Here is a 58,631-nt window from a genome sequence, read left to right as displayed (position 1 = left end):
TGGCCATACTCTGTCTCTTGACATCTTGCAATTTCTCTTACTATGATGTAAAAATTAAAGGAAAGCCTAGCACAGAGGGATAGGAAACCCCTCCTTAGCAGATCCTAAAATACTTGGCTCTGACAATGGTATCTGGGTGAAATAATTCAAGACCCCAACATAGTTTTCTGCATAGACTGTAGAGGTCATGTTCTTAGAGGTCGTTAACATGAGATAAAGAGTTTAGAGACTGAGAGGAGAAAGAACTTTAGAGACTTTCTTTTTCCCTTCCCTTCCTCACAGTGGGATATGATCAAGTTTCTTCTTGGGGACATTTTGGAGCTCTAGAAGTATTCTGAAAATAATTTTGAAAAACTTTATACTTCCTAGTACTTTTTAAGTTGACATTTAAAGTTTTTCATCTTAAATTTAAATGGTTAGAAGGAATTTAGGATATTGCTAATACTCCTATTTTAAAAATACAGTTGTTAACATGCTTCTTTTAGATGTATCTAAAAGAATCTAAATACTATAGTGATTTGATACCCATCATCATCCATTCCACTTCCCCCAAAGAATTTTATCCTATTTTTATTATGCGTGAAAGTCAAACATTGAGGATACTGTCATACTTCTCTGCAAGCAAATAAATTGTTTCCTGTAACCTTAAGATTCTAAGCATAAAAGCTTGACAATTATAAATACACAGTCGATCAGAACAGCATAAATGTATGTGGCAGAGACTGTTAACTGATTGCCAAACCATTTCCTCTTCCTTCAATGCAGTTAGATTGTTTCCATCTTTGTATACAGGGAGCTATGTAACTGAATTCTAATAAACCAGAAGTGAGGTACAGAATTTCCAGGTCTGCCTGTGAAAACCTCCCCCCTTGCAATCCTCCTGGCTTAGAGGAGAACCACCCATCAATCCTGGACACTCATTGTAGACTTCAGGTGAGGGGGAAAACAAACTTTTATTATGTTCTGCCTCTGATTTTGTGGGTTGATAGGTTAGTTTTTAGTGTTCACTCATAGAATATAGTTCAAGTTTTGATGAACTATTATTTAAGAAGTAAAATTATATCATAAATACATAGTGGGGTGAACAGGTCTCGGGTTTTTTTTCCTCCAATTATTTTTGTATCGGGGTAAATATTATCAATTTAAGAGTTAGCATCAATTTTAGTCCTTTTTGTTTTTATTGTTGTGAAGTCCTAAGAAACTTTGTAATACAAAAAAAAAAGTGTATGAGAATGGAAGAAATTTTGTTATAGCAATGTCACTCAATTCTTTGAACGCCTTCAGAATTACATACTGGAATTCACTATTATTTTTTTTTTTATCATCAGCTGGTGACTTAATTAGATCATCTTTCAATTTCATTGGAAGTAAAAAAGAAATCACCTGAACTGCAAAAGGATATATATATTTTTTAACCCAGTGTCATTCTCTCTCATCATTATTTGAAATTGTCTCTTTACTGGGTGTTTAGAGATTTTTATCCAAAGGGCCTTGGTAAGATTCAGAATGGATAAGAGGTATATCTTTGTCAAATGTGAAAAAAATGAGGGATGATGCCTTGTCCTCAAGCATCTTTTCAGGCAGATCAACTTGAGGAGAGTACACATGGAAATTGAAGATCTGGAAACTGATTCCTTTAAAAATAATCTAGCTTGTGTTTACCAGAGGAAGTCTGTATACTGTCTGGAAAACAAGTGCCACAGTATGAAGACAGTTTAGAGTACTCCCCATCTTCATCCCACCTCCAACTTTCTTTTGCCTCAGGGAGATACATATAGGGCCACAGGAGATAGCTTGTGACTTAGAGCTAAATGTTCCTTGAGGGTGTGTCACTGTGTTTCATAGGGATGGTATACTCAGGAGTTTAGAGGCTAAAGTGTGAGGACAGTTTCCTGCAGACTGGGAGAATGACCAAATGACACTCATGATGAACATATATCGAATGCTACATTTAAGAATTAGAGCCTAGGGGCCGGCCCGGTGGCGCAAGCGGTTAAGTGCGCGCGCTCCGCTGCGGCGGCCCGGGGTTCACTGGTTCGGATCCCGGGCGCGCACCGACGCACTGCTTGGCAAGCCATGCTGTGGCGGCGTCCCATATAAAGTGGAGGAAGATGGGCACAGATGTTAGCCCAGGGCCGTCTTCCTCAGCAAAAAAAGAGGAGGATTGGCGGATGTTAGTACAGGGCTGATCTCCTCACAAAAAAAAAAAAAAAAAAAAAAGAATTAGAGCCTAGACCTTTGTTTCAAGCACATATGAAATATTTTTTGAGAACTGGTTGCACGTTAGGCCATAAAGCAAATCAACAAATTTCAAGGAATTGGTATCAAACAGACTAACTACAATACAAATAAGCTAGACCTTGACAGTTTTGAGGAGTACTGGCCTGGTATTTTGTAGTGTCCCTCAATTTGGGGTTACCTGATGTTTGTCCCATGATTAGAGTGAGGTTATGGGTTTTGAGGAAGGAAGACCACAGAAGTAAAATGCCATTTTCAACATACATCAAAGGTACATGCTATCAACCTGACTTTTCACTGTTGACGTTAACTTGGACTTAGTAGATTGGACTGTCAAAAGAACGTTTCTGTGAGCCCAAATTTTCTACAATACCTCCCAGGCTGTCTCAAGAACAACCCAAGCAGCCCATGGCATCACCACCTACGTGCATCAGGATTCTGTATCCCTGTCTGCTGGCCCACACTGCAGATTTTGGACTCGTCAGCCTCCATAACTGGTGAGCCGATATAAATGTCTTTCTCTCTATATAAATATCCTATTGGTTCTGTTTCTTTGGGGAACCCTAATACACACACTAAAAATGGGACAAAAGTCCTCTTTATCCTGTCTTAGGGCACAGAAAATCAGGGTGGAGGAATGGAACATCTTTTGCCCAGTAAATGGGGATGCTTTCAGAGCTGTCCCAGGGCAGTATTAAAAAGGGTATGAAACTGGCCAAATAGTGACACGTTGAACACAGAAGGTCAACAAGACAGATAATTAATTGAAACACGTAAAGTCTTAAAAACTGATAAATTGAAGCTAATCAAAATTAAACGCTTTTGCTCTGCAAAAGACCCTGTTAAGAGGATGGAAAGACAAAGCTACAGACTGGGAGAAAACATTTGCAAACCCCATGTCCCAAAAGGACAAGTATCTAGGATATCTGAAGAACTCTCAAAACTCAACAGTAATAATAATCATTTAGAAAATGGCCAAATATGAACAGACATTCCACTGGAGGACATACGGATGGCAAATAAACACATGAAAAGGTATTCAGCATCATCAGCCATTTGGGAAAGGCAAATTAAAGCCACAATGAGCTATAACAACATGCCTATCAGAATGACTAAAATAAAAAATAGTGACACCAAATGCTGGCGAGGATGCAAAGAAACTGAATTGCTTATACATCGATGGTGTGAATGTGAAATGGTACAGTCAGTTTGGAAAACAGTTTGGCAATTTTATTGTAAAACTAAACATTAAACCTATCCACAAGGATCCCTCTCTTCATCCCTAACTGGGCAACCACTAATCCATTCTCCATTAATTTTATCATTGCCAGCACGTTATATAAAAGGAATGATACTCTATGTGACCTTTTGGAATAGGCTTTTATTAACTTAGCATACTTCCCTGGAGATCCATTCAACTTGTGTGTACCAAGAGTTCACTCCTTTTTATTGTTAAGTAGTAGTCCATGATATGGAGATAACACTGTGTTTAAACATTTACCCACTGAAGGACATCTGGATTGTTTCCAATTTGGGCTATTACAAATAAAGCTGCTATGCACATTCATATACAGGTTTCTGTGTGAACATAAGATTTATTTCTCTGGTAAATGCCCAGGAGTTTTATAGACATTGCCTTGCCTATAATATTGGAGAAACTAAGACCATTTCAAGTGAATTATTGAAAAAAATATATTGAAATTTGCTAACTCAAATGGGATAGAGCATTTTGTTACTAAAAAAAAAAAAAAAGGAATTGTAAGGGACTTTCTTGAATACTATCTTAAGTGTCAGAGAAGGAAGCATCAACTGGCAACTTAAAAAATGCCTGGAGGACACATCAGGTGTAGAATATTCATCAAATAAATTAAAAACATTCTCCAAACTAAACTGGTCCACCTACTGAAGATTCTTTGGGAGAACACCACTTGAATTACCTTTGAGGTCCAACTTCAGGGGATACCTACATAGGTCCAAAAGGGTAAATTATCACCTTCAAACAATTCAAATTTTCAGGACACAAAATGGCCAGTTTAACCCTCTAGTGCCAGATTCTTTTTATACACAGGAGGAAAATACAGTTGAGTATTACAGCCACCTAAATTTGAGTTGCTAAGGAATTAAAACACCACACATTTTCTCTGAATTCATTTATTTAGAGATAGAACACAGCCATTCAAAATCATGAAACACAGTGTCAACACAGAATAAAGGTGGGGAATTGAGTTGTTATATTTCATTTATATTAATAAATATCTTAAAAGAAGCAAATGTAGAATTTACAATTTATTAAGACACCAATGACACAAGTAACTAAGAGTTTCTATCTAAGGTAACTATCATACAGCTTGATTTTCAGGTTGAAAGATTATAATAACCTATATATTTTAATTATATGGCAGCAAATACAAAAGCATTTTAAACATCTTTTGAACTGTATAGCGTACTGTAAGCAGGATTTATTCTACATCAATCCATCATTCTCCTGGCCTCAGTTTATGGGTGGAGGCATCCTGGACACCAGCAATCCACATAACATAAATTGTCCACCATTAATAAGGTGTAAACTCTATTATACATGTCTTCTTCTGAACAGAAATTATTTTTGAATACCAGAAAGAATGCCAGCTATTTTTGGCAGACTTGGGATTTCCCAGCTTGGCCACTAATTAGCTATCTAAACTCTTTAAGTCTGTGTTTCTGTTTCTTCATTATTCAAACGAGAGGACTGGACTAGATTTTGTCTAAGTATCTACTGAAGCCTAATATTTTGCAGTTTCTTCCTGTCCTGAATGAAAAGTTTATCACCTTTGATTTTCAAAACGAACATTCAAAGTGATTTTCAACAACTTCCTTCTAACCCATGATTATCCTTTTCAAAACTTTTGTCTAAATCCTTCAGAGTTCCTAACATCTCCATTGAACCCATACTTTTGCATGTATTTATAAAGACCAAAACAAAGTTCACTATGTTGGTAAGGAAGGCCACCCCTATCCAGGGAAGATTACAGCCTAACTGGGTATTCCATTTAGTACCCACCATCACCAATCTGACTTTCTTTGAAGGCTCTGTGTCTCAATCTCCATCATAACCTACATTGTTGTCCAACAACCACTCCCTACCTGTAATAAGTTCCTTATCTTCCTATCAAGGGAAAAACCTAAAAAGATTTTTCAGACAACTGGCATTTAAGTGGCTTGTTTATACAACTTTAGCCACATTCTTTGCAATCTCCTGTAGGACAAGGCATCAGATATTTCAAAAGGCAGCCATACATTTCCATTTGAAAAAGCTTAAGTTCTAACATACTTTAAAAATCAAACTGTCAAGCAGTTTGGTTTTCACTTTTATTTTCACAGGTACAGAGCAAAAGATAAACCTAACAATGTCCACTTTTCCTAACTCACCACCATACTCATAAAACTGTCCCTTTGTAACTCATTCTAAAACACGTATCAATGCGCTTGGCAAGAATATAATGAATACAGTGGCAAGCGGTAAATCTAATTCATGCCAGAACACTGGAGAAGTTACATGGGAAGCCACACATAGACAACTTTACAAAAGTTGGGAATACTGTTAATTTCAAATAAGCAATGATCAAAATGGGACTTTCATGCCGGAAGTCCTGTTCAATCAAAATCACGATTTGTAAGAACAAGTGGTGCCACCAGTGTCCAAACATATAGCACGATGCCAATCCAACTAGAAGAGATTTTCACCCAGACAGCTGTCCACTGACTTTTCATCTCACGAGAAGGCTCATACCTAAAATTTAGGGAAAACAAAAAGGGGAGCAGTTTATCAGCTATCAAGCTACCACGACACTTCATTACTTCAGAAGTGTTCTTTGTATACAATTTGTGATAATCGATATAGTTGCTGGACTAAGCTGTTGCCCTGCTTGCCATACTGCTTTACTAGCTAATGTGATGGTAAAAGTCAATAATTTTCTTTAATGGAGTAAAGGACATAGGCCTCCAAAGTAGCTCTTTTTACAGAATACTCAGAGGCTCTATGTATTTCTGGCTTAAGTAGTTATGAGGTAGCAGAGAAATGGAGTATGACCTCTGGATAAGATGTTGTTATAACAAAAGATTTATCAATCCTATCCTGTATAAAGAATATAATCTGTTCAAAGTGTATTTGGGAGCCCCTCCCCCACTCTTCACCTTCTCAGATTTAAGGGACTAGGAAGGAAATACAACCAAAATTTAGCTGATTTTTGTGTTAATGAAACATACTAAAAATATTTTTGATCTGAAGTCTTAACGTACTATTACTTAACAGCTAGAGCTGTGAACTGAGAACTATTTGGATTCTTACAGCTTAATATGCTGCAGCATAGGAATTTTAAAAAATACATATTTTTCAATAATAAATGCCAGTAAAGGCTGCCCTCGAAGAAATGAGCTAAAGAATAATCTTTTTTCTATATCTTTTGCTGGTATTCAAAGTCTTCTTACAAGTTGTTAAGGGTATTATGCATTAAAAACTATTAAAAACAGAACTGCCCAAACCATATAGTTTACCTTGAATCTTAAATTGAACTTTCCATTAATCATTTGGACAAAATTAGAATTTTTAAAAACAAAATAATATAAATTACTACCTTCCTCTTACCAGGAAAAGATTTATGGGTTAGTTTTGAAGTGATAAAAGAGCAGAAATTACAGTTTTGAAGAGTTCCAAGGATCTATCTATGTTAATATATGCACATTTCAATTTTGAAAACTTCAGAGCCTTTAACAACCAAGTTTGAACAGAAGAGTCTTTTACTGTAATATGTCAGGAACTGGTTACAGTATTAAAAAAATAAAAATAAACATGGTGTTAGATCAACTATCAACATGTATTTCTGTAAGAAACGTGTTAGTTTTATGAAACTTTCTATTTTAATCTCTTCAAGATTTAGAAATATTTCAATGTTTGTTATTGCTAAAGCAGGGAACTAAAGTCTGCATTTCTCACCCTGATCTCACTATTCATTAGCTGTAAATTTTGAAATATCTTCGAGGATAAAAAGTACTTCATACCACATGTTTTGCAATGGAATTATGAAAAAGCCATCAGAATTTCCTCATGCAAAGTTTTCATGAAACATAAGTACCTGTACCAGTTGGTAAGGGTCATCATGATATAAAGTGAGGCCAGGAAAAGCATGAAGTGAAAGAAGGAATAACTGTAAGTAACACCATCCTTTTCATTATCTACAGCTCGGTGAACATCATCTCCATCCTCTGGTGATCCTTCACTTCTGGCTCCACCATCTTCTATTAATGTTGATTCATCACTTGTTAGAGTCAGTTTATTAACCTGACTATTGTTTGAGGTACGGATGCTGCATGAAACAGTTTAGGGAGAAGGAAAGGGTCACTTAAACAGTGATTCGTAAATGGCTAGACTTCTTATTTTTAAAAAATTGATAATTTTTCTTACCTTGAATAAAACACACACAATAAAAAGAGGATTAGTCCTACGATTCCTTGAGCATGCCACCACTGGACAGACTGCCCCTCCTTTGGGATAGTGCTTGTTGTATTGTACCCAATTATGCTTAGCAGACTTGGGTTGCAGTTTGTTTCTGTAATGTAAATTAAGGTCAAGTTAAAATGTTAGAATAGTATAAGAAGTAATTTATTTTTCAGGGCATAATTATAGTTCTTTTAACTCTATACCCTTGCAAATTCAAAAACTTTTTGCAGGAAAAGGGCACAAGAAAAAATACTTTAAGACAACTTGTATTTATTAATAATGAGACCTTTTAAATTTTATAGTGCTAATTTTATAGTGCGGGAGCTGAGAGAGATTACTAAGCTCTTTATTGATCAGGAAATAGACGAAATTTAGATGACCTCTCTAAAGTATTAAAAAAATCTAGTAGAGTTAGGAATAAAATTCAGATGTTCTAAACCAAAATGCATTGGCTTTTCTACTATATATTGTGAAATAACAATAGTTACTTTATGATGTTTATCAATTTGTCAAAGTACATTGTTATATAAGCAAGACCGCTTATGCATAAACCAGTTATTAGAATTTTAGCAAACGCTTTGTGGAAATGACCGACTAAGTCATCATGACCTAATGCTTCTTCAGTTTAACTCTTTTCTTTTTTTTTTTTTTTTGTGAGGAAGATCAGCCCTGAGCTAACATCTGTACTAATCCTCCTCTTTTTGCTGAGGAAGACCAGATCTGAGCTAACATCTATTGCCAATCCTCTTCCTTTTATTCCCCAAAGCCCCAGTAGATAGTTGTGTGTCGTAGTTGCACATCCTGCTAGGTGCTGTATGTGGGACGCGGCCTCAGCATGGCTGGAGAAGTGGTGCGTCAGTGTGCGCCCAGGATCTGAACCTGGGCCGCCAGTGGCGGAGCGCGTGCACTTAACCGCTAAGCCACGGGGGCCGGCCCCAGTTTAACTCTTGTAAGAAAGGAGTAGAGTAGGGATGGTCAAGTATTCACTGAAGAGTCCATAATACGTTTGTTCCTCCCACAAAGCCAGATGTCAATCACCATCTTATTAATGAAAATAATTCTTATCTTAAAGCCATTCAGATAAGGATAATTTCTAAAGCAAATCATTAATAATGTTCTTCTAATCATTTACCTGGACAAAAATAATAAGGGATATTTCTCTAATATACTAAAAAAACCCTTTGTCCTCCTAGTGATAAAGCACCTATAGAGTTTGTAAACTCAAGGAAATGAGATTCAGCTAACATATTTTATAACTTTTTTTTAAAGAAAAGAGACCATTTTCTTCCTTTTCAAAAAACAGTCATTTCTCACTAATTTGTTTCACCCCAAATGACATATATTGGCTTCTATTTCCATGGAATACAATGTAAGTGGCCTATAAAGAGATTCATTAGAAAGGCCAATTATATTCACTTGCAAGGTAGTCACAGACAAGAAGAATGAGTGAAAAAAACTATACTGTTTACAAATGAATCAAGAACCATTTGAACAGCTTTTTCTTTCCTTCTATATATACTATCATATACACTGTGCAAATTAGGTATATTTCTTATAATTTTCATATAATTTCTTATAACTTTGTTAGTGAAGGAAGAAACTAAGTGAAAAAGAAATAGCAATACATCAAAGATGAAAATGGTTTTATTTCCATACTCTTTATTCCTCTAGGAGCTTAATTTCACAAAATGACCGTCTTTGGAAAAAAGAAAAGTTGCAGGATTCATTAAAAAGAAATAAACCAAGCAAACAAGATACCTGGTTCATTGGTCATAGCAGACCATGTCAAATACATTGTGTAGACTGTAATGACTGAAGACTGTAACAAACCAGATCTCGGTTGTGATTCCTACAAAAAAAATTAAGCAACACAAATAAATATTCTGACATCATTCAAGATTCAGGAAAACTTAGAAAAAGAGAAGCTTCATAAAAACTAATGATATAAAGAGCATACTTGGATTTTTGGCAGTATAGACATTACAGAAGCACCAAGGCAGAGGAGCATGTTGACACTGATGAACGCTTTATTTTCTGAACAACTGGCTGGATGAGTATAATAAACAAAGAATAGGATGATAGCAACTAAAGACAGCAGATAATTCATAGCTGTAGCTGATAACAAAGCTGTGGAAGAAATATAATTGGACAATTAGATTTTATCACAAATATCAGGAATTAGGCATAGGCCTCATTTTAAACACAATCTTATTTTATTCAAAAATACATTTTAAGCAACTAACATTGTCAACATTATGCAGGCTATAAAAGCAGGGAAGAATATTAATTCTGAACTTTATCATAGAAGAATTCTGTAGTCTTTACACATAGCTCACTATTATGGTATTTTCAAGGACAAGAAGCAGTAACATAACATAATTTTTATTAGTAGTAGTATCTGTATCACAGAGTTTACAAAACATTCATGTTAGCCATTCTTTCCAAAATATGGAAAAATAATTAGAAGAGGAATATAGTTATGCATCACTTAATGACAGGGATATGTTCTGAGAAATGCAGCATTAGGCGATTTCATTCTTGTGCCAACATCAGAGTGTGCTTACGCAAACCTAGGTGGTGTAGCCTACTACACACCTAGGCTGTATGGTACTAATCTTACGGGACCACCATCATATATGTGGTCCATCGTTGATTGAAATGTTGTTATGCAGCACATGACTGTATTACTTAAGGTTTTTAAAGAACCATAATCATTCAGCTGTAAACAAGGGCATTAAGAAACAAAATTATTTTGTTAATGCTAAGCCCACAAAACAATGATGCTTTTCCTCATCAACTAAAATCTTAAAAAAATTTTATTACGGAATAGTTAAGTCATTATTATTTAATAAGACAACCTAAATTTCTCCTATGTCAATTTCAACATACACGTTTTAGTTTTTGTGCTAATACAATATACATGTATTTATGTAGATGGGCCTCATTGCAGGGGATCCATCCAAAAAATATTTGCTGAATGCCTACAAGGTTCCAGGCCCTGAGGATACAGCAGGGGAACAAAACAGAAACTCCTGCATTAGACTTTGCATTAAAGAATGAGGTATTCTATGTAAGTGAATTTTCCAGATGACTAAAGCTTACTTCTTTGAATACCAAACTCTGTTTTAACCAGTGAGATCAAATACCACAAAGTAGTTGTGTGGGAGAGATATTAGGTTAGCAGATACATTAAATTTAGCTTTCACTCTGATTTAAAATAATTTTTTAGCTGAAACTCAGATCATTTCACATAAAAATCTAGATTTATGGCTTCTTTTGAAAAAAATCAGAAAAATTAAGCCACACTGGGTTCACATTTTCATAAGGCAGTTATTGGCTGGAACTGAGCAGTAGCTATACACTTTTGACAGGCCCTTCACACTCTCCAATTCATCGTAGTCCCCATTATTAGCACGAGAATTGAATATGCACTTAAACGTGGTTCTCTTCCCTAATTTTTGTTCATCTGTTGTAAAGCATTTGAATTTTGACCTTATTTTACACTATAACCATAAGACTCAAGTTTATTTTTATAAATAAACAAACATTAATTACACTACTATAAGAATTCTCTTAGGTGTTACTGATACACATAAAGGCATCCTTTAAACTTATATAAAATGTTCCAGAGTTGCTTTTTCTATTTTTTCTGCTTGCTGATGTTTAGAAATTATACCAGTTTGTTTATCTATTTCTAGCAGTCCTGGTCCCTTTAATATTTTAGTTTTAACCTGCTGTAGGCTAGGATATTAGGCTGTAAAACGTAATATTTTCAGCAATACGCTCTGAAACATCTATTCAAACCAGTCAGGGTCTTTTGGATTATTTCCTGGTTCTTTGGTATGTTCCTAGTTGATTTACCAAAACCTCTCTCAACAAGTTGCTGACATAATGTGATAGAATGCCACTCACAAACTTTGGAAGTAAAAAGCTCTTCACAGAAAATTATGCCATAAAAATTGTGATTTCTTTATAGTCTACATATCTTCTCTCACCTTCAAAGTTTCAACTATCCTGAAGATGTTCTCTAAGACAAAAGCTTACCTGCATACCAACACCTTGAGTTCCCTTCTTCCATTTTTTCAACCCATGATTCATTCCACGAATGGGCAAAATCAATGAGTAAGACCAGCTGTATGAGGATGAAGCAAAAGGCACCTCCCATGCCTACATAAAACCACACTGAAAGAAAACCACACACACAAATGAGTGGCTGGTTCAGTTTTTATTATTTCATCACAATTACAATACACAAAAAGGAAACTAAAATTTTACATAAATGCCTTGATTTTACCAACTGGAAAACAAAAAAAAAAAACAAGTAGAGTTACAGTTCCAAGCAATAATTAATTCAGTTTCTTTATAAAATATCAACACAATTAAAAAAAAAAAAAAATTTCTTACCAGTTGTAAAAGTTCCTTCTGGAATGAAGAAAGCCCCAATAATAATTGCAATTGCTGCAGCAAATTTAAAGAACCAGAATCTAAGAAAGAAAGATGATTTTTTATTCATAAACATTCATTCAACAAGTAGTTTCATATACAAAATCTTTTAGGAACATCTTAAAGAATAGCTACACTTTATGTGATTTTTCTATTCTTTCTGAAGATATCCTGAAAATGAGAAGTGAGGACTATTATAGGACAGTTGTAAGAAAGATATAGAAGTCCCCCCCTTATCCTCAGTTTCACTTTCCATGGTTTCAGATACCCACGGTCAACCACAGTCTGAAAATAATCCTATATCACAATGCCTATGTCCTTCATCTCACTTCATCTCATCACACAGGCATTGTATCATCTCACATCATCACAAGAAGGGTGAGTATAGTAAAATAAGATATTTTGAGAGGGAAACTACATTCATATAACTTTTATCACAGTATACTTGTTCTATTTTATTATTAGTTATTAATCTCTTACTGTACCTAATTTATAAATTAAACTTTATTATAGGTATGTATGTATAGAAAAAACACATAGTATACTTAGGGTTCAGTACTATCCACAGTTTCAGGCATCCTCTGGGGGTCCCGGAATGTATCCCCTGCAGATAAGGGGGAACTACTGTATATTTGTTACTAATTCATTATAATGAAATGAGAATATTAGTTCCATTTCACAGGCTGATTTTACAGGATGAGTGAGATAATGTCTGAAAGTGTAAGGTGCATTGTACAAGTGAGTAGGTTTTAAAAACATGGTAAATAGCTCCATCAAAAACTCTGATGATAATTTAAAACCACCAGGTTTAAGATATCAGCATCACGGCATAAGACGTCCCTACTTTTTGTCTCCCTAGTTTTAACAACTAATTAGGCATCCATCCACAAACAAAACTGCCTCTGTGGGAGTTGTGGGATCCAGCAACATACGCCAAAAAACCTGAGAAGAGTCTCACCCACCTGTGCATTTGCTAATAGGCAGACAAACTTTGATATGGGCTGCGGAATCAGCAAACCTGCCCCAACCCCTTTTGACCAAGGTTGGGGAAAATCTGGAGAGTGATGACTTTTTCAAATACTTGTGGACAACAGAAATTTGTAAAAGTTCAGCCCTCCTTAGGGGAGATTCCAGCATGCCACGTGAGAGAAGAACAAAACAAGCTTCAATGCAATAGAGAGGGCAAGAGAAACTTTGCCCAGTGCCACCCCTCCACCAAGGCAACACAGCACCAACATTATCTGGCAGCAATCTCTCCAACAGGGGAAAAGGAGAGCTGTGAGTGACCGGCTACCCCAGCACTGTGGGACAATTATGGAGAAACCAGTTTCTCTCCAGCAGCGCCTTCATGTACTGAGGCAGAACCTTCATGACTAAGGGGAGGGAGGAGATGGGGAAAGAGGAAGATAAGAGTATCAAAGAGCATTAAGGAACACAGTTCCTGCTGACTGCACTCAGGACTTAAGCAGCAAGTCTGCCCACAAGCCTCTGGGAGAACCTCAGATGAGAATCCCTCCACTGGCTGTGCAGGACCTCAAACATCCTGAGTGCTAAACCCACACCTCCCTCCACTCTGCAGCTAGCTCCTTGTGTGCACTCCCCTGAGTGCAGCTACAAGAGCAGAGATAGTAATGGGAGTGCTCTGAGAAAAACAGACCACAATCTGTGGGCAAAGGAAAAACCACAAACTTGAGCTGTAGTGCCACTTTCTGGAAAACAAGAGATTTCCAGTAGCAAGCCAGGTGAGTTGGAAGAACCAAAGACAAAGCTTAAGAATTCTGCCATAAAAGGGAGCAAGAAGTGTACAGCAGATATATAAATACAAGGTCAGAGAGAACCCACATATAAGATCAATGAGCAGCAGACCCCATCTGAAGGCAAATAGTAAAGATTTGAGGTGTCTGCTACTTCAAATGTGAAAGCAGCAACACAGAACTACAACGAACATGAAGAATCAAGAAAATATTTAACCATCAAAAGATAATCATTCAATAACTAAGCTCAAAGGCATGGAATCTTGTGATCTGGTGGACAAAAAAATTCAAAATAGCTGTTTTGAGGATACTCAACAAGCTACAAGAAAACACAGACAATTAAACAAAATCAGGAAAAAGAATATATGAATAAAACAAGAAATTTAGCAGAGTCAGAAATCATAAAAAAGAACCAAACAAATTCTGGAGCTGAAGAATTCAATGAAAAAATGAAAAACTCCACAAAGAACATGTATAGCAGGGGAGCTCAATGGAAGACAGAATAAGTGACCTAGAAGACAGGAATTTTGAAACAACTCAATCAAGGGTGAACAGAAAGAAAAAAAAGGAAAAGAGCGAAGAAAACCTATGGGATTCTAATATTAGAATAATCAGGGTTCCAGAAAAGAGGAGAGGGAGAAGGAGGCAGAAAGTTTATTTAAAGAAATAGTAGCTGAGAAAACCTGAGGGCAGGCTTAAACATCCAAGCTCACAAAGCTAATAGATCATGCTATTATCTCAATGCAAAAGGACCTTCTCCAAGACATATTACAGGGATACCTCTGAGATACTGTGGGTTCAGTTCCAGACTACTGCAATAAAGGCAGTATTGCAATAAAGCAAGTCAATGAATTTTTTGGTTTCCAAGTGCATATAAAAGTTATGATTACACTATACTGTAGTCTATTAAGTATGCAATAGCATTATGTCTTAAAAAATACATACATACCTTAATTAAAAAATGTTTTATTCCTAAAAAACGCTAACTATCACTTGAGCCTTCAGTAAGTCATAACCTTTTTGCTGGTAAAGGGTCTTGCCTTGATATTGATAGCTGCTAACTGATCAGGGTGGTGGTTTGAAATACTGCCAAGAATTGCCAAAATGTGACACAGAGACACAAAGTAAGCAAATGCTGTTGGAAAATGGCGCTGATAGACTTGCTTGATGCAGGGTTGCCACAAACCTTCAATTCGTAACAAACACAATATCTGCAAGGTGCAATAAACTGAGGTGTATATATAATGAAATTGTAAAAAATCAGATAAAGAGAGAATCCTAAAAGCAGCCAGAGGAAAAAAGATTGTAATCTACAAAGAAACTCCCATTACACTATCAGCAGATTTCTCAGCAGACACACTACGGACCAGGAGAAAACGGAGTGACATATTCAAAGTGTGGAAGGAAAAAAAATGGCCAGCCAAGAATACTATATACAGCAAAGTTATCCTTCAGATATGAAAGAGAAATAAAGACTTTCCTAGATGAAAAAAAGCTGAAGAATTCAACACCACTAGATCTGCCTTACAAAAAACGGTGAAAGGAATTCTTCAAGCTGAAATGAAAAGATGCTAATTAGTGACATGAAAATATATGAAAGTATACAACACACTGGTCAAGGTAAATACACAGTCAGATTTAGAAAACGCTAACTCTGTAACACAATGGTGTGTTAACCACTTAACTGTAAAAGTTAAAGGAAAAGAGTATTAAAAAAAACTATAGCTAGTGTAACGAAAATACACAATATAAAAAGACATAAAATGTAACATCAAAACTATAAAAGGAGAGGAGTAAATGGGTAGGGTTTTCATATGCAATTGAAGTTAAGTTGCTATCAGCTTAAAACGGACTGTTATATGTAAGTCTCATAGTAAACACAAAGCAAAAACCTAGAGTAGATTCACAAAAGATAAAGAAAGGGAAACAGAGCATAGTTCCACAGAAAATCACCAGTTTACAAAGGTTGGCAAAACAAAGGGAAAAAAGAAACAATAGAAATACAAAACAACCAGAAAGCAATGAATAAGTTGGCATTAGTAATTCCTTATATATCAGTAATTACCCTAAATGTAGATGTACCGAATTCATCAATCAAAAGGCACAGAGTGGCTGGATGGATAAAAAAACAAGAACCAACTACATGTTGCACACAAGACTCACTTCAGATTCAAGGGCACATGAAGGCTCAAAGTGAAGGGCTGGTAAAAGACAGTCAATGCAAAAGGAGAGCAAAAGAAAGCAGAGGTAGCATACTTTGACAAAAATGTTAACAAGAAACAAAGAAGTAATAATATAATGATAAAAGGGTCAATTCTATTCAACAAGAAGATATAACAATTGGAAATATATACATACCCAACATCGGCACACCCAAACGTATTAAGCAAATACTAACAGATCTGCAGGGAGAAATGGACAATACAATAATAGTAGTGGACTTCAATACCCCACTTTCAGCAATGGATAAATCATCCAGACAGAAAATTAACAAAGAAACACTGGACTTGAACCATACATTAGACCAAATGGACCTAAGAGACATTTATAGAACATTTCATCCAACAGCAAAAGAATATACATTATTCTTCCCAAGTACACACAGAACATTCTCCAGGACAGATCATACGACAAGACACAAAACAAGTCTTAGCAATTTTAAGACTGAAATCTTACCAAGTATTTTCTGACCACAATAGAATGCAACTAGAAATCAACAAGAGGAAAGCTGGAAAATTTACAAGCGTGTGGAAACTAAATAACACACTCCTGAAAAGCCAAAAGGTCAAAGAAGAAATCAAGAGAAAAACAAGTGAAAATGGAAACACAACAGAATACAGACCAGAAAAATAACAGAAAAGATGAATGAAACTAAGAGCTGGTATTTCAAAAAGATAAACAAAAGTGACAACCTTTTAGCTAGAGTCAGAAAAAAAGAAAACTCAAAATCAGGAATGAAAGAGGAGACATTACAACTGATACTACAGAAATGCAGAGATCATAAGAGACTGCTATAAAGAATTATATGCAAACAAACTGAATAACCTAGAAGAAATGAATACATTCTTAGAAACATATAATCTATCAAGACTGAATTAGGAAGAAAGAGAAAATCTGAACAGACTAATAACAAGGAGATTGAATCAGCAATTAAAAACTTCCCAACACAGAAGAGCCCAGGACATGATGGTTTCACTGGTGAATTCTACCAAACATTTAAAGAAGAATTAATGCCAGTCCTTCTCAAACTCTCTCAAAAAAACTGAGGAGAGGACACTTCCAAACTCATTTTACCAGGCCAGCATTAGCCTGATGCCAAAGCCAGGGAAGGACACTACAAGAAAAGAAAATTATAGACTAATTTCTCTGATGCACATAGACATAAAAATTCTCAACAAAATGTTAGTAAACCAAATTCAACAACATATTACAAGGATTATAGAAACATGACCATGTGGGATTTATCCTTGGGATGCAAGGATGGTTCAACATATGCAAACCAATAAATATGATAATTTAATGAAAGATAAAAATCGTATGACCATCTGAATAGATGCAGAAAAAACACATTTCACAAAATATAACATCAACGTTTTATGATAAAAACCCTCAACAAATTGGATATAAAAGGAACACAACTCAACATAATAAAGGCCATATAAACAAACCCACAGGTAATATCATATTCAATAGTTAAAGAGTAAAAGCTTTTCTTCTACAATCAAGAACAAGACAAGGGAGCCCGCTCTTACCACTCTTACTCAACACAGTACTGGAAGTTCTAGGTAGAGCAATTAGGTAAGACAAAGAAATAAAAAGCATCCAAACTGCAAAAGAAAAAGTAAAATTGTCATTAGTTGCAGATAATACGATCTCATATATAGAAAACCCAAAGACTCAACCAAAAAAATGGTTGGAACTAAGCAATAAATTCAGTCAAACTGCAAGATATAAAATCAACATACAGAAATCAGTTGCAATTCCATACACTAACAACGAAATACCTGAAAAAGAAATAAAGAAAACTATCCCCTTCACCATAGCATCAAAAGCAATAAAACACTTAGGAATGAATTTAGCCAAGGAAGTGAAAGATCTGTACAATGAAAACTACAAGACTTTGATGAAAGAAACTGAAAAATGCAGACAAATGGAAAGATACCCCCTGTTCATGGATCTGAAGAATTAATATTGTTAAAATGTCCATACTACCCAAAACTATCTACAGATTCAATGCAATCCCCATAAAAATTCCAATGGCACTTTTCACAGAAATAGAAAAAACAATCCTAAGATGTGTATGAAACCACAAAAGACCCCAAATGGCCAAAGCAATAATGAGAAAGAACAACAAAGCTGGAGGTATCACACTTACTGATTTCAAACTATACAACAAAAGTATAATAATTAAAACAGTATGGTACTGGCATAAAAATAAATACATAGACCAATGGAACAGACTGCACAGCCTAGAAATAAACCGTTGCATATACGATCAACTAATATTTGGCAGGGGAGTCAAGAACACTCAATGGGGAAAGAACAGCCTCTTTAACAGACAATGTCGAGTAAACTCGATAACCACCTGCAGAAAAATTAAACTGGACTCCTATCTTCCCTTACATCACTCACAAAAATTAACTAAAAATGGATTAAAGGCTTAAATATATTTAAGACCTGATACTGTAAAAGATATCAGGAAGATACTGATACCAGGAAGAAGAAAACAGGGAAGAAGGTCCTTGATGTTGGTCTTGCAAAGAGGTTTTGGATGAGACATCAAAAGCACAGCAACAGAAGTAAAATCAAACAAGTGGGACTACATCAAACTAAAAATCTTCTGCACAGCAAAGGGAATCATCAACAAAATAAAAAGGCAGCCTACCAAATAGGAGAAAATATTTGCAAACCATATACTGGGTAAGGGATTAATAGCCAATATACATAAAGAACTCATATACTCAATAACAAAAAAACAAACAATCCAATTAAAAACTGGGCAGAGGAACTAAATAGATATTTTTCCAAAAAAGACATACAAATGGCCAACAGGTATATGAAAAGGTGCTTAATATCACTAATCAGCAGGGAAACGTAAATCAAAACAATTATGAGATATTACCTCGCACCTGTTAGAATGGCTATCATCAAGAAGACAAGAAATAACAAGTGTTGGCAAGGCTGTGGAGACAAGGGAACCCTTGTGCACTGTTGGTGGGAATGTAAACTAGTTCAACCATTACGAAAACAGTATGAAGGTTCCTCAAAAAATTAAAAATAAAACTACCATATGATCCAGCAATTCCACTTCTAGGTGTATATCCAAAGGAAATGAAAACAGGATATTGGAAAGATAGCTGCACTCCCATGTTCACTGCAGCATTATTCACAATAGGCAAGATATGAAAACAACCTAAGTGTCTATCAACAGATCAATGGATAAAGAAATTGTAGTGTACATACACAATGGAATACTATATAGCCATGAAAAAGAAGAAAATCCTGCTATTTGCAACAGCATGGATGGACCTTGAGGGCATTATGCTAAGTGAGATAAGCCAGACAGAGAAAGACAAATACTGTATGATATCACTCATTGTGGAATCTGAAAAAGCTGAACTCATAAAAACAGAGAATAGAATGATGATTACCAGGGTCTGCGGTGTGGGAGAATTGGGAGATGTTATTTAAGGGTACAAACTTGCAACCAGAAAATAAATATGTACTGGAGATCATGTACAGCATACTGATTATAAGCATCAATACTGTATTAAGAGTTCAACTTTGCTAAGAGATTGGATCTTAATTGTTCTCACCACACAGAAGAAATAATAATTATGTGACATGATAGAGATGTTAGCTAACGCTACGATGGTAATCATATGAAAGCAACACTTTGTACACTATAAACCTACACAATGTTATATGTCAATTATATCTCAATTAAAAAAACCCACAAAGATGGTTGTAAGAATGCTACACGTATGCTACTTTGAGAAGAGTTTTATCTCAGAGAATGGTTGTGATAGCCATTCTGTAATGCACATTGAAAAGTGTTTAAGAACACATTAATAAAGATGGTTATAAGAGTGCTAAAAACAATAAAAATAAAATAAAACCAGTGACTAAGGAGACAAAATAAAATAAAGTCAATGCCACAGCATATTTTTTCATTAATATTTATATTTCACTTGTTCATTCTTCCTCTCTTTCATAGCATATGCTGATAAGTAAGCAATAATAGATACTCAAAAAAATTCCTTTAATTTATAGAAAAAAAAAAAAAAAACACAGAGATAAAATTTAAAACATTCAAAATGAGTACCAGAAGTGGTGCTCTATATTACCAGAGATTAATAAAAGGGACCCTGAAGTTTCTTTCTAGGTTGTCCAGTACAACCAACCATTTAGAAAAATCAATCAATCGCCCTGTTTATGAATAAAAGTTTTTCATTTTGGTTGTAATGTAGGTCTAAGGAACTGAGTTCAGTTTTACATAGTGAGACTGGTCCACCAAAAGCTAAGAGAAGACAGGAGGAATAAGCTCCTCATTATCAGTTACAGATGTGGCAGATCCTCTTTTTAGGATGAAAATATAAAACATTATACATCAGAGATTACACCAATAAATGACCCAAGGCTACTATTCAATACTTATATTTCCAAAGTCTGACATTCTCTAGTAGAGACAGGATTTTCTTACCTTGTCATTCATGAGTAACAAAATAATTCTGCAAATTGTATAAATTTATTCTACTTTGAAGTTTCTCTAGACAGACTTAATATTACTGAGAAGCAGCTCCCAGACTTCTATATTGCAGTTTATTCAAACACGCACCCATTGTGCACTGCAGCTCTCGGGTCACTGCTGCTCTTCACTTTGATCACTAGCAGAGAGAGGACAAGATGGAACATGGCCAAGCCAAAGCACAAACGGTAAACCGCTTTATAGCCAACCAGAACATTACACGGGACGACCCCTTTCTCATGCTCACAAAATCCAGGAATCTAGAAAAACAAAACAACAGTTTGTGATCTAGAATTCTTTCAAGTGAAAATTCTGTGTAATCAAATAGTTCAAGGAAAGGTTTAGAAAACTGAAGTTTGCTTTACAGTTTATGCTTAATAGGTAATCGAGGTAAGTCGGGAACATTTTCATTAAATAGAAGTTTAACTCTTTTTTCACTTTATGTGAGTACAAGATAAACTACAAATGCCAATTCTAAACTGGATGCTTATTTTGACTTGCAGAGTAATTCTACATTTTTAAAAACTTGCATTCCACTGTGATATACTGAATTACCTATACAAGAAAAAAGAAAGATACAATAAGTAAATGTTTGAAGAATTATAAAATAACTAAATCAGTTTCTAAATACCAAAGAAAAACATAATGGCTTTTCAATGGCTTTAAATTCATTTTCAGTTTTGGTCCCTTACTCTACAAGTCGTTTCTGATAATGAATGGATCTGGATTAATAGCATAATAGCTAGCAGTGATTCTATTTTTTTAACTTAGAATCTTAAAAAAGACTGATGACCATTTCAGAAAGTCACATGGGAATTAGAATACAAAAAAATATTTTGAAGTGAAGTAAATGGGAGTAGTCATCAGAACTACATACATTATTCATATGTATGAGAATTAAAATTACATTTCAGCTAATGGAGGTGCTACTTCCTTTTGCTAGTTCCTACACAGTCTTGATCTCACTTAAATCTTACCTTCCTGACCCACTTTAAACCTTATGGCAATATATACTTACTCATACTTACAACATGTAATCACTAGCACCTTTAATTATCCCACTCCACTATACGAGCGCAGCACATCACCTGGCCAATTCCCATCATTAAGTTAATTCAATCATCTGCATTGGTCAGCTTACGGAAGTACAGTAACAACCCCCAAATATCAGTGGCTTAAAATAGCAAAGGTATATTTCTTGCTCATGTACATGTACATAATCAGTCCTGAGTAATCAACTCAGGATTCCAGGCTGTTGAAGAAGCCACCATCTCAAATGATGTGCAGGTTGTGACAGAAAAGGAGATCTTGTATCAGCAAGTAGAGGCTAATGGGTATCACTTCCTCTTACAACTCACTGACCAGTACTACAGACATGGCCCTACACATCATGTGCACACTAGGAAATGCAAATCTTTGATAACCTTCAGAAAGCAGAGAAGCAGAAATATTTGGTGATGAAAAGTAACATCCACCAACTAAACTATTCATAACCACAGTCAACTGGACCCATGACAAAACCATATAAACATCTCTTGGCATGTATTTTGCTTATACTCAGGACTTGAATAACATTAACTGAGCATCCAAATATGTCATGTACAATGCTAGCTACTTTCACAATCATAATAATCTAATTTCCTAAACTTTCACTATTTTTCCTTACCCCACGGCCAACCCCAAGCAGACAACTTTGAAAATGGAGATTATCTGGCGTAAATACTCTCTCAACCTCAAATTTCCTATTGTCATTCATCTTGCTCTGGAGGACCCACTGAGATTCTAACATTTACCTGATTAGAATTACTTATTTCCTCTTATTACCATAGCGTATTTTCTGTACCACCATCACAGAATTTAACAAGCTGCCCTATACTGCCTGTCTTTCCTAAAACATCATGAGCTACTAAAACTGGGATTACATATCACCTTACTTTGTACTTTACTCTGTTTCCAATATACAAAATCAGTTTTATGCATACACATACTATATATATGTTCAGTTAATCAATTAAAAAAAGGACAAACCTTATTCAGTTGTTCTTCCATTCCTGGTATCAACATTACACATGCAACACACACTCCAACAAGCAAGAAAAGTGCATAGATCAGCCTCGTTACAGTGGAGTTGTTTCCACTAGGACAGCATCGGCACAGCAAACACGGGGCACTGCCACACAAACATGGTATCTGGGAAAAAATATTAAAAATCAGTATGGTTTAAAATGATACAATGAAAATTTACATTCCATCCACTCAAAAAAAAAACCCAATGAAATTAAAGTAATCACCAAGGGACAAATGGTTATCTGGTTCACACACATTATCTATAAACTATTCTGCGTAAAGATGGAACAAAGTCAAACATAAAAACACTTGCCCTCTATATCAAGCAAAATGAATAAAATCAGTTAAAACAACATAGGGAAAAAAGTCATCAGCAGCAACCAAAGTTTAGCTAAAAAAAGAAATGGAATATTCATGATTACAAGCCCATCTCCAGCTCCTGCCCTTTAGACCCTAGAAACCATACTGGTGAATTCACAAAATCCTGATAATTCTCAAATACTCCAGAGCAGGAGTAGAAGTGAATTGGTATCCTTATCTTTTCCCTCTTCTGATTTGATAGTAGTGATAAAGCGAAAATTACTACTAGAATTAGGCAAAACAGGATAAGTAAACAATTGGCGCTAGCTGCTAGCTAACTTTATCCAATGGAACTTCACACTAAACTAGTAGATACCCCAGGGGAACAAGATACTTCTCTGATCAGAAGAGGTAAACACTGGTAAGAGCATTTAACAATATCTCAAAAAGACAAAGTATAAGTATTCTCATAAGGACTGACCATAACCTAGGTTGAGCTCCACCATACCATCAGACTTCAGGAAGTGGGACAGACTAAGACATCCCAGCCCTGTAACTATAGCTCTGGGGGAAAAGAGTCTCAGATACCATGGGAAGGGAGTATAATAGAAGCCAGACACACTATAGCAGCCAATATAAGGCAGGGACAAAGCAGCTTATTTTAAGCTTCAGTAAGATAAAAATAAATGTCATGGCAACTATGCAACTATATTCTAACAAAAACAAAAATAAATAACTAAGCATGCCCCCTCAGACAAAATAAAAAAGAAAAAGGCATTTGAAGAATCTAGTCTGAAATAAAATATAACTCAGTTAGAAAACGAAATTCCCTACAAGTGCTTCACTTGAGTTATAGAAAAATAACAAAGACCAAATAAAAAGGAGAGCTCAAAAATGAAATGGGAAAAGAATAGAACAAGATGGAAAGGGGACTGCAGGGCTAAATAAGGAAAGAAATGAGATGGGGAAGAAAACTTAAAGAATAATTAACTGTCAAGAAACAAAACAGACACAGCTGAAAATAAAATCACTGATGGAAAAAAACTTGGGATAATTACCATAAATTCAGGCCAAGATGGAGTAACAGTGACCAGACTTACCCTACTGCCTTAATCAATGAAAAAACATAAATGAAACAATGGTTTTTCAGACAATTAACAACACGCAATGCAGGAGAGTAATTTCTGAGAGAGAGGAAACAATGTGAACTTGATGACTGTCCCATCTTTCTCCCTGGGGAAAGTTTCCAGTAGAGAGGAGAATCCAGGCAGAGGCCAGTAGTCTACCTGAGTTGAGGAGACAGAGTTGGAAGCAGGGACAGAGTTGGGTGTTCAGGGAAGTGAAGGCAGCTAGAGTTCACAGGGCTGAATCCTGGAGAGGAGAAAGCTACACAGAGTGAGCTCTGGAGATCTTCAGAGGCTTCAACTTGAGTCTTCAACAGAGCACTGATCAGTGCATGTATCTGAATAAAATGCCCAAGGGGTGGGGAGGAGCTGGTATTCCCAACAGTCCAAGTAGAAAAATCTTATAACCTATGCGACATTGAATAGCGTTATAAAGCTATTACTGAGTACAGGGGGAAAAAAAAAAATCAGCCATAAAACTAAAGGCCCCTCCAGTCTCACTTAACAAAGCCTAAAAGCAAACATCAAAAAAGATCAAATTCTCTTCAAGTAAGTCACCTATGTCCAATAACAAAGCGCAAGAATATTTTTTAAAAACACAAGTATATTCAGCACACATCAAGGTAAAATGTATAAGGTCTGACATTTAATAAAAAACTTACAGGCATACAAAGCAGCAGGAAAAAACAATATATAATGAAGAGAAAAAAAATCAATCAAAATCAACCTGGAAATAACATAGATGACTAAATACAATTACAAATAATGGCAGTGTAATATTATTTTAACTATACTTCATATGCTGAAAAAGGTAAAGAAAAACATGAGCATGTTAAGGAGAGACATGAAAATCATTTAAAAGATCCATATCACACTTCTTGAGAAGAAATAAAATATTCTAAACTAAAAAAATACTGATAAGACACTGCAGAAAAGATTAATGAATCTGAAGACATAACAAAAGAAATGAGTGAAAAGACTGGGACAAAAATGAACAGAGAATCAGTGTTGTGAGTCAACTTTAAACAGCCTAGAGAGAAGAGACAGGAGAGTCCTTTTGAGGAAATACCGCCAAAAAGTTCCCAAACTTAAGGAAAACTATAAACTCGCGCAACCAAGAAGCTTAACGAAACCCTAGCAGAATAAACATAATGAAACTACACCAAGTCACATCAAAATCAAATTGCCTAAACATAATGATAAACAGAAAAATCTTAAAAACAGACATAAAAATAGAGGCACATTATATACAGAGGAACAAAGAAAGACATCAGATTTCTAGCAAGAAACACTGCAAGCCAAGTCAATACTGAACAAAAAAACTGTAAACAGAATTATATACTCAGTGAAAGTATCTTTCAAAAATTAAGGCAAAATAAAGGTATTTTCAGACATAGAAAAAACAAAAGAATCCAAAACTAGCAAACCTAAACTACCACAACTGTTGAAGGAAATCCTTTAAGCAGAAGAAAAGTTATGCCAGACAGAAATATAGATCTACACAAAAGAATGAACTGAAATGGTAAATGTATATTTTTTCTTATATAAAAGTTACTTTAAAAAATAATTATCCTTTTAAAGCAAAAATAGCAGCAATGTATTGTGGCAGTTTATAACAAAGGTAGAAGTAAAGTGTATGACAACTGCAAATAGGCTGCAAGAGCAGACATTCAACTACAGTATTATAAGGTTCTTAAACTAGAAATAAAGTGGTAGAATATGACATGAAGGTAAATTGTAATAAGGTGAAGATGAACAGTATAAACCCTGAAGTGACTTAAAAACATAAAACAAAGAAGTATAGCTAGCAAGCCAAAGGAGATAAAAGAGAATACTACGAAATGTCCAATTAATCCAAACTATGGCAAAACACTAGGGAAAAGGGACAATAAACAGGTAGGACAAACAGAAATATGGCTGATTTTAAACCCAAACATAATCAGTAATCCCACATTAAATGTAAATGGTCTAAACACTCCCAACTAAAAGGCAGAGATTGTCACACTGGATAAAAAAAAAAGATTCAACTCTCTTTTGTAAAAGAAACCCACTTAAATATAAAGACAAATAAGTTAAAAGTAGAAGAATGGAAAAACATATACCATGCTACAGTAGTATCAGACAAAACAGATTTTAAAGCAAAGAATCTGACCAGAGGTAAGGAGGGCCATTTCATAATGAAAAGGGGACATACATGGAGATATGGGATATTCTTGGAGAAGCTATACAATTCTAAATGCTTCTGCATCCTAAGAAGACTTCAAAATACATGAAGGAAAAACTAATGAAACTGAAAGAAGTAACAAATCCACATTTATGCTCTTTTGTTAACTGAAACAGCAGAACAAAAATCAGTAAGGATACAGAAAACTTGAACATTTTCAAAAATTGTGCCTAAGTGACATTTAGGGAACACTTCATTTAACCAGAGCAGAGTACAAATTATTTTCAAAAGTATACAGAACATTTAACCAAAACAGACCATATTCTGGGCCATAAAACGAATCTCAAATATCAATAAATATAACATGATTCCAATCACATGACATGTATTCTTGGCCCACATGGAATTCAGTTAGAAATCAATAACAGAAAGACATCTGGGAACTACATAACTTACTTCTAATTAACCCACAGGCAGAAAATATCACACAGGAAATTAAACAGAAAAAACGTAACACATCACATATGTGAAATACACCTAAAGTAGTTTTTAAAGGAAACTGATAGTATTAAATGGCTATATTAGATAAGAATAAAGGTTTCAAATCAATGAGCTGAGCTTCCACCTTAAAAAACTATTAAATGAACAACTTAAACCAAAATAGGCAGAATAAAGAAAACAATAAAGAGAAGAAATCAATGAAGTAAAAAACAAAAACAAGAAAATCAGTGAAAGCCATTTTAGACAACCATTACAATTGAAAACCCTAGAGTCAGCCCGATCAGGATAAAAACAAGCAAGAGTGAATACACAAATCATCAATATCAGAAATCAGAGAGAAGACAATACTACAGATCCTACAAGCATTAAAGGATTATAAGGGAAAAGGATGAGCAATTTTATTCAACAGCTTAGATAAAATGGACAAATTCCATGAGAAACCCAAATAACCAGAAGTCATTCAATAAGATATAGATAAGATGAATAGCCTGATATCTATTTAAAGAAATTGAATTTGTAGTTAAAAACCTTCTAAGGCATAGATTGCTTCACTGGTGAATTCTATTACACATTTAAGGAACAAATCATACCAATTCTAGAAAACTCAAAATACTTCACACCAGAATCACTCTGCCACTAAATCCAAAGAAAACAACAGACCAGTATCCTTCATGAATATAAACAAAAAAATTCTTAATATCTTGTCAAGTCAAAATCAACAATATTAAAAGTATACAGACTTCCAGTTTCTGTTTCCCCATGTAAGGAGCTTGGAAGTCATCACTCCATTCTAACAAGAAAAAAGTCAAACAGATTAAAAAATCAACAAGTCTCCTAGGATCTGTAAGAGAGGTGATGACATAGGGTAAACCTGCCCCCAAGACTGGAGAGAGAGACAAGCAAAACATAGGGAGTCACAGCTTTCCAAAGAAAAGAATCAAAAGTGGAACCAGTGCCCAGCAGGTAGGATAATCTGAACTGTAATTGAATAATTGCTGGAGGCTCACTGTCGAGAAGTCTGAAAGTTAAAAATTCCAGGGAGACTCAGTCATAGACGGGCCCCCAAAACTTTATCAAATTTTACCCTCCAGGAGCTCACACAGTTTCTCACAGCAAACATAAGAGAAAAATTCCCTCATGCTTCCTGCAGTGGTGGGGAAAAGGAACAATTTTAAAATATGCCAGAGCATTCTGTTCTTCTTAACAAAGTCTGCCCTCAGAAGAAGCTAGTTAACCAGAGCCTAACCTGCTGGGGTATTATCAGAGCCTAAATAACTTATGGGAAGGGAAATACTCAACTCCAGCCCACTCTAGCCATCCTCTCTCACCTAAGGGGGGAGGAAAAAACTGAGAGAAGTTGTCAAGTTCACAGTCCAGGGCCACAGGCTCGCTAAAATACCAGGGCCTAATCATGGGATTATGGAACGCTTCTACTTCCCCCACACCTGAGCACATGACCAAAAGCCTATTTATAGCAGTTCCTTTTACCTGGTACACCATGTCCAGCTATCAAGAAAGACTTACAAGGCATACCAAAAGGCAAAAAACACAATTTGAAGAGACAGAGCAAACATCAAAATCAGACATGGCAGAGATGCTGGAATTATCAAACTGAGTATTTAAAACAACTATGATTAATATGTTAAGGGCTCTAATGGATAAAGTAGACAGCATGCAAGAACATATGGTCAATGTAAGCAAGGAGACGGAAATCCTAAGAAAGAACCAAAAATAAATGCTCGAGATCAAACACACTAACAGAAATGGAGAATGCCTTTGATGGGCTTATTAACAGACTGGACATGGCTGAGGAAAAAAATCTCTGAGCTTGAGGATATCTCAATAGAAATCTCCCAAAATGAAAAGCAAAGAGAACAAGGACTGAAAAAAACCGAATACCCAAGAACTATGGGACAACTACAAAAGGTGTAATATAATGGGACTACAAGATGAAAGAGAAACACAGAAAGGAACAGAAAAAACATTTGAAAGAAACAATAAAAATTTTCCCAAATCAATGTCAGACATATATCCCAAAAAGAGATATATATATATACCCTACACCTAGGCATATTACCTTCAAACTACAGAAAATCAAAGATAAAGAAGCCAGAGTAAAAAATATCTTACCTATGGAGGAACAAAGATAAGAATTACATCCAACTTCTCCTCAAAAATCATGTAAGCAAGAAGAGAGTGTAGTGAAATATTTAAAGCGTTGAAAGAAAAAAACCCCACCAACCTAGAGTTCTGTACTCAGCAAATTATCCTTCAAAAGTAAGGAGAAATAAAAACTTTCTCAAATAAAAATTGAAGGAATTTGTTGCCAAATTGTAAAACTGCCTTGCAAGAAATGTTAAAAGTAGTTCTTTGGAGACAAGGAAAATAATACAGGTCAGAAATTCAGATCTATATAAAAAAAGAAAGAGCATCAAAGAAAGAATAAGCAAAAATAAAATAACTTTTTCTTATTCTTAAATGATCTAACAGATAACAGTTTGTTCAAAATCATATGAGCAAAAACCTATTCTATTATGTATGCATACCGTATGTATCTTATGTGTATATACATGCTTATGTATGCTTATATATATGTAAATGAAATGAATGACAGTAATGATACAAGGGACAGGAGAGAGGAATTAAGATTATTTTGTTACCATAAAGTACTTACACTACCCATCCAGTGGTTTAGTGTTATAGAGAAGTGTATAGTGAAGTGGCAGTGTTATATGAAAATGGTTTAGTTGTAAATGCATATTGCAAATTTTACAGTGCTATAGATTGAACACTTGTGTCATTCCAAAGTTCATACATTAAAAATCTAACGCACCAGATGATATTAGGAGGTTGACCTCTGGGAGGTGATTAGGCCAAGGGGGCAGAGCCCTCATGAAATGGGATTAGCGCCCTTATAAAAGAGGGCCCGGAGAGATCTCTCACTCTTTCTACCACGTGAGGACACAGGAAGAAGTTGGCAGTCTGCAACCCAGAAAAGGACCTTCACCAGACACAGATGACGACCATGTGGGCACCCTAATCTCAATCTGCCAGCCTCCAGGATGAGGAGAAATAAATTTCTGTTGTTTATGTACCACCCAGTCTGCGGTATTTTGTTAGAACAGTCCAAACGGACTAAGACATACGGCAACCATCAAAAAGAAGTATAACTGGGGGGCTGCCCCAGTAGTGCAGTGGTTAAGTGTGCCTGCTCTGCTTTGGCGGCCCGGGGTTTGCAGGTTCGGATCCTGGGCGCGCACTGATGCACCGCTTGTCAAGCCATGCTGTGGCAGCGTTCCCATATAAAATAGAGGAAGACGGGCACGGGTGTTAGCCCAGGGCCAATCTTCCTCAGCAAAAAGAGGAGGATTGGCATTGGATGTTAGCTCTGGGCTGGTCTTCCTCACACACACACAAAAAAAGTATAACTGATTTGCTAAGATAGGAAAGAAAATGGAATCACATAAAATGCTCAATTAAAATGACAAAAGGCAAAAAAGAGTGAAAGACAAAAATAGGAACAAAGAACAAGGGCAACAAATAGAAAACAATAAAAAATACGGTAAATATTAATCCGACTCTATCAATAATCACTTTGAATGTCAATAGTCTAAACATACCAATTAAAAGACAGAGACTGTCAGAGTGGATCAAAAAACATGACCCAATTACATGATGTCTACAAGAAACCCACTTTAAATATGACACATACATAGAATAAAAGTAAATAGATGGAGAAAAATATACCGTGCTAACAATAATCAAAAGAAAGCAGGAGTAGCTGCATTAATTTCAGATAAAGCAGACTTCTAACCAAGGAAAGTTATCAGGGATAAAGAAGGGCATTACCTAATGATAAAAGGGTCAATTCTCCAAGAAGACATAACACTCCTTAACATGCATGCACCTAACAAGAGTGTCAAACTATGTAAGGCAAAAACTGACAGAACTGCAAAGAGAAACAGGTGAATCCACTATCATAACTGGAGACTTCAACACCCCTGTATCAGAAATGGACAGATCAAGCAGGCAAAAATCAGTAAGGACATAACTGAACTCAACACCACCACCAATTAAATGGATCTAATAGATATCTATAGACTACTTTATCCAACAACCACAGAATACATATTCTTCTCAAGTTCACATGGAACATTCACTAAGATAGACTATACCGTGGACCATAAAATACATTTTAAAAAATTTTAAAAAGTAGAAATCAGTCTGCTCTCAGACTACAACGGAATTAAACTGGAATCAACAACAAAACGACTACTGGAAAATTCCCAAATACTTGGAGATTAAACAATACACTTCTAAATAAACACATGGGTCAAAGAAGAAATCGCAAGAGAAATTTGAAAATATTTTGAACTAAATGAAAATAAAAACACAACTTATCAAAATTTGTGGGATGCAACGAAAGCAGTGCTTTGACGGAAATTTATAGCATTGAATGCATTTACTAGAAAAGAAGATCTAAAACCAATTATCTAAGTTTCCATGTTAGGAAACGAGAAAAAGAAAAGCAAATTAAATCCAAAGTAAACAGAAGAAATAATAAAAACTAGAGCAGAAATCAAAGAAATTGAAAGCAGAAAATTAATAGAGAAAAAGCAATGAAACAAAAAAGCTGGTTATTTGAAAAGATTAATAAAATTGATAGGGCTCTAGCTAGGCTAACTAAGAAAAAAGGGAGAGAACACTAATTACTAACATCAGAAATAAAAGAGGTAACATCACCACAAGTCCTATAAACATTAAAAGAAAAATAAGGGAATACTATGAACAACTCTATGCCCATAAATTTAATAACCTAGATGAAATGGACCAATTTCTTGGAAGACACAAGCTGCCAAAAATCACACATTTCAACAATCTGAATACGCCTATATCTATTAAAGAAAATGAATCAATAATTAATAACCTTCTAAAATAGAAAGCACCAGGCCCAGATGGGTTCATGGGTGAATTCTACTAAACATTTAAGGAAAATTATATTCTCTACAGTCTCTACAATTCTCTACAATCTCTTTCAGAGGACAGAAGCAGAGAGAATACTTCCTAACTCATTCTATGAGACCAGTATTACTCTGAATACAAAATCAGATGAAGACATTACAAAAAATGAAAACTACAGATCAATATCTCTCATGAACATAGAAGCATAAATCCACAACAAAATATTAGGAAATCAAACCCGACAACGTATAAAAAGAATTATAGACCAGAATCAAGTGGGATATACCACAGGTATGCACGGTCGGTTCAACAATCAAAAATCAATTAATGTAATCCATCATATCAACAGGCCAAAAAAGAAAAATCACATGATCACATCAGTAGATGCAGAAAATGCATTTGATAAAATCCAACACTCCTTCATGATAAAAACTCTCAATAACCTAGGAAGAGAAGGAAACGTCCTCAACTTGATAAAGAATATCAACAAAACACCTATAGCTAACATCATACTTAATGGTGAGAAGCCTGAAGCTTTCCCACTAAAACAAGGTACAAGACAAGGACGTTCCCTCTCACTACTCCTTTTCAACATTATACGGGAAGTTTTAGCTAATGCAATTAGACAACAAAAGGAATAAAAAGAATACAGACTGGAAAGTAAGAAATAAAACTGTCTTTGTCTGCAGATGACATTATTATCTACGTAGAAAATCCAAAATAGACAAGACAAATAAGTGACTATAGCAAGATTGCAGGATAAAAAGTTAATAAATAAAAGTCAATCACTTTCCTATATACCAGCAATGAAAAAGTAGAATTTGAAATTAAAAACACAATATCATTTACATTAGCATCCAAAAAAATGAAATACTTAAGTATAAATCTAACAAAATATATACAAGATTGATATGAGGAAAACTACAAAATTCTGATGAGTAAAATCAAAGAACTAAATAAATGGACAGATATTCTATGTTTATGGATTAGGAAGACTCAATATTGTCAAGATGTCAGTTCATAAACTTGACCTATAGATTCAATACAATCCCAATTAAAATCCTAACAAGTTATGTTTGGATATTGACAAACTGATCCTAAAGTCTATATGGAGAAACAAAAGAGCCAGAACCCAACGCAATATTGAAGGAAAACAAAGTTGGAGGATTGACACTACCTGACTTCAAGACTTAATATAAAACTACAATAGTAATCACGACAGTGTGATATTGGCAAAAGAACAAATAGATCAATGGAACAGAAAAGAGAGTGCAGAAACAGACCCGCATAAATACAGTCAACTGATCTTACTATAAAACTCCTAAAAGATAACAGAGGAGAAAACCTAAACGACCTTGGGTGTGGCAATGGCTTTTTAGATACAACACCAAAGGCGTGATTCATGAAAGATATAATCAACAAGCTAGTCTTCATCAAAATTAAAAAATTCTGCTCTGCAAAGGCCAATGTCAAGAAAATGAGAAGACAGGCCACAGACTGCATCAAAATATTTGCAAAAGACACATCTGATAAAGGACTGTTATCTAAACTATATAAAGAACTCTCAAAACTCAACAATAAGAAAACAACTCGATTAAAAAATGGGCCAAAGACCTTAACAGATACCTCACCAAATCAGATATACAGATGGCAAATGAGCATATGAAAAGATGTTCCACATCATGTCATATGCATATGGAAAATGCATATTAAAGCAACAGTGAAATAGCACTACACACCAATTAGAATCGCCAAAGTCTGGAACACTGACAATGCCAAATGCTGATGAGGATGTGGAACAGTAACTCTCATTGACTGCTGGTGGGAAGTCAAAATGGTATAACCATTGTGGAAAACAGTCTGGCAGTTTCTTACAAAACTAAACATATTCTTACCATATGATCCAGCAAGTGCACTCCTTGGTATTTACCCAAAAGTTGAAAACTTATGTCCACACAAAAACCCTGCACATGGATGTTTATAGCAGCTTTATTCACAACTGCCCAAACTTGGAAGCAACCATGATGTCCATTCAGTAGGTTAATGGACAAATAAACTGTGGTACATCCAGACAATGGAATATTTTTCAGCGCTAAAAAGAAAGGAGCCATGAAAACACATGGAGGAACTTTAAATGAATATTACTAAATGAAAGAAGCCAATCTGAAAAAGCTACACACCGTATGATTCCAACTGTATGACATTTCTGGAAAAGGCAAAACTACAGTGACAGTAAAAAGACCAGGGTGGGGAGTGGGTGGAAGGAGCAATAGGCAAGGCAGAGAGGATTTTTAGGGCAGGTAAACTTGTCTGTATGCTACTACAATGGTGGATACATGTCACTACACATCTGTCCAAACCCATAGAATGTCCAACACCAAGAGTGAACCCTAATGCAAACTACAGACTTTGGGTGATTATGCTGTGTCAATGTAGGTTCATTAATTGTAACAAATGTTTCACTCTGGTGGGGGATGTTGATAATGGGGGAGGCTATGCATGTGTGGGGGAACAAGGTATATGGGAAATCTCTGTATCTTTCTCTCAATTTTTCTGTGAACCTAAAACTACTCTAAAAAAGCTCTTTAAAAACGAGTATATAAAAACAATAACACGTGACCCGGTGCAGTCTAGTCAGGGAATGCAAGGCTGGTTAACCTTTTGAAAATCAACCAGTGTAATTCACTGTATTAGCGGACTAAAGAAAAGCCATTATGGTCATTCAATGGATGCAGAAAAATCATCTGACAAAATTCAATAGCTATTCATGATTAAAAAAAAATACAAACAAAAAAACTTCGTGCAAACAAGGAATAGAATACCCTCAACTTGATAAGGGGCATTTACAAAAAACCTATAGGTGCGATCCATACTCCGTGTTCAAAGTCTGAATGATTTCCCTTATGATCCAAAACAAGGCAAGGCTACTTGCCCTCGCCATTTGTCAAAAAAAGGGATTTTTGATAAAAGTGCCAAAGCAAATCAATATAGAAAGGATAATCTTTTTAACAAACAGTGCCTGAAATAACTGGATATCCATATTTTAGAAAAACAAACTTTAAACCATAATCAAACTAGATATCAAAATTAACTTAAGATTTCTTAGATACAATACAAAAAGTGCGACACACAAAAAAAAGGAAATTGATAAAAATTGAGCCTCAGCAAAATTAAAAACTTATGCTCTTTGAAAGGCACCATTAAAAGAATGAAAAGACAAACCACAGACTTGAAGAAAATATTTGCTAATCAGGTATCAGATAAATCATTGGTACCCAGAATACATAACGAATTTTCAAAACTTAATATGAAAACAACCAAAATAAAAAAATGGGCAAAATATTTGAACAGAAAAAATTTAAGAAAGAAAATATATGAATAGCAAACAAGCACATGAAAAAGCGCTTAATGTCATGTGTTATTAGGGAAATGCAAACTAAAACCATAATGAGATACCACCACACACATATTAGAATGGCTAAAATCAAAAAAACCTGATAATACCAAGTACTGACAAGAATGCAGAACAAATTAGAACTTTCTTTGCTGGTGGGAATGAAAAATGGTACAGTCATCTTGGAAACCATTTTGGTTGCTTCTTGTAAGTCAAACATACACTTACCATATGACTCAGCAATTCCACTGCTATTTATGTAAGGAAATAAGAACGTACAGTCACACAAATGTGACTTTATGAAATGCTTACAGCTACTTTACCACCAAAATCTAGAAATGCCCCTCAACTAGTGGACTAACCGTGGTATATCCAAGCAATGGAATGCTATGCAATAAAGAGAAACAAACTAATAACACAACAATATGAATGAATCTCAAATGAATTCTACTAAGTAAAAGAAGCCCGATTCAAAAGGCTACATGCTGTATGATTCCATTTATACGACATTCTGGAAAGGCAAAACTCTGAAGACAGAAAAACAGGGTTTGCCAAGGATTGGACGGCAGAATTTTTTAAGGTGGTAACTGTTCTGTAGTAGTTACACAACTGCGTGATTTGTCAAAACTCACAGAGTTTTATACTACAAAGCGTGAACTTTATGTAAATTATATCAACTAAAAAAATGACAAAAATGAATATAGAAAAACAACATTGAAGGAAAACAAAGACAATATAACATGAAGGTAACTGGTGTCCTTAAAATAGAGAATTCTCTAAATAAAGAAAAAAGGACTTTCAAAGACATAACACAAGAAAAGCTTCCTTAGACGAAGAAATGAATCTGTATTTTCAAAAGAACACTATTTTCCAGAAGAAAAAAAAAGTGATAAAAGATTTAAAGTCAGACATATTTGGTTACTTAATTTCAAAGATAAGTAAACTCTTCAGATACCCAGGCAGAAGAAACAAGTCAATTGTACATGTGAGGAGATGTACTGGGAGAGAGTGGATACCAGGGCAGTGTAAGACAGAACACAATCCATAGAAATACAAACTTTTGAAGCAAATGGATATGCTATTATACCAGTCCACAATGTCTCTCAAGAACATAACAGACATTTTTAAATATGAAAGAATTCAGGATTTCAGCATCCATTAGTCTTTTTTGAAAAATCTATTAGATGACAAAATTTGATTAGGAGACATTAAGATAAAAATTTGGGAGAAGCCAAGGTAAAAAAGAATGCTTAGAGCTTTGAATCCACTTAAGTGCAGAGCAGTGGTTCTCATCACCTGGAGAGCTTATTAAAACAGAACGCTGGGCCCTCGTCAGTGTCTCCAAGTCTCCTGGTGTGCTGATGCTACTGGGTCCAGGCAACACACTTTAAGATTGACTAGTTTAGTTCCAAGACTAAACAACTGTGGGAATTATGGTTATAAAACATAATGGCCACATATTAAAAAATACAAAGTGATTCTGGTTAAAGACGGCAGACTGAATAAACAGTATATGAATTTACCCATGCTCCCTTTAGAAACACCAATAAAATGAAAAATAAAGAGATTATTTAAAGAAACAGTAAACTGAAAAGGTAAAAAAAAAAAAAAATAACAGGAGAATAAATCCAGAAAGAAAGTAATAACTGACTTAACAGGCCAAAAAAGTTGAATTATAAGCCATCAAAGGAAGAAGTCAAGAAGCAATACAATTTGTACAGCAGAATCCCCAAATGGATCAGGAACTGGTGGTACCAGGTGCCTCCATAAATCCACGAAGGTAGAGGTGAAAAAAGGATTGGGTAAATGTCTCTTTAAAGAGCAGTTAAGACTCCCAGATTTCGTTCCATTTTTTGCTCTGACCAACTGAAGAGGGTAAACCCCGGCACTATTGTAATTTAGGCTGAATCATTCTTTGCTGTTGGGGGCTGTCCTTTGCATTGCACAATGTTCAGCAGTATCCCTGGACTCTAACCACTAGATGCTATTAGCATCCCTTACCTCAAGTTGTGACAATTAAAAATGTCTGCAGACATTGCCAAACGTCCCTTGGGGGGCAAAACCATGCCCAGTTGAAAACTACCACTACAGAAAGGTCTCCTAAGAGGAATCTCTCTAGGAAACTCTCCTGATGAAAAAAATGTTTACCTACTATTCAGCAATTCCTTTACTTTTTTTGTTAAATTCAGAAAAAATTAAATTTAATGGTTTAAAAATACATGTTTAGCCTGCTACCATTCCTATTTTTGTCTGTTCATTCACCCATTTCTATGTATGCACTGAGAGAGAAGGAATGTTAGTGGTGGTGGGATTTTTTTGTGACATTTTAACTTTGTACTCTGCATTGCTTGACTATTCATAGCAACTATGAATCATTTCTACAAAAACAAGTCATTGTACTAAAAAATACAAACCTAGCAGAGGATGACACAAAATAGGCAGTCAGTAATCACTAGCTCTTTCTTCTTAACTATATTAAATATCTTGGGCAAAAAATGATAGCTATTGTATACAAGGTCCAGTCATTCAAAAAATCAATTCTAGTCACTAACACCATTGTTGAGATTGGGGTGAAGAAAAGCACTTAAGTAGGCATAAATTGCTGGTACTGTGGTAGTTACAGGATTAGGCAGGAGGTCCACAGATGTTTATGATAGTGTTCAAAGTAATCATGAATCAAAGAGACATGAGACGCATGAACCAAGAGACGCATGAACCAAGGATTATGATCAATCTACTCATGGGCCACTTAACAGCAAAAAAAAATCAAAGTGAAATAAAAAATCTAACACTCCAATCTCTACACAGTAGTATTACATGTCATTTTTCTCTTGTATATTTTTTCCATAGTTCAGAAATTTTCTACAGCAGTTTTATAAATTAGAAAAAACTTATAAAAACTGATGAAGCCTGAAGAAACTTAAGCAAAAAACGGGATTTGTTTGTTTTAATTCTGCCTTAACTGATCTAATTTAATGACTTGAATACTTTTGAAACTTTGAATAAATTTTAAATTCGTCAAAACCTCTAAGTAAATGAACATACTCACTGTTAAGACCCTGGAAGAAATGGATTTGTATATTTCAAGGCAAATTTCCTTTCAATTGCTATCAAACTGCGCTAACATTGAACAATCCAGGAAAGACAGAGGCACCAGGAAGGAAAGGGAAAAAGATGATCAAAATTGCATACCATAGAATCAATTCCTAGACTGGCCACAATAATCTAGAACCGTGAAGAGCAACCTTGGCCACCCAGCCTCTCTACCTGCCAAGAGATCTAATTACTGGAAGATAAGAAAACTGCCTCCTTGTTCGCATCTTTCCAATATACCTTGATATTAACAGTGATTAAAAGGCAGTGTCAATTTTATCACAGTTTTCTAGTCAATGAAGATGGAGAATTAGGTCATAAAAACATTAATAGGAATATAATTTTTCCCATATTGTTCACTAAAGCTATTTTCTTTCTAACTTAAAGTATATAACACAAAAAAAATCCTTAAAACTGCTTTGTTGTTGTTCACCATATTTGTCCTTGAGGCAAAAAAAGTTGCTTATCACTGATCTGCAAATGAGGACAAAATGGAAAATATGTATTTCTCCTTTTAAATCTTTACTATGTACAAAGAATATGCCCACTTGACAAATGGACAAAATCTGACTTTACAAATCAAATTACACCACATCTTCCTCCAAAAAACAATGAAAACAATCTTAAAATAATCATTTATTATTTTGTAATACATTTTATTTATTTACATTAAATATGCCTCCTTTGTATAAAACTTGAGTCAACAGACTCAAGTAGATTCTCTAATAGCTTATTGAAATAAAAATATACCAGGTTTCCATACCCAACAACAAGTATAACATAATCAAGAGAATTATCTGGATTAGAGTAACAAATTCCAGGTATTACTTTATTAAAATTTAACATTTATAGTTCAAGCCATATCGAGAACTTTTTGAAAAGAGGCCAGGCATGTAAAATAATGAAAATGCTGGCTAACGTATATAACGGAGTCAGAGACGCAATTGTTAGAAGTGGAATTTAGAAATCATGGATTAAAGAAATATGATTTGAACCCAAAATTCTCGCCCAAAATTACAAATATCCTCATTTACTGTAAGGTCAATCTTTTTTGGGGGGGGGATATCTTAAAATGAAGTTTACCTGTACCACTTTAAATAAGAAAACTTGCCACTATAATGAAAAATGGGTTCACTCTAATGCTACCTAATCAAAATTTAACGTACACCCAAACAGGAAATTTCAGATTACAGAGGCATGCTTTATATCAAAAGACACAAGGTATTTAATACCACAGAATTGACCAGCTTTTTCAGATACACAAACTATTACTTGGAAGGACAGTCATTTCCTCACACCACTAAGGTCGAGGACCCAGCCGCGAAGCTAGGACTATTTATTTCAAAACAGTATTACTACATCAATATCACTGCCAGGCCGTCCCAAATAACAGGCACTTCTTAATTGTTAGTCTGCGCGACAGAACAAAGAGGCCGACACGCCTCCAGGGATGACGGCGCTGCAGTCGGAGGTCGCGGGGAAGAGAAGGGGTACTCCACAGAGGAAGGGGCCTAAGACCTTTGTAGAGATGGCCTAGGCGGACACAAGAAAAGAACAACAGAAAGGGGCCTGGAAGAATGGGGAACAGCATTCACGAAAGACGGGTGGCGAGGGAGACCAGGTCTCTTCTTCACTTCTCCCCTCGGGGTCATCTTCCCATTTCCACTGCTCCTCACCGCCACCCCGGTCAGCTCTTCACAAGACTCAGAGCCCCGAAGCTGAGTCAGAGTGACCAGGGGACATACGGAGAAAATGGGGACTGAAGGCACTCCCTGTTGGGTGGAGTACCACGTACCCGCCGGGCCTCACCCAGCCCCACTCGGGTCCCTTTCCCTTCCGCTCTCAAGCTAGCACCCCAAAGGCCGCCAAAAACCACCTTACCCAGCTCGCCATGGAGCACAGCCCCAGGACGCTCCCCATCTCCACAACGTCGCAGACGCAGCGGACCCCGACAAAATGGAGACAGCGCTTCCCTAGCCTTTCCTGGCTTATTTACTATCTGCGAGCCACTTCCGGCGCAGAGCCCACCCCGCCCCTCAGCTTTGCGTCACTTCCTTCGAGGCCTGGGTGGGGTGGGATAGAGAGGGTGGTGTGCTGAAATTGCGCATGCGCATTCATAGAAACCGGCGTTGTTTTGTTCGGTTCTGCATCTTCTAATACCGCAGGCTGAAAGCAACTGGGTGATGCAGGGCTGGCCGTAGTTTGCCAAATTAAGAAAACGGTGTGAGGAAAACCCAGCTTTACTTACTATGTGCTCGAATTTGAGTATTGGTAGAGGATAGAACTGGTTGATGTTTTGTCTCCCTCTATCGAAAGAACCTCTCTTACTGCTCTTGTGGGATTGCTTTCTCTTTCTCGATTCGTTTTCCCACTTTTGCTTCTTTTTTTTCCCCACTTAATATTCTCAGTTTATTCCTCCAGCCCACTGCCTAGGACAAGTTTTATTGGGATATTTCTGTTCATTTGGTTGCTTCCAGTTCTATCACTTCTGTTTGCTGTTGACACACATTTTAATTTCTTGTCTTATTAAGATGTTATAAGAAGTTTTCACATTCAAAAATTTTTAATTAGTTAGATAAGAAGACATGCTAATTATAAAAACTCAGACATATTATTGATCATTGAATGTCCAGCTGTTGAGGAGACATTTGGAAACCTTGCTTGTTAGGTGATAATGGACATCTCCAGGAAATGTATTCACACAGAAGTTCTAGTTTTTGTTTTTACGTTGATTGGTCCCTGAAGATATTCTGGGAGAAGAGTTTGGCACACAGAAATAACTAAAACTTGAAATAGTCGTTGTCATAACTAAAAGAAAGTGTCATAAAATCTACAAAAATTGGATGGGTGAAGGTGAGGTAACACGTAGGAATCCCAGAGAATGGTGCCAGTTAACTGATAGGGAACAAAAAGGAAAGGAACTGGCTAAAAGATAATTGGTTTAGTTTGGACGTGTTGAACTTGAAGTCTCTGAGATGCTACCCCTCAGCACTTGAAAATGCAAGCTTAAAAACCAAGAGTTAATGAGATACAAAATTTAAAGTAATTTACATTGCAGTTTTAGCTGAAGATATAGGATTGAGGAAAATAACCAAAAAGAAATGGTTTAGAGTTACAGGAGGCCTTAATATGGAACCAAAAAATTTAACACTGGAAGAATTATCAGGTGAGGAGAAGGTATTGACTTAGTTTTTACCTTCTCGCTTTGGTTGTTAATGTCATCTCCACACACCCCTCCTTCCAAGTTCTGCATTTTAAATTCTACTTTCAGTATAAGTTGTGAAAATACTTTTAGTTAACTACTTGACTCCTCAGAATCTCAGTATTCTCATTAGTAGTATATCAACTCTAAAAGGTTGTGAGGATTAAATAATATCACATGGTTTTATAAATGATAGATAGCATCATGAGTAGTATATTGTAGACAATCAATCCAAGCTGGTTTCCTTCCATTTTTTTCCTACCAAGACTAACTAGCTTCTGTGGCTTGCCAACCTAGAATAGACATAGTATGTAGCCAAAGGGCTACTTCAGTTTCTCAGGTAATTTCCCCAAGTTACCTAATGTTTCCTTGTCCTTGGGAAGGGTATATTGTGACCCATAACATGGAATCTTATTTCTCAGACTCCTTGATAACCTTTATGGTGAAGCTCAGATAGCATTTAATCTTCATTGATCATCTAGAGATCTATTAGTTGCAATTTCTGATCTCAGAGCTGTGTCTTTTCCTCAGGCAGGCTAGAGTAATTTATTTGAGATTGACCTCTTGTATACAGATCCAACAATAGAGTGTTATCTTTGCTATAAAGATGATGTCTTTTATACAACAAGCCTTGGGAAGACATTTTGGGGAATCTGCAATTATGGGAGATCAGAAGAGGATCTACCAAATACAGTTAAGAAGAAGAGTTGAGCATATAGTAGAGAGTTTCAAGAAAGAGTGCCAGAGCCACATTTTCATCTCCATAACAAGATTCATCTGGATGCCTAGTGGGCACTTAAACGCAACATATCAGAAAGTGAAGTGTTTATCACCGAATAAACTATAAACATCTTTAAAATTTGAAATATTTTGACGTATAAAAAGGTAAAGAGAATAATATCATAACCATGAACTTTCCACTATCCTTGAGAAATAAAATATTACAAATAGAATTGCTCCTGATTGCATTGCTTCTCCCACTCTGCCACGAGATGATCATGGTGAATGAATGTTAGGGACCAACTAACAGTCTGTGCTACAGTGTCTTCAATTTACTGACAGTTGGGTTATCCATATATTCTTTATTGATTTGTAGATGGTTTTAATATATTTTTGGATACAAATTTATTGTTGTGTGTGTGGCAATTACCATCCCCCACTCTGAACTTATTCTTTCACATTTTTATGGTGTACTTGGATGACAGCTCAGCGTAGTTTTAAAATTTATTATAATGTAGTCAAATTTAGCAAACTTGACCCTTAAGTTACATGATTTTGTTGTGCAGAACTTCTTACTATTACCAAGATTTTGAAGATATTTTCCTCTGTGTATTTTCTTCTAAGTTTTAATTTTTTGCCCTTCACACTTAGGTTTTTAATCAACTTAGAACTGATTTTTGTGTTATGGTGTGAGGTAGAAATCCAGTGATGTGCTGGTAAACTGGCTCTCCAGGGGGAAAAATAGCCCTGATATGTATGTAGCATTTGCTGATTTCCGTGGTATAAGTACTCTCACCATGGCTGATTCCCATCTACCAATGGTTTAACAGTACACTTGTGAAATTGTTGACTATTTAGCAACTGGTCAGTTTGATCTAACTCCAGCATACAACTAGGTCCAATTGTATTTTAGTTTTTGTTATGGATAACCAATTGTCCTAATATGAATTAGAGAGTAATACATTCTTTCTTTCTCATCTGTAATACCGTTGTTGTCGTATATCATGTATATCACGTGTCTGTTTCTGAACTCTGTTTTATGCACTGAATTGTCTATCCTTGCATCCTTAATACATAGTTTTAATTATAACTGCTTTAAAGTAAGTCTTGATATCTGGAAGGGTGAGTTTCTATACCTTATTCTTTTCTCCAAACTTGTTTTGGTTATTCATGGTCTTTTGTCTTCTCTATATATCTTAGAGTCAAGTTGTCAAGTTTGGATGATAAATTATATGTTCCCAGTAATCATAAGACTGATCATGTTTTATAGGTGTGTGATAAATTTGACAATAAGCTTCTTATTGGCTAGAGGGTTTCTCAGCAAGACATTATTTGCATTTTAGGACAATATTATGTGAGAGCTTTACAAGGCAGATTTGTTAGCATCCTTGACCTCCACTCAGTAAATGTCAGAATTATTCCCTACTCCTAATTATTGCGATACCCTCTAAGGGACAATATAACCACTGGTTATAAACCAATGGTAAAGCAAAGAAGGAATTAATTATTCATTATAATTAATAGAGTGTCTCCTTGCCAGCTGTGAAAAAATTAAAATGATGGCATTTTCAGATTTGAACCAAAACGCAACCCAAAACATGTTTTTTTTCAATACATACCAACTATTCAGTAGGAGCATAATTCTTCCAGGATACTTCTTATAGCACAAGTCAAAGTCACAATGCCAAAGTACAAATTAGTAAAAGTAAGTAAATTAGGAGTTTAAAAAATACTGTCTAAAAAAAAAAAAGCTATTTAATTACTGAGTTCTCTTATGGTGTGACCTGATTTAGGAATCAACCTTAAAATATCTCAAGTGGGCAATTTCCAAAAACTTTAGAATATTAAGTTTTTGAGATGTTAGTAGGGAGCCACCTCAAAAAAGACTTCAAATAAGTTTGGGTGGTACAGCATATTATATTCTTGTGATTGATGTTGCACATTAACATTTTGAAGTATCTAAGAATTCCTGCTGTCCTAATGTTTTTTAAACTCATTTAACTTTGAAAAACCGTTTTTCTTTTCTGTAAACATGTGTTAATATCTATCAGCATTAATATGCTGTGGAATATAGTTTAAAAAATACTGATGTAGGAAAGTATGAACTGCCTAGCCTTCTGGCAATACTCCTAGAATATCATTTTTCATAACTGAGCTTTTGATCAGAATATAGCATTAGAGAGCTCAAGGTTATATTCTTGGGCAAGAATCTGAGCATGAATGCTCTATGTTGCCAATTAAGGACAAGATATAAACTTTAACATTCAAATAAATGGAATGTAAAATTAATCGTATCTTAGGGGAATTCAGGAGTAAGACCAAGACACAGGTCAGAATAGACATGCACAGAAGTGAGCTGAGAGAATTCTGAAATACTATAGTCAGGCTTAAGGTTTTCCTCCCTTGCAGGACACTTGGTCCTGTCTAAAACGTCCATAAGACATGTGGTCCACACTGAAAGGTCCTTGATATTTGGTCATATTTGGTCCTGTCCAAAACTTCCATGGAAACATTGGGTCCACACCAAAAGGTCATTGATATTTGGCTGTGTCCAACACCATTTGGCACGGACCAAATCCGCTCATGGACATTTTGGACGGGACCAGATGTAAAGGATCTTTTGGCGTGGACCAAATGTCTTATGGACCAAATGTCTTACGGATGCTTTGACAGGACCAAACGTTTGCTAATCGTTTTCCTTGGAAAATAGTCCAGATTCATTGTCACACATGGATAAACAAAGAATTGAAGCTCCCAAGTAGAGGGTGGTTGTCATTTGAGCCTGAGAAAAATGTAAAGGAAGGTTACCAATCTTATCCTGGTACTGGTAAAAATTTCAATAATGCATTCATCAAAATCAATTTCAAACGAATGTAATCCCCGGGATGATTTAGGCACAAAATTTACCCTTATGTAACTAAGTTACTCTGAAATATAGACTTACCCATCAGTCATTAAGTATTATGAGAATATCTATGCGAAATAATAATTTTAGTTCCAGAACTTACCTGTCTGGCAATAAAACTATATCTTCAGTGGGAAGGAAAATACTTAGCTTTATATTTTCTATGGCAATCCATGCCTGGCTTCAAATCAGAAGAAGGATCAAAACACATCTCTGCTTTATAATACTGTGGAAATTACTGTCTGATCTGTAAAGAGGTCATTCCTATTATCCCTAATTTTCAGATTATATTAAAGTACAAGTTTAAGAAAAACAAGGGTAGCCCTGGCTTCATATTGAATTCATATAGCATACAGTAGTCCCCGCTTAACCAATTTCCATTTCCGGGATTTCAGTTACCCACAGTCAACCGCAGTGAAAAATTTTAAATGGAAAATTCCAGAAATAAACAATTCATAAGTTTTAGATTGTACACCTGTTCTGAGTAGTGTGGTGAAATCTCACACTGTCTCACTCCATCCCATCTGGGACATGAATCATCCCTTTGTCCAGTGTATCCAGCTGCATGTGCTACCCACCTGTGAGTCACTTAGCCATCTCAGTTATTAGATGACTGTCATGGTATCACAGTGCTTGTGTTCAAGTAACCCTTATTTTACTTAATAATGGACCCAAAGTGTGAGACTAGTGATGGTGGAAATTTGGATATGCCAAAGGGAAGCCATAAAGTGCTTCCTTTAAGTGAAAAGGTGAAAGTTCTTGACTTAATAAGGAAAGAAAAAAAAAATTGTATGCTGAGGTTGCTAAGATGTACAGTAACTTTTATTAAAGGACATTGTTATAATTGTTCTATTTTATTCTTAGTTATTGTTGTTAATCTCTTACTGTGCCTAATTTCTAAATTAAACTTTATCTAGGTATGTATGTATAGGAAAAAACATAGTATATGTAGGCTTTGGTAGTATCTGTGACTTCAGGCACCCACTGGGGGTCTTGGAACATATCCCTCACAGATAAGGGGAGACTACTGTAGTCTATGACTGATTTTTTTTCTCCAGAATAAGGGCAAATAATGAAATATCTTTAAAAAAATTGGTTACAGACACATCATAATAATGCTCTACTCTTTTTTTTTTTTTTTTGCTGAGGAAGATTCACCCTGAGCTAACATCCACTGCCAATCTTCCTCTTTTTTTTAACTTTTTGTGAGGAAGATTGGCCCTGAGCTAACATCCATGCTCATCTTCCTCTACTTTATATTGGACGCCACCACAGCATGGTGTGACAAGCGATGCGTTGGTGCTCGCCCGGGATCCAAACCTGTGAACCCCGGGCCTCTGAAGTGAAGTGGAGCATGCACACTTAACCTCTTGTGCCACCTGGCTGGCCCCAAATCTTCCTCTTTTTATATGTGAGCCACCACCACAGCATGGCCACTGACAGACGAGTAGTGTAGGTCCATGCTCAGGAACCGAACCTGGGCCACCAAGGCAGGATAATGCTCTACTCTTTATTAAGGGTTTACTATTATAGAGTAATATGGAACCAACATTCTGGACTTCATGACAGTGTACCTTTGGAGCTACCCTATCACTTACTCCTGAGCTGCTCCCAGTTCCTGCTGCCTGAAAATTAGCACTGTTGATACTTCTCTTCTCTTAGGTTAAGATTGTTCCTTTCCTACTATCTTTGCAAAGCATAGACTAGGAAGAAATTAGTTCAGTATCTTATGCAAGGGCTGGCAATTTTAGGAGGCATATAGAATGTATGGAGTTCTTGTTGCAGATTGTCAGTGATGACCCATACGAGTTTTCACTGGTAGCTTGGCTGGTTGCTGCTGCCACGCTCCTTTCTATCTTGTCTAGTGGGTATCCACAGACAATTCCTTCCCCACTGCTTGTTGCTGGAGATGCCTGTGCCTAGAAGTGAGTAGTCTGTAGCCTTTCACCTTCTTCTGTAATTCCTCATCCATATCCGTGAGGAAATGGTTTAGAATCTTGCATGTCACATTAAAAGTTCCCAATTTAACCTGGAATCAATGTCCCTCCACTAGTTTAGCTGAAATCAGACTTATGTTGGTCCCAAGTCCTTCCTGCTTTTATGCACATCTCCATATGAACTTTAAAGTTAATTTCTTAATGGCCTATAGCTATGAAACATTGTGAGAATAGAACAGATTTTGAGGAAAATTATCAGATCATATTTTGCTGGAAATTAGAAATGTGCTGCTCAGTTCCCCTGTCCTCAGAAACTAATGAGGGCTAAGACATCTTGGGCACCCAAAATAAATTGTCTTAAAGGATGAATAAAATTTGTGCATAGTTTATTTTGTACAGTATGAGGAGAGAAAGGGCCTATGAAAAGTATTTTATGGCTTTAATTCTAAAATAATTAAATCCTAAACATAAACATATTTAAATATTTCACCATATGTTCTGTAAGAATAAGCCAGAAATAGATTAAGATGTAGTAACCCATAGGGGTCAGTATAAACTTAGAATTGGAAGAGACAGTATCCTGATTAAAGACATGCTTTTGTCAGTGAAGACAGACTTTGATATTTTTGGGGAAAAAAAAATAAACCAAGATAAAATGTGAAAGATACGAACACTCTCCTAAATTACCTTAATATTAAAATAGCAAGTGAACAATTTTCTTTCCACACAGATTTTCTTTTTTTGCCCAAATCTAAGCCAATAATTCCCATGACAACTGGTATGTTTATGCCAGTGAAGTAGATGACTACAAAATTATAATATTTATTTCAGGCAGAACATGTATAAATTTGTGGAAAAAATCAAATATTCACCATGTAAATAATGAAGTAGATAGAGATTTCAACTGTTTCTAATGTTTAATTAGGGTTTTATAATCACTGAGAGCGACTACATGAAGAAATGCTAATGGTATTTCTGAAACATTTTGCATCTCAAGAACAGTTAGCTAAAATTTGTTTAGGATTTATTGACCTCACATAGGAGTTGATAAAATATAATATTATCATATATTAAAGAACTTTTATTAAATTCAAGCATTTATTCACCAAAAATGTTACTTATGCTGCCAAAAGGAACCAACTATTTCTATTTTGGCATTCATCAGATTTTTGAGTTCTTATTAAATATGTTATTAAGACAATGTCTAAATCAGTGCTTTACAGTAGAAATATAATGTGAGCCACATTTGTAATTTAAAATATTCTAGTAGCCACATTAAAAAGAAAAAGAAACAGAAGAAATTAATCTTTAATACTACATTTCATTTAAACCAATATATCCAAAATATTATCATTTCAACACGATATTAATATTAAAACTATTAATGAGATGTTTTACATTATTTTTATGTGAAGTCTTCTAAATCTGGTTTGCATTATATGCATTTACAGCACATCTCAATTCAGACCAGCCACAATACAAGAGCCCAATACCCACCATATTGGACAATGCATATCTAAATCTTGAGGGAGAAAATTGAGGCAATTATCCAGATGATCCAGTACAAGCTAAACAAACAAACAAACATACTTTTCTTTGTATAAATTATTTAGATATTTCACGATAAAGTGGTTTTAAGCCTGTGCATTTACTTCTGGTATCAAATCTGTTTCATCTAATTGATTTTTTGTATAAAATTAAAATCTGAGAGAAGGGTAGATGTTAAGTTATTATCATTATTTAGGCTGTCATACTGCCATTTTATATGTAAGAAATTCACCAGATTTGATTTTCAAGTATTCCAAATATTCCATAATTCTGTTTTACCAACTAATCATTTGAGTTTCTATGGCCTTAGCTTTCTCCCCTCCAGAATTAACTATAACAACAGGATGCTCCCCCTAGGCTCCTAACATTATAAGCAGGCTGATCTCAAGTAACTTCAGACAGTGCTTGTTGATTCTCAACACCTCATTCCACTGCCGCCTTTTCCATACCCCGTATAACACTTCCGCAAATCCTTACATACAGCTCATCTCTTTTTATTCTCTTTCTGCTGAGTGATCAAGAACTCTGAGTACTCTTTTTTCACAGTTTTTACTCTGTTGAAGATTTGCTTTAACTTCAAAAACGATTAGAACAAAAGTGTGGACACCCTTCCCCTGTTTTCCTACCAAGTTTTACCCAATCCAATAACTAACTGGTAAAGTCTTAATTTCTTCGTAAGTCATCCTAGTATTTCCTAGTATTAAGGTCTTAAGATGTAGAAGCTATTCAGCATCACCTGCAAAAATCCTAGGTTTAGCTGCTTGGCAGCATCTAACTCTGTCATTTGTTCTATTGTTTCTCCCAAACTTTCATTCAGGGTCCTGGTATAGCTTGGCCTGGCTTCCACTCCACTGTATTGCTCATTGATCTGTCCTCCTCCAGAAACAGTCCTACCTTCTTTAAAGATTTAGTGTCAGAGGAAGCTAGTGTATGAACAAACCACAAGCCATATTCCATTGACATCTCCTGAAGGGAATTTCCTGCCTCAGTTGACAGGACTTATTAATATTGTACAGAAGAGTTCACTCTTCCTGGGAATCATCTAGTTTTTGAAATCTTCTCAGGGGCTGTAGGGCTGAGAGCAGAGCTCTCTCCACCTAGTTTCTCTGCCATGGAGAGAACATTTCCAGCACCATTACTGTGAATGCCGTGCACATTTCCCCTTCTCAGCAATACTGACCCAGCTGTTTAGATGCTATAAAAGGGCACCCCTTGGTTCAGTTCTATGGTATGCTTTGATCCAGGCATGGTTGGACACTGCACCACAGTTTAGCTATCCCAAATGGTAGTCTTTAGTAAGAGAGGAAAAACATAACCGAGTCTGTTAACATAATAATATATGGGAATTATTGCTTTAAGAATTAGCTCTCACTTACAAATGGAGTCCAGAAGATGGACTTTTCCCCCTGGATCTCCATACAGAAATGGTCTTGGATTAAATGGCAGTAGAAAGAAGTGTTTCAGAGAAATGCTTAAACCTACAGTAAGGCTGCCAGTGCTTAAATGCTAGCTCTCCTTCAAATTAGCTGTGTAATCTTGGGCAAATTCTATTTTCTGTGCTTCAGATGCCTCAACTTTAAAATAGGGAGAGTTAACAGTACCTTTTTCATAACGTTGCTATGGGGATTAAATGGAAACAAGTAAAGTGAGTAGAATAGAGTCTGGCCCATGGTAAGTACTCAATAAATATTAGCTACTATTTCTAAATATCAGCGACTTTCTTGTCTTTAGTCTTCTTCTTCTTTAATCACTGCCACCCCCCACCCTCGATTATTTTCTTAATCATTGAAACCCTATGTGTGGCTCTCAGTCAGATGTTTCCATCTAGTTTTCTCCTCAATAAAACTGGTAGGTAGAATAAAGTAGGGGCTTCAGGCACCTCTAAATAAACAACTATGCGACAAAACGAGCTCTTTTCTTATTTACATTAACTTATTAAAGCACAACTCCCTTGCATTGTTTTGTTAAGAGAATATTTCTTGCTTTCTTCTCTCCCTCTCCCCCTCCTGCTCCTTCTCCCCCTCCTCCCCTGAATCCTTTCCTTCTTACCAAAGACTCCATCTCAGGAGTAAGAGAGGTTGGAGGTATATAGAACCTGTCCTGGAGGGAGGGCAGTTCTGGGATTGGTTGACTAAGCATTTAAGCATGATAACAAAGAAAGAGAGAAAGAACTGGGGCTGTGCTGGTCCCCACTCCCCTCCAGCCATCAAGATCCTTCTTCAGGGGCTGGACTGGTGGCGTAGTGGTTAAGTTCATGAGCTCCGTTTTGGCGACCCAGGGTTTGTGGATTCAGATTCCGGGTGCAGACCTATGCCCCACTTATCAAGCCATGCTGTGACACCGTCCCATATAAAGTAGAGGAAGATGGGCATGGAAGTTAGCCCAGGGCCAATCTTCCTCAGCAAAAAAGAGGAAGATTGGCAACAGATGTTAGCTCAAGGCTAATCTTCTTCTTCTTCAAAAAAAGACTCTTCTTCAGCCTCATAGCCAGAATTATTTTAAATGTCTTTGCTTAAAACAACCCCTGGGAGAGAGAAAGGAGAGATTATGATAGGCTTCCTCAGCAGTATTCTCACATGGGGCCCTGAAGGACATAGCCTTGGATCATCCCTGAAACTAATTCAAGTTCTGTTCCTGTCTAGAAGCTGCTTCTTCCTCAAGCAAATTTTTAAAATTTGGTGTATTAGTTATCTTTCAATAACAAAAATTATAATAAAAATGTCATTTTATATAAATTATACAAAACAAAAAATACCAAAAAAAAAAGAAAAAAAGATTTTTTTATTCACAATAATTAGGAACTTAAGTCAGTAGGATTTCCTAAATTGTTATAACTACTCATCTTCTTTTCTAGGAAATAAAATTCTTTTGTGAGTGTCAAAGCTTTCTTGTTCCAATTTCTCATTTTCTACAGAAATGATTTCTAGGTTTGAAGGTCTTCCTTGTGACACAATACACCTTAACTAGTTGTTAATAATTTTTAATTTGAGAAGCTACTTTCTCCACTGGCAAATAACATTGCATAAATATTATTTTATATATATATAAATACATATAAAGTTAAATATATTCTAAAAGCTATAAAAGTATTTAGAACTAGTGCTAAATATAATGTAATATTTCAAGAGGAGTCATACCAAAGAATTCAGTTATTTGAAACATTTCTCTTGCATAAATGGAAATAGCACAATATTTATCAACCCTATTACAAAAGACATTTACTTCCATCAATTTGAAATTTGTTATAACAAAGTTAGTAGAATAAGATACTTCACTACAGTACAATGCAAAATAATTATACAAAATTGCCCATCATTAGAGTTAATAATATTTATAATACAATTAAAAATGTTCCCATTAATAGAAATGTCTGTGCTGTGAATCATGCCTCCTTAGATGAGGAATGACTGTATAGTACCTTTCTGGACAGTCAGATCTGACAGTTCTACTCTGTAGTCAGGAAAAATGGAGATAATGGCTTTTGGATGTATAACCAACAGTGCCTAATGCTTAGCAATTGCAAGCTGGCAGTCTACAGAGTGGTTAGGAGAAAAAAGGAATTAAACATCTTTAGGTAAAACAGTGCATCTCCTCTGCTCCACAGGCTTCACAATGTCCCATTGTGTTGCAGTCACTTCAACCATTTGTACATTTATATTTTCATACCTTCATTTTTAAAATTATTCTCTCCACAAATATTTTAAATGGCTTAATGTGAATGCATGCCACTTTTATTTTTCATAACTCTGTTTTAATAATGAAGACATTTAAAGCAATGGATTTTTCACTGAATAACTTTCCATTTCTTGTAGATATTAGTATGGAAAGTTCTCCCTTTCATTGTTTTCTATAAAGGCTATGATTTCCTTTAAAATTCTTTTTTTGATGTGAGCATTATCAGCACTACTGATATTTCTTAATTTCCAAATAGAAAAGACTTATCTAATGTTATTGGCTTATGACTAGAAAAATGCTATCAAATCTCTTTCTGATTGGTTTTTCTAAATGTTAACACTGACATAAAAAGAAAAAATATATTATCTATTAGGGAAATGTAAAGATCCATAGATGTATTAATTTAGGCTTATTACTTCTATTATTCAATTCCTCTGTCCTTACTTATTTTTTGCTTACTAGATAAATCCAATTATAAATGGGCTCTGTCGAATCTCCCACCATAATTAACTTTTTAAATCACATTCTTGTTGCATTTCTTACAGTGTTTACTTGTATTTAGTGGCTATTTCTTTGTTGTGTTCAGGTTTATGGTTATACTAACTTCTTCAATTATGACTTTTTTAATTACACCAAATCCTGCTTTATTCTGCTGTGTATCACCTTAATATTCACTTTCTCCAATATTTATATTACTATTCCTTCTTGCTCTTGATTTGCTTTAAATGATATCATTTGACCTTCTGCTATTTCAATTGAAGCAACCAGAATTCTTACAGTTCTCTCCTCATCATCCTGCCCCAGTTTTTGTTATTTTGCCATTTCTAAGGCATGAGGGCATATAACATTTACATTGTCCTCTGACCCTCTATGTTAATTTTAATGTTAGTTCTATAGTAAAGTATGGTCAATGTTCACCTCCAGTATTTTGCTGTAGATTCTTGAGTCAGCTTTGGTTTAGTGAGGTTCTTCTCTGTGGATTCCCCAAGAAAAAACTCATGAAAACGAGATTCCTTGAGTTCTTTCGTGTTTAAAAGTGTTGTTTTACTTTATATTTGAATAGTAGTTTGGCTGGAAATAAAATTATTGTATCACTTTCTCTTAAGGCTTGTTTTTAGGTGTTTATCAATTGTCTTTTTTTTTAAATTAAATATTTCTGACTTGAGGTCAGTCTGATTTTCTTCCCCTTATGAGTAACCTATTTTTTTAACCTGCATCTGCAAAGGGTTATTTTATTAATTTCAAGTCCAGTTACTTTACTAGAAAATATCTTGGTATTGAACTTTCTGAGTCAAGTTTCCCTGAAGTATGGGGAACCCTTTCATGGATAAATTCAAGATTTACTTTTTTCGAGAAAGTTGTCTTCAATTATATCTTTAATTATTTGCTTATTTCCATTATTTTATAGAAACACCAATTATTTATATGTTACATCTCTTTTGCCTAGCTTTCATACATAGTATCTCCTTTCCAATCCTTTTAAACCCCTTATTTCTATTTTATTTTGCTCAGTTTCTTCCACTTAATGCCTGACCTCTGCTAATTCACATTACCTCCATTCCTCTCATTTCCTCATCTCTGCAGTAGGTTTTTATATCTATCTTTGCTTTGTGCTGTTGGTTCATAGATGTTAATTTGCTTTTTTAAGGTCATGGTTAACTATTTTGTTTATTCTATGGCATTGGTTTTTCAGTCCATGATCATCATCTTCCGTTTGTTTTTCTTGTTCCTTTTCTCGTTATTCCTTATAATATCCTTATATAGATCCTGTGCTCATAATATTTTAATTTCTCATCTTTAAATGGTGAGTTTTGTCCTGGACTTGGTAATTAAAGGAGATGCATGTGGAGAAATGGCCAGCACCATGTTCCACCCTATCTGAAACTTTCCTTTTGACCGAGGATATTTTTTTTTTTTTTGCGAGGTGAGAAGGATAACATTTATATTTTATTTCTCTTTAGCCAGTGGAATTGTTCCCGTCCTCTAGCACTCCACCAAAGTTTCTCACTTCTTTTTCTTCTGTTTTTTTTTCTCTTTTCTTTTGCTACCACAGCTTCCTTCCTTCACATATGAACTTATTTTTATGATACTTCGGTTAACCCTAACTCTGCTTTTCATACCCAAACTAGGTCCAAAGAAGCTTTTTTTTTTCTTTTTTTGGTGAGGAAGATCAACCCTGAGTTAACATCCATACTAATCTTCCTCTTTTTTTGCTGAGGAAGACCGGCTCTGAGCTAACATCTATTGCCAATCCTCCTCCTTTTTTTTTTTCCCCAAAGCCCCAGTAGATAGTTGTATGTCGTAGTTGCACATCCTTCTAGTTGCTGTATGTGGGACCCGGCCTCAGCATGGCCGGAGAAGCGGTGCCTAGGTGTACGCCTGCGATCGGAACCCAGGCCGCCAGAAGCAGAGCGTGCGCACTTAACCGCTAAGCCACAGGGCCAGCCCCCAAAGAAGCATTTTTAATCATTATCTACTAATGGTTTTTGCCATTGCAAATAAGGAATTTAGGTTTTCATATAAAAGTTTGCCCTCTCCTATTGAAAATTGGATTTTGCTGGTTCTTTTGGGGATTTACAGTCAAAGCATCCCCACTTTGTATGTATTATACTTGTATTTCACCTCCAGCAATTTTTGTCAGCCTTTTCTCCAATTTCATCTAAGATTTAGCTGTCTGCTGATTTTGCTGGAAATGAGATTTTGTGGTTTTATTTTTCTTTCTCTTCATTCTATTTGGATGATTTCCAGGCATAGAATGGGGAAAATGCCAACTTCCACTTCCCTCTTGGAACTGGAAGCCTAGTATTGTGACTTGCGTTTCCTTTATGCTTCAATCACTCCACACCGCTTGGAGTTTACCTAATGTGCCACGAACTTTCTTATCTTCCCGCTTTTGCTCATGTATGTATTTCTACCTGAAATATTTCCAGCACCATTCCCCGTAAATGCTTTTATCTAGCTCATACCGATTCATCCACTAAAACTCAGCTTGGGTGCATCTCCTTTACCATATTTCCCTGACAGCCTCTCCTTGTTTTCTTGGCTAATCCTTGACATTAAGTGTGATGACTTATCTACTCTCTATGTGACTTGTGCAGTTTTGCATGACTGCATTTACCTCATTGTACTGTTATTCTGTTGTATTTTATTAATGTCCCAAACCATACTAGGTTTCTTGAGGACAGTGACTGTGTCTTAGGCATTTTTGTAACCTCAGGCTAGAAAAATGTTAGGCTTGTGATAGGCAAATTAATAAAGCTAGTTGAATGAATAAATAAATCATTGTTTAGAAAGAAAAGACTAAAAATATTGGTATACTGATATGTGATCAGCAACATCACATTCCTGAACATGAAGAATTATTCATTTAGAGTTTAAGGTTTTTAGAAAGTTTGATAAATAATTGTATGGGTATAACTATAAAAATTAGCAATTCAGCTCAGGAAATATAGATTTGTGTGAATAATATTACAATGAGCGGGTCTGTTTATTTCTCAGAGATTTCCATAGCAAGTTTGTTTGCTGTTAAAGTGGAAATGTGATTTTTGTTGCTTCTAGTAACACAGGCTCTGTGATCTGTCAGCAAGTAGTACTCTTTCTGTCTTTTGCATCCTCACCAGTAATACTTACTGCGATTGGATCTTAGCTGACAATTCTCATTCTTCAGTGTAAGAGAAACATTCTATTATTCTTTCTGCAATAAAAAACTGGAAAAGATAGCTTTATAGTAAAAAAAAAATGTAAGTATTACTTTCATATAATCTAGAATCAGATATCTTAATGTCAAGTTTAAGGGTACAGTGTTTTGCTTTTAATCCCTTGAGAAATATATTTCTGACATTTAGCAATATAAATCTGACATATATCTTCCTCAGTTGTGTATGAGCAAAACTGCACTGAACTCAGATGTTTAATTCTTCTATAAACCTTTTGGAAATAAAGCCAGGCACATGAAAAAGAGCATCATATAATATTTATTTTTTTATTTTTTTTGCTTTGTTTTGAGGAGAAGGTAGTACTAAATAGATTACATACTATACAAAGCAAATATAAAAGAGCACATTTTATTGTTCAACCAAATAAAAGATGTAATAAAACTAGTTAAATACATACTTATTGATGGGAATAATCAAAATTATATTGCATGATCATTATAAATGATAAGAAGTTCTAATATGCTTACAGATGCCTTCTTTGTCTTCATTTGTGTGTGGATAAATAGAAGGTAAACATGGTGGTTTGTACAATGTTTGACTAAATATATATGGTGCCTAAAAAGGATCTCACCAAGATGCATACTAGAGAACATTTTCTATATTTCACTCCTAGAAAAATATTGAGTTTTTAACAAAGAAATCAGTTAAGGCTTCTACTGTGATATAAAATTGATACCTTCATTAAACTGCTCCAACACTTTTAAACAATACCAATCCCTTGAGTAGCCTTGGGTAAATAAACCACTTAACTTTTTTTTTTTTTTTTTGAGGAAGTTTGGCCTTGTGCTCACATCTGTTGCTAATCTTCCTCTCTTTCTTTTCTCTCCCCATAGCCCCAGTACACAGTTGTATATTGTAGATGTAGAGTTGTAGCTCTTCTGTGTGGGACGCTGCCTCTGCATGGCTTTATGAGCGGTGAGTAGGTCCACCGCCAGGATCCGAACTGGCAAACCCTGCACCGCGGCCGAAGTGGAGTGCGTGAACTTAACGGCTATGCCACCCGGCCGGCCCCCTACTTAAATTTAAGTTATATCATATGTGTGATAAGTAAATATCATATGTGTGTGGCGATGGTTGGTGGTCTTGGTACAATTCTGAGAGAGGGCAGGAGACAGTGGCAGATATCTCACCAAATTCCCAAAAGTGAAACTAGTGGAAAATGTTAGAAATGGAATACAGCCATCAAAAATAAACAAAAGCATCTACATTTATCATGAAATTCACGAAATCATTCACATCTATAATAGCATATACTTAAAGAATTTTCATCAAGGTACAAAACAAAATCCAAGGAAACTATGAGCACTTTGGTAGAACTCTTCAATAGTAAAATTGCTGCCAGGTTGGTACCCTGCTTCACGTGTATACGTTACCTTGCTTGGTCATGAGAAAATCTAATGACGATTAAGAGTTCAGTCTCTTGAGCAAATTGCTCAAACGGTTTGCCTAAGTTCCCTCATTTGTGAAACAGGGATAATTATATTATCTACTTTATAGGGCTCTTGTGACGATTAAATGGTATAATACATGTAAGGTGGGTAGTGGCACAGAGTAAATCCTCAAAAAGGTGTTCTATTACTTTCCTATTGCTGCTGTAACAAATTACCACAAACAGTGATATAAAGCAACGCAAATTTATTATCTTACAGTTTTGAAGGTCAGAGGTCCAAAACAGGTCTCATTGGGCTAACATCGTGGTGTTGGCAGGACGGCATTCTTTCTGTGAGCTTTGGGGAGAATCCATTTCCTTGCTTTTTCCAGCTTCTAGAGGTTCCCCACATTCCTTGTCTTGTATCCAGTCATCACTCCGACCTCTGCTTGTGTTGTCATATCTCTTTCTCTGACTCTCCTGCCTCCCTCTTTATCTAAGTATCCTTGTGACTACATTGGGCCCACCTGAATAATCCAGGCTAATTTCCCATCTTCCTTAAATTAATCATACCTGCAAGGTTCCCTTTGCTCTGTAAGGTAATCCATTCACTGGTTCTGGAACTGAGGATGTGGCCTTCTTTGGAGGGGCCACTTTTCAGCTTACCACAGGTGCTGTGATTTTGGCAGTAACTGCAGAGTTTGTCATTGCTTGGTTAATGAGTTTTTTATTCTCCTTAATCTTTTTATAATTTCTATCTATGGAAAATAACATCTTTTAAGAAAATATTTCAATATTATTAAAAAATAGCACATTTGCAAAGTATTTATATGAATATTTTAACGAAGCTTCTGGTTTCTTTCCTTAAGGTCTTCTCTGGAGAAGCACACTGCTACCACATTTAAGTAATGTGTGTGTGGTCTTCACATTGCCCCAAACACTATACCCAACATTTAAACACATGATACCTATGCAATTACTGTATTTGCAAAGCGAAAACATGCCCGTTACATAAGGTGTTTTCAAATAAATATTTATTAAATTAATTAATGAATTATAGAGCTGGTGTGAAATGAACTTGACAATTCCTTTTAGTTCTGTTTCTGTGAATTATTCCTGCTTGAATGCCCCACTATAGTATAAGTTCCATAAGGTCATAGATTATTTTATATGCTTTGATAGTAGTATTTTGTATGTTCTGATAGTACTGGGCATGCCTTTGCACATAATATACGTTCAATAAATATTTATAAATGAATGAATTTAAGAGTAAATTGAGGGCAGCGGGAAATAAG

The 58,631-nt window shown here is 35.5% G+C and overlaps 1 protein-coding gene across 1 annotated transcript; it reads right to left on the bottom strand.

Moving 5' to 3' along the window:
• Positions 1-4,511: 4,511 nt before the first annotated feature.
• Positions 4,512-40,252, bottom strand: SERINC1 (serine incorporator 1). The gene is made up of 10 exons (XM_058566370.1): positions 40,146-40,252; positions 22,688-22,849; positions 20,750-20,919; positions 12,119-12,198; positions 11,759-11,896; positions 9,672-9,841; positions 9,473-9,563; positions 7,679-7,823; positions 7,350-7,580; positions 4,512-6,007 (listed from the first exon to the last, which is right to left on the bottom strand). The coding sequence occupies exons 1-10, from the start codon at positions 40,182-40,184 to the stop codon at positions 5,872-5,874; spliced, it is 1,362 nt and encodes a 453-aa protein (XP_058422353.1). The 5' UTR covers positions 40,185-40,252; the 3' UTR covers positions 4,512-5,871.
• Between the last annotated feature and the right edge of the window lie 18,379 nt (positions 40,253-58,631).

This window comes from Diceros bicornis, chromosome 23 (assembly GCF_020826845.1).
Source record: "Diceros bicornis minor isolate mBicDic1 chromosome 23, mDicBic1.mat.cur, whole genome shotgun sequence".
NCBI classification, from domain to species: Eukaryota; Metazoa; Chordata; class Mammalia; order Perissodactyla; family Rhinocerotidae; genus Diceros; species Diceros bicornis.
This window is presented reverse-complemented; position numbering and strand designations above follow the sequence as displayed.

Excerpts from the sequence above, each read along its gene's own strand:
- SERINC1 (XM_058566370.1), bottom strand. The coding sequence starts at position 40,184 with ATGGGGAGCGTCCTGGGGCTGTGCTCCATGGCGAGCTGG. Across the intron at positions 9,842-11,758 it reads CTCAAGGTGTTGGTATGCAG|CTTTGTTATCAGCTACAGCT; the intron begins GTAAGCTTTTGT and ends TTTCTTCCACAG. Across the intron at positions 6,008-7,349 it reads ACCCTTACCAACTGGTACAG|GTATGAGCCTTCTCGTGAGA; the intron begins GTACTTATGTTT and ends CCTAAATTTTAG.